At 34.2% G+C, this 72,089-nt stretch overlaps 3 protein-coding genes across 3 annotated transcripts; all 3 read left to right on the top strand.

The window, feature by feature from the left end:
- Positions 1-12,052: 12,052 nt before the first annotated feature.
- On the top strand, positions 12,053-46,220 carry LOC123661215 (interference hedgehog-like). The gene is given in 15 exon segments (XM_045596201.1): positions 12,053-12,071; positions 14,935-15,167; positions 16,212-16,406; positions 17,939-18,111; positions 18,583-18,784; positions 19,325-19,541; positions 23,035-23,165; positions 24,901-24,988; positions 25,639-25,745; positions 26,006-26,124; positions 28,965-29,121; positions 30,525-30,786; positions 35,252-35,416; positions 45,382-45,470; positions 45,951-46,220. Coding segments are annotated over 15 exon segments (2,280 nt in total). The 3' UTR covers positions 46,074-46,220.
- Positions 46,221-52,976: 6,756 nt separating this feature from the next.
- Positions 52,977-69,287, top strand: LOC123661214 (uncharacterized protein K02A2.6-like). The gene is made up of 3 exons (XM_045596200.1): positions 52,977-53,164; positions 55,731-55,931; positions 67,259-69,287. The coding sequence occupies exons 1-3, from the start codon at positions 52,977-52,979 to the stop codon at positions 69,285-69,287; spliced, it is 2,418 nt and encodes an 805-aa protein (XP_045452156.1).
- Positions 69,288-69,332: 45 nt separating this feature from the next.
- On the top strand, positions 69,333-71,147 carry LOC123661213 (uncharacterized protein K02A2.6-like). The gene has a single exon (XM_045596199.1). It carries the CDS (start codon positions 69,333-69,335, stop codon positions 71,145-71,147), a length of 1,815 nt encoding a protein of 604 aa, XP_045452155.1.
- Positions 71,148-72,089: the final 942 nt, after the last annotated feature.

Here is a 72,089-nt window from a genome sequence, read left to right as displayed (position 1 = left end):
GGGCTGATACAATTTAATTAAATAAAACATCAAAAGTAGAAGCTTTGATGTATTGTTTGATTCTTAATTGTTAATTTCATTTGTCTTTTGTTTGGTTTTCATGAATTTGATGTTTTATTGCGATGAAACATCACCATCATCATCACTTCATTACTTTGGCCTATCGCTGTCCACTGCTGGACATAGGCCTACACAAGTTCGCGTTTGTTTATAACATTAATAAATACATATTAGAGAGATATATAAACATAACGAATATTTACTTTTAATTAATATGTAATAAATATATTTTAATAAGCATTTAATATTACTAATTTATTCAATATTAAATTAATTTTATAATTTCTTCACTGTTCTCATATTGCTTATTAATTTTTACCGGTTATTAGTATAAGATGATTAAGTAACAGGTACAGGTATAAATATTATAAAAAATGTTTTATATTATATATTATACATGATTTTAATAGTAATTTGAGTTTAAAAGGAGGCTCGTATACTATTACTAACGATTACCGCATCTTTACGAGAATGAGTTAACTATAATTAATTGCAGAAATTCATCTAAGTTTGCCAGTAAATTTATGTTGCTTTGAACGGTTACGTTAATGTCTTACGTTAATAGTCTATACCTTGTAAATCTTTCCTTTATAAACCTCACTATTTTGTGTTGTAAATTTTTTTTTGTAAAATAATGGACTAAATACATTTTTGAAACCCTCCAACTGGGGAAAATAAAGGCAAAATGATTGCTGCATATCTAACAAACTCTGCTTTACTTATCACTACATAGTAATAAAAAAAAGTCGTATTCTCTGTCCCTATGTATGCTTAAATATTTAAAACTACGCAACGGATTTTAATGCGGTTTTTTTTAATAGATAGAGTGATTGAAGAGGAAGGTTTATATGTATAATACATGCATAATATAATACAGGAACACTGATAGTTTTTGCAACCGTGGGAAGCCGGGGCGGGTCGCTAGTACTTCTATATTTTATTGTCAATTATTGGGAACAGAAAAGGCAATTGAAAGGTCAGTACAAAGATCAGACTTATTTCATGAAAACTTCTCAAATGACCAATGATTGTTATTAATATACATATAATAGAGTATTGAAAATCTTACATTATATTATAAAAAAGTTTCAATTAACGTGAACAATGTTAACAGATAACCGAGTAATTTATTTGTGACAATTATATATGTAATATTCAATTAAGAGCATATGATAATGATACGATTATGATTTAGTACTAATTTAAACCTGCGGTCAAACATGCTAATGTTTATATTGTAATGGTCTTAATGAAACCTAATATTTGGGCAATAATGGATTTTAATGGAGTACAAATCATATGCTCCGCATTGAATGGTAGTAATTAGTATTAAATATTCATTTTGGAGTGTTTATTTAAGTTTGTTGAAACTTATGTTTCCCGTTTCTGTTTAAACATGCTATTGTAATAGGAATTTGGAATGAGATACCGAGTAAATACGTTTGATAATATAATATAATAATTATGCTATATTTTTCAGTTATTTAATTTATTTAATGTTAAATAATAATAAACTTAATGGCTCTAAAATTGTAGAACTAGTTTGAAATACATGACACGTTTAAAGCGTGGTGAAAATTGAATTTGTTTAAAATATACTTTCACAGCAAGCAGTATTGGAAAAATGTCAGATTTTGTACAAAGAAAACGTTCTTGTCGAGATTTAGATATGACGGAATACTGTAAAAATATATGCATTCAATATATTTAAGAATAGTTAGTATACACATTATAAAAACGTCGTTGTCGGCAATAGACTACAGGACTCCACTGCTATATAGCCTCCTGCATAGATTTTCAAAAGTCGCGATTTTGCGACACAAGCTATCTGGGACAATCTTTGACCCATTTAAATCAATATGTACATCAGATGGGATGTTTGCCAACAGTACCCTTCCCAGTACGGGGTCACCATTTCAGCATCTGGGATTTCAATAATTATTGGTTCTTGGAATCGTGAACTTCGCATTTTACATTTCACGGAACGTAGAGCTATGACAACAACGTAGATGTACATCGAGCAAAGATTCACCGTAGTTCATTTTCATCCCTTGTGTAAAGCAGTAATGTAATCAGAATTATACGAACATATTAGGATGGTGTCTGGGCTATCATTTATATAGTGTCCAGTTAGTTTGGGTCTGGTTAGTAGTCTTCGTTCGTAATTGGAAAAACGTTCTGGTGTTGTTGTGAAGGAAAATTGCATGAACACTAACATATTATATTCCTGCTCGACGCAGAAGTATATTTATGCTGATATTAGTTTTGTTATTCTTGGTAGATGCTGTGTCTCAGCGAACACGTGAAGTTTTCGGACCCCGGTATTATGAATATCTGATAAACATATCGAACTTAGGTAAATTAATAGTCTCTTGATTGGAAAATAATTCCCTGATACACGCTGGAAGTAATTTGAATCGGCAGCGGATTAATCTTTAACCTTAGTTCTATAGAGAGCAAAGGCCTTTGTCTAACGTAGCATGATTACATGTTGTTGTTTGATGTTGGATTAGTTTTGCTTCGAACGTAAAATAAATTATCCAGAACCTTTGTGTTATGATGTATATGTGTTCGCACAAATACTTGACCTGTTACATGAACTCAAACTTAAAAGAAATGAGACATGCAACATAACTGACACACTGTCTCTTAGTTGCTACTACCATTGCCGTGTATTTAAAACCTACAACAACTGTGTTTGATGGTAAAAAATACGCTCGGTATTAAGGTTAGTGATAAACTTTTTAATATTTCTACCATTTATTTTTACAGCAATTTTTATATTCACTGTTAAATAATAAAAATAGTTTCTCAAGTCAGTCATGGTTGTTTATATAAATTATACTACAAAACGGTAAAAGGCTTAAGATCCGATCAAAATAAACGTGAGACAGCGACTTTCAAGAGCTTTCTACATCTAAGATTCCAAGTTACTGTTAATAATCAATTTATTAGACACAACTAAGCACTTTACACTCGGAATCAATTACCTGATACATTAATATTTATTGGTAAGCTCTTGAGCTCTGTGACTTGGATTCTGTATTTAGAAAACGCCAATCTTTTAACTTGTCCAGATTTTGAGAGACGTTTTAACGATATGAAAACAGGATTTGTTTCAATAAATGTTACAGTTGCCGCTTTCTAAATTTAAAGTCTATCATAATAATTAATGAGTAATAAATGATGCTGAATATATGCTGAAAAATATTCATCTAATAAAAAAGTCTACTCTTTGTTTGTTTGGTTACTTTTGCCTTTGTCTACAGTTGGTTTGTTTTTTGTATCTGAATGATAATGAAATACACGTGACTTATTTATTTGTATCATTATAAAACACATATTTGGCACCAGGCAGATTTAAAGGTGACGCGTTGCCGCAACGGTCACAGCACTGGTTTGTGGTTAGTCGAGGTATGGGTGTTTGTGCAGTCCTTGTGGATCTCCCCACCGTACCGCGGAGAGCACGTTAAGCCGTCCCAGTTGTTATCATGTAGGCCTGATAGCGATCGTTACTTATAGTAGCCAACTCGCATTGGAGCAGCGGCAGCGTGGTGGATTAAGCTCCAATCCTTCGCCTACACGGGGAAAGAGGCCTATGTCCAGTAGTGGGATATTACAGGCTGAAGCGGTCTTAAATATATAGGTACAGCCTTATAAACTAGCCGACCCTAAAACGTTTAAGGAGAAACGTTAGGCACCTATTTAGAAGTAAAAATAAGAAAAAAAAAATATAAACAAATTTATAAGTCAAAATTCTATTCACTACTACAGACATTCAAACATACATAAATACCATGTATAAAATTGAATTTAATGAGCCGTTTTTAAATTTCTTTCTGGAATTACCTCTGTGTTATGTTACACCTGAAGTATTATTTTTAACCGACTTCATAACCTTTTATGAGGAGGAGGTCACTCAATTCGACCGTATATATATTTTTTTATGTAATGTATGTTCGGGGATAACTTGGTTGTTTATGAATCGATTTTAATAATTCTTTTTTTGTTGGAAGGGAGATATCCCAAGTGTGGTACCATGATAAGGAAACTAGGATCTAGTGATAGAATGCCAGAGAAATCGAGCGAAACCCTCTAAAATCGTAGAGACTAGTGCGTTTGTTATTTTTTTTTTTCGTCTATTTACGTTGTATTACTTGTCGATTGAAGTCTGTTTTTTTTCGTTTGCGAGCAAACACAATTATTATGTATGGGTACCTCAGAAATTTTGACTGGGTGGGACCAATTTAGATGATTTTTTTAAATCGAAAAGTGGCGTGGTCCCATTTTAATTTAATTGATTTGACAAGTAATTTTCAGCTTATATCAAATAACGTGTATATATGACTTATTGTTCGTCAATCTACATTGTATTTTACCGCATAACTTTTCACTGGGTGTACCGATTTTGATGATTCTTATTTTTATCGAAAGCTGATGCTTATCATATGGTTCCATTTAAATTTAATCGAGATCCGATGAAGACTTTTGAGTACTCTGTGATAACGCGTATTTACTTGACCAATTTTTTCGTCTACCTACGTTGTATTACTTGTCTATGCAGTTGAAGTCGTTTTTTTTTTCGTTTGGAGGCAAACACAATTATGTAAATGTCAATTCAATAGTGCTCAAATTAGTACACTAGAACAGAGTATATTTTGATTTTGAATTTCAATTTACATTTAAATATTTATAACACATACAAGGTCGTATCAAAATATTTGTTCGTCCGCTTCTAATAATGCCATCGAACGCGGACATGATTTGTACTGTTACTGTCTGTAAATATTAAATTAATGTTGAATTACATATTATCCTTCTCATAATATATATAAGATAAATTTTGTAATCCCGATATAGATTTTTTAAATTTGTGATAAATTTATCATAAGTTCATGTTATAAGAACTTATTACTTTAATAAGAGACTATCTGTTACGGAGTACGAAAATACTTTAACGGGGTTCGAGATAAAATAGGCCTTAGGACCTGTTTCTCTTCTGTTTATCGATATAAACTATAGCTTTTAGATTCATATTTTCGAAAAGAAATATATATATATGAGAAATATATATATATATATATATATACATAAAAAAATGAGCATGCTTTAGACCACTCCACTGAAGTAAAACTTCTTTAGTTCCATCTAATTTATATCTCCCTCTCAACTTCTCTTTCCGTACAGCTCTCGTCACGCATTCACCTGCCTACTCTCCAAGTCAAGCGTGCGTAAAGAAGTTCTACTTCAAAAATATGTGGTAGATTCTGTAATCCACAAACGGTGAAACGGCACAAGTTTTGTCCTTGCATGTTATGTATTTCGTTAGTAGTTAGTTCGTAAAAGTTCTTCGGTTCATATTTATTTCGGTAATAATTAATAAATACAAATTATTACCTGTACAATTACTACTTAAAACAGTATACTGTGTATGATTAATTTTTTTAATGATTTATATGTAAAACGTTATTTTTAGTATGTTTGTTGGTCGTTTTGAGTTCCGAGTATTTCAGCACTATTGCAATAAACAACAACAAATTTTGGTAATCATCCCATTTTACACATTAATCCTAGTGTTAAGTGACCACGACAGAATAATTGTTACTTTTTGGTTTATTAAAGTTTTTGTATATTTGTTGGAGTTCCGAATATTTCGGCACTATTGCAATAAACAACAAAAAATTTTGGTAATCATCGCATTTTACACATAAATCCTAGTGTTAGTGACCATGACAGAATAATTGTTACTTTTTGTTTTATTAAAGTTTTTTTTTCCTATATATTATACATTTTTATAATAAGACCTACTATTAATTTTATTATTTCCTTGTTTCAGAGAGTGAGAGATGGCGTTCATAATACTCATTAACGTTATTGTGGCGATCGTGGTACCTGTAATTGCTGGTAGGTCTAATAATAATCTTTCTTCCTTTTGTTTAGGTTTTTAGGAAAATAAATATTGACACCTGTAATGTTCAGTTTTAGTATAAAACCAGAAATGTCTTAATTTAAATTATATTACTAACTTATTCTAACTTGTAATATTGCAATTATCAAATTTCTTTCTAGAAAAAGGTAGTAATCACTTTACGTGTCGATATAGATGTGTATAACACCATAGACTCATATTATTACTTTTAGACTTTACATATTGTCTCTTTACTAGTTTGTTTTAATTCTCATTGAGGCCTATCAGTCCATTTTAAAATTCTAATATTTAGTTGCCTTACAATTAGAGTCCATGTTTATTCAGGAAGATAATAGACCTCTTTACAAAATACAATTTTTAACCGTTTTCTGATAACCTATTTAATTCGATTCATCAACACTAATATTTTTAAGACTAAATATTTGATTTTTGTTTGTAATGGTTAAACTTAAAAACTGTTTAAGCAATTGTAAAAATTCTTTCACCTGCTATATTTTCACTGAGTTACATAGGCTATATTTTAATTGGTGAAAATTGAACCAGCCAAATCATGTAGTAATCGCGGGTGAAGTCGTGAGCGCAAAACTATAATATCAAACAGTTTGACGGATATCCAAAATGAGGATAAGTGAAAATAACGGTGTAATTTTTATTTGAATTAATCTAGAATAATATTTATGTTAGTTATATCATTAGTGAATTTATGACACGGATGTACTATGTATTTACAAAAATGAATTTGTTTTCTGCAGTATATCGGTTTAAAGTTTTTGTAAGTATTTTTATATTCGAAACATAATTTTACATTATAGTTGAAACAAAGATAACAAGATTTTTAGAGTAATAACACAGTTTAAATAAACATGTATACATGTAGATATAATTTTATTGTATATAATATTTTTATATAATCTCTAAGTGAACTCTTTCAATTGAAATGAAATTGGCCATGTTTAACTACAAAGAAGAATAATGTGTATAATATGTTGTACAAAAAAATCTTTATTTAATTTTTTTTTGATGATAGCTCACAGGTAAAAAGGACTTGTTACAAAAAATCTGTAACAATTTGTCTGGATTATAAGCGCCTGCAGACAACCTGCAGAGACGAATGTTAAGATGACAGTTCTTTTATGACCACTCAAATAATTCCTAAGAAAGCCGCTCTATTTACGAATTTATCTCAGCAAGTTGAAGTATTTGCTGTTATTTAGAGGATTTCGATTTGTTTATTCATTAAAATTAATTGCCAACACAATTATCTACGTTGTTAATCCCAACAAATTGATGGGTCCCGTCTCTCTGAAGCGACCCGTTTCACCCGATAACTATCGTTTCAGCGTGACTATCAAATTGTTCATTGTACACTGTCGCTTAACACAGGACGTATTCCAGCTCGTTAGTAACTGAAGCGGCGTTGAATGCTACAGGAGTGGTAAATGTGTGTAGTTTTTTTATTTCGTATTTCTTTATTTTTGAATTGGTCCGTGACGCTCGCTGCCGGCGGATGCGGCAGGTAGACACGCACACATTGACAGCTCGTTTATTGTCGGTTAAATAAAAAGCACTAATCCAGTAGCGGGTTCCGTAGATAAATATGAAGAGATATACGCTATACTTGTTGGTCTTTTTAAAAACTTGTTTGAATTCGAGCGGTCGATGTATTTATAACGCACGAGTACTAAGTGTCTTGTAAATAATTTGTTTTAAAAAGTTTGTCGAAACTCCTCGTAGCTTTCGTAAGAAATACCTTGGAAAACCTTTTTTAAGTATTTATTATTTGTAATTAATACATTAGGTATTTTTATCTAGGATCGATACAAGTATTTGGGTAGGAATTTACATACATGCATTACAACAACTATATGTATATTAAAATATTGTTAAGATTCTTTAATTAAAAATATGTTAAATAGTTTCAGCTCTATCGTTAAAAACAAGTGAACAACCAAATAAACAAATAAATATTATCCATGATATATTATAGATACATGATAGATTATAAATATACTTGACAATGCTATTTTTATTTGCGGATCTCAAAACTAAAAACCGGTCAATCGAATAGGGAACTCGGCAGCCCTTAATGGATATATGTAATTGTATTTGTGTTTGTGTGTGTTGTGTACACAGCAATTTCACAGTAACTCGACATAATGTCCTTTAGTAGGGGAAGTGATTTGTTTGAGCTACCTGTCTTTTTTGGTTTAAATTCTTTGTAAGGTGTCGGATTATGTGAAATTAGAACTTTCTAATATTATGGTTTTTATTGATTAAAAATTTAAAATTTTATATATTTATAATTATGATGTAAAAATATGTAGGTACCCACTCTACCAGTCAGTACTTTAAAACCTTTAAGCGTATTATATTTTAATGGAATATATAACGAATTTTTATATTAATATTATTTATATAAGAACATATTTATCATGATGATGCGTTAACGCAATGGTTATGTGTCGGCGATTGCGGGTTCGATCCCCGTACATGGCAAACATAAGTATTGACCATACAGATGTTTGCCGTGGTCTGGCGTCTGGGCGTTTGTACTTGTGTATTGTGTATGTTTACGGGCCACCGACACAGCAGTAAATACTACTGAGAGTGTGGTCTTGAAGGACGTTAATTTGGAACTAAGCTGCGCCGATTTTGTCACCTGACCCCTGTCCATATGCTGCAGACAAATATTTAACTCATCAATAGGTAGTGAGATACTACAATTCAGATCGGACGTCATTGTCTTGTAGATGGAGGTCCGACATTATGGGCGGTAGTTGGTAGAATCAACGGTGTTGGTGGACTTAGAAACTAAGTGAGTGATCCTGGTAGTGAAAAGGTTTGGCCTCTTGGTATTGTGGAACCAAAGTCACATGGCAGAATAAGAACCCTTTCAGCCAATAGTGATGTAGACCGTCGGTCCCGGACTTGTCCAGTTCGAAGCCCGCCGGACCGTACCACTTACGTCCTTCGATGTTATGCAGCTTTGGTTATCTTAGTCGCCTTTTAAGAGACCCTTGACAGAGGAAGGGGTGACCTTATTCTAATCTGCCGGGAACTACACTGCGTTTATTATTATTATTATTATTCGACGTAGTAGTAAAAAAAAAACTTAAAAAATACAACCTAATTTTTTTGTATTTTTTAATGTTTCTGCTGTACAATCATAATAATAACAATATCAAATATCTTTTTAAACAGATCAACGTAGTCTTATGAATAATTTCTTTTCATGAGAAATTTAATGAAACAGTGTAAGTTAGTTAATTAATTTATACTTAAAAAAAATAACTTTCTTCGACTGATTCATCATCGTCGAATGTAAAGTATTTAATTTATGTAAGTATACTGTAGAGTGGGCTCAAATTTTAAAACCTAAAAACCGGCCAAGTGCGAGTCGGATTCGCGCACCGAGGGTTCCATTCAAAAATTATTAAAAATATTTTTATTATATGATGATGACCAACTAAATTCAAAAAACAGTTCACGGGAAGTAGGTTTAGGTAGGTTTTGGATCCCTTGCGAGTGTCGAAAATTTACACCTTAAATAGCAGTATCTTTTGATTGTGTTGGCTTAGAAGTTTGATTTTTTCACAGCTTCAAGGGACAGGAGACCTAAGTACTTGATATGAAATTTCAGCTTAATACTTCCACGCGCTCCTGAGATTAAGGATCTTGACATACAGACAGACAGACAACAAAGTGATCCTATAAGGGTTCCATTTTTTCCTGTTGAGGTACGGAACCCTAAACAGGTCAATTTTACAGTTTTTATTGCTAATTCAAAAAAATAATAATTAATCATTCCATATTCGTGTGGGATTACAAGAATTAATCAAGTGTTTTACCGTTTTCAAAATTCTATCTGAGCTGGGATGAAATCTTATGTGAACATGGTTATATGAACATAGTAAACAAGCTATTATAATTGTGTTACTAAGCGCAAAGCTTAAATCGGCTGGACATAATATAGCCGATTTTTTACATGAAGTTGCTGTTGAAGTAAAAAAAAAAAAACCGAAAATATAAAGGATACTTAAATTCACGAGTTTGATTGGTCGCAAGACAGGATAACTCTCTCTCTGTCGGGTCAGTTTGAACGGAAAAGTTTCTTCTGACACAATACTGCCAGCAAGAGCTTATTATTATTATAAACCATACGTATAAATGTCAAAAGTCAAAATAATCAAACGTAGAAATAGTAAAACAATGAGTCACGACAAATTTGTTTTAAAAATACCACATTTTAAAAATTCTAAAAATCGTAATATTTAAAAGTAAATTGCGCACGTTTCTAGGACTATCCTTTCAGTTCAAAATGTACCACGAAGGCAAAGTCGGAGAGCTCATTAAACATGAATATTAGATAAATTGGATTGCATTAAGTAAATTAATATTTTTCTCAGCTATTAAATGTTGTTATATAGCGTTTTCGTTATAAAGTAGTTGACTGTTACTGTTTTACAATAAACGTTTTGTCTTGATGGACTGAAGCGTTTAAGTAAAATGAAGCACTCGTAATTATGATGAGAGATGAGTATTTTTTTATCTCGATTGTAAAAGAGAGCTAAAATATTGCTTGTAAATAAAATAAGCTTTAAAGTGGACAAATTGCTGTCTGTTTTCTTTAATGTTTGTTTTTATTGCGCTTCGCTTGGCTCTTTTCAATTCCATTATTATGATATAGCGTTGCATTATGTCCAAATCGAGAAAAAATATATTACTATAATAAAATAAATATATTTTATATGTATTTTTATTTTTTATAAAGTGAGTAGCTAACATAAATTACTTTTTATTTTTAAGCGACTTCCAAAACGGAGGAGGTTCTTAATTCGATTGTATTTTTTTAAATGTATGATACCTACATCAGAACTTTTGACTGAGCCGACTGATTCCGATTTTTTTTTATCGAACTGTAGTGCGTGTCATGTGGTCGTCCATTTGACTTTAATTGAGATGTGAGAAGTAATTTTCTACTTATATCTAATAATTCGTATTTATTTGACTATTTTTTCGTCGACCTACATTGTATTATACCGCATAACTTTTCACTGAACGTAAAACGTTCGTTGTAAGTAATCAATAAAATAATATATATCCAACATAAGCCTTTCATTTTGTAACTGTAACTTATCTTTTAGACAACTATGCTGTTTGCACCCTTTATTAATCATCAAATTATCATCGAAATATAAATTAACATGAGACAATGCAGTACCTATATACTGTGAGATGCGAACAACGGAATTATCTTTCCATCCCGCGGAGCGATTTTCACGTCGATGTGAAATAAGGTAGCGTGTGCAATCATAAAGTAATCAAAACTTCGTCTGTTGAAGGGCTTCTTGTAGACCCGTATTCGTCTAATTCATAACCTCACCGCTTATTCTTATATTTTAAAATGACGACGATATTATAAATGCGAATGAGACATGTGTTATCTCTCTGTAACATGAAAAATTCTAATCTCAAAGTTAGATTGACTCGGTTTAATGGATTTGGTTGAGGCGTTTATTATAAGTTTGTAAACTTTCACGGTCCCTATGGAAACTTTTGACTCTACGGTGTTTAATCTTTATATTATATATAATTGTTATTTTGAATCTTCCGATATTTCGGCGTCATTGAAGGCGACAAAGTCGCGATTCGCGACCATGACGCCTGCATCGTCCCGTAGAATCGTAAATTTAAGTATCTCATAAAAATAAAGATTATCAAAACATTATTTTGTATTTAATCATTCGACTTCTAAGAAACTATTTTGCTTACGTATTATTTAAATTTTCTGTTTTGAAATTACTCTCTGTCAGTGATTCAACGAGAAGATATTAATAAAAATTTCAAATTATTTAAACGCATTGCTACACTCACAAGAAGTATTCGATAAAATCATAAAATAAATTCGAAATGTCACATTTAAAAAATCAAATGTAATTAGAACTAAGCTCACGGTCTTTAGATTTAAGATCTACTTTACCTACGGTTTAAATAAAATACAACATTAATCAAGGCAGATAGGATGCGTCATTCACATTTCAAGATCAAAATGTGTGGATAATAATGTTTCAAGGACGTCAAGGTACGTTTCATTTGTTAGCTGCTTATGATCGGTGGAATGCTGATAAAAAATATCAGATTGTCTTTATTTCGTCCATTTAATTTGCTACACTGTTTGATTTAGTTTTGTATTACGTAATAGCACTCGGTAAAAACCTCGTCAATATGCATTTCGGTGTATCAGTGCTTGAATATTAAAAAGAGCTTTTAATTCCGGTTTTTGGGTTGAGCGTGTTGCAGCTAAATGTGTTACTCTTAACGTATGCCGATTAATTGTAGTCCATTGGGACTTATGACTTTTGTCTCACAATGTATCTGCTTTGATGTTAGGGAAATAGCAACCTTTATTTTGTTATCAATTGTTATTTTTATCCTAAATAAATTGGACGTAAAATAACACTAACTTATAATTAAAATACTTAATGATTAATTTAGCTACCCATAATTTATATCGATTCAGGCTGTAACATCACACTGCTGGATTGGAGCTTAATCCATCACGCTGCTCCATTGCGGGTTGGCGGATATGTTCCCTACTATGAGTAATGATCGCTATCAGGTGCTCTCCGAGGCACGGTGGAGAGACTCACAAGGATAGGCATCCGAACCGGAAAGAAATATTTGTTCAAAAAAAAAATACAGTCGAATTGGAACCTCCTCCTTTTTTGGAAGTCGGTTAAAAAAATCCAATCTAAGCGGCAATCAAACCAGCAAACTGTTGGTGTTTTAAGCGACTACTCTACACCAGAGCGATTACTGTTAATTTATTTAGGTAACTGTGATTAAAATTTTCAGTTTTTATATCATCAATTATTATATTTAATAAAGTTTTTGATATAATTTCTTTACTAAAACAAAATTTTAATCATGTAATCTTAATAAAGAATAAATCGATAATACGTCATTAAGATACTTCGTAATTATTTATTCAATAATAGTTGTTCCTATTAAAATTACGTCGCTAACGCTTAGAATGCTTTTTCATCGTTATGACAACAGTATTTCATTTCGTACCTGATTTATGAGAGCGAAACCAATAGCTTTTCCATTTAACGACACGTCACTGACTCCAGGGGCGACAGAATACAACTTGTCAATTCATTACTTGTAACTGTCATACGCCAAATGAGAATTGTGTCGTCATACGAAAAAGTTTAATGTAGTATTTATGTAACTTCAGTGAAGCAAAAGACGCTGTAATATAGAATATACTATACATCAAAGTAAATAATAATGTTTATAAAGAGGGGCTAAAATAGTGTTTAATCAATAAAGTACTATTTACGACCTTTCTGATGTAAACGACATTTATGGTTCACCCTTTTTGTGCTAGAACTACCAGAATGCTCGAGAATTCCTTCTTGATCACACTCATAGAAGAAGCGTGCGAAAAAATAGTCTTCCGTAATACTTTTAGTAATATGTACTAATCTCTTATTTTACCATACAGAATAATACTTATTATGTTATAATTATGCAATCAAAATCCTTAACATAAAATTTAATGCTTCTAAAATTTATTACACATTATAAAATTTATTTACGTCCAACATGACAGGAAAATATTTAAGGTAGCGGAAAAATTATATTAAGACTGAAGTAATAACTATTCATGTATTAATTTTTAACCAATATCTAATCTTAGAACAAAGGTTAAAATATTGTTTATAATTTCAAAAACAATTCAGAAATAACGGTTTATGCAAACATAAGATGGATTGAATTTCAAAAATGCTGAAATATATATTTATATATATAAAATTCTCGTGTCACAGTTTTCGTTGCCACACTTCTCCGAAACGGCTTGACCGATTTTGATGAAATTTTGTGTGCTTATCCGGTATCTATGAGAATCGGCCAACATCTATTTTTCATCCCCCTAAATGTTAGGGGTAGTCCACCCCTAAATTTATTTTTTATTTTTTAGACAAAATTTTTAATTTCTATTTTTTTATGATACAACATTAAAAAATACATACCACCCTAAATTTTCAACCCTCAAAACCCTCTCAACCCCTATTTTTAATAGCGTTTAGCGGCAAGACAACGATTGCCGGGTCAGCTAGTATTTATGTATATTTGTGATCAAAATCCTAAGAATTTTTTTTTAGACTTCTAATTCCAGAAATGATGGGCTTCCATACAAATTTCATCCCCTATTTCACCTATTTAATGTTAAATTTTCCACAAAAGTTGAAACACGTGTTTACTCATTTTTAATCAGTAGTCGAGAATTAAAATTTCATGTTTCCAGCTTCAAAAACGATGAATTTTCAATTAAAACTTTTGCACTCTATTTCACTCCTTTAAGGATAAATTGTCCACTAATGGTGAAAGATACATATTTATTCCCTTTTAATCAAGAGTACAAAAATTAAATCTCAGAAAAATTAAAAAAAAAAACGACGGACTTGTCATACAAACTTTAAACCCATAATTAGCGATTAGAGATACAATTTTCAACATTTACCATTAGTACGTCTGTTAACTATAACCGTATAGTGTTTGCGCACAAAAAGTGAAGGAATTTTATACAAACTTGGGAGAGCGCTTCTTCGCATCGCATTCAGCCTTTAACTGCTGGGCAAAGGCCTCTTTCTGTAAATTTCTCGTAAATTTCTATCAAGGAGTATTTACGTTAAATAAATAAATATGTTTAACATACACACACGGTTATCTGTTACAAAGGTACTACAACTTAATATCTGTATTTTAAGTAATAGTGCTGGTATGTATATACACTATGATTTTGTTTATAAATGTTGATATGAATAATACATATGATAATGAAAATACTCACAACTTCCGTAGCAGAAAGCGGTTTCACTGTAAACTGTGCCAACAGACTAGTTAATGATAATAACAATTAAAACTTTAACTTACAGAAATAGAAATGGAGTTCACCAAGTACCCCGAGTCGGTGACAGCGCCTGTGGGGGATGAAGTGAAGTTCGAATGTGCTGTCAGGGTACCTGGGGAGCGTCTGACGTGGAGGTGGCGACCTGACAACGACCAGTGGACTGATTGGAGAACTGTTGATGGAAGCAATGACAAAGATACCGTGTCCACACGTTTGGTAGTCCAGATTAAAGAAAGTACTTCTAGCGCTTTGTATCAGGTGAGGAACACAAATAGTGAGCCCATTTTATATTAAAGAACGTATTCAATTTTTTTTAGCAACTTTATTTAAGGAAAATGATTTTCTTTTAGAGGATTCTGCAAGTTATATTATGTTATGTTAGTGCATTTTTTCGTAGTATGTTTATTATAGCTCCAAATGTCTTTTTATAGCTCTGTTAGGTATTTGTTATATATTGTATAAATGTTTTTGAATGATTACTAAAGGATCTGATTATTGTTAACATTAAAGACACAGGCATTTAAATTTAATTTAGAATGTTTTTTTTTTTCATTTTGTATCATCAATCAATAGCACATTATTTATTTTCGACTGTAACCAGAAGCCAATCAAACCGACCACAATTCGGGTACAATGAATTCGTCGAAGTATTCCAGGAATGCGATTCAATAGCATTGAGTCAACGCAAGACAAAAAGAATGCTGGAATCGATTCCTGGACGTAATTATCGTAACGATTTGATACAGAAAACATTTGCAATTAAATATTTAAATCGATGAAACAAGAAATACAGAAATCAACGAGTCACTAATCATCGATATATCTGATTGAAAATTATAATAAATCATTGGTATACTTGATGCCTACTTGATAATTGACTGATGCCACCAAAGAGCTTTAAATGAACATATTTTTAACGAATGGATGAATCGGCCAGTAAATGTCGCACTATTGAGCAAGGTCCTCTTTACCAGATAGGAGTAAGGTTGAACTTTATCATGCTATGGTGTTGGTGATTATTTTCCCTCCCAAGATTAACAATCGCTATCAGTTTCCTATGATAGCAACCGCGATTGACAACCCCACGTACTCTACGGGGCATGTAAAAAGACTCTCAAGGATATACACTGAGATCAGAAACAATTTGTGCAAATATAAATATCAGTACCGAGCGGGAATCGAACCCACGATTGCCGGAGTTTCGGTCAATACTGGTACCACTTGACCGGAATTTTTGTCGAAACTACGTCGAGTGTCGAGTGAGGTAGTCGTAAATTATTCTAATATAATGTTTATTTTCAGTGCGTTGTGTGGTACGGCGCGATCAGTTTAGTTTCCATCCCTGCGCGACTTTCAATTGCAAAAGTTGATCTCAGCAAGAATACTCAAGAAAAACGGGTCATTACTGCTCCTCTTTACAATACAGTCGTATTGCATTGTAAGGAGCCACTCTCAGAACCTCCAGCCAGATTAAGTTGGTGGAAAGCAACGACAAAGGTACTTTACTGATATATTATTCATCGTTTCAGCTTTCAGCCTATCACAGTCCACTGCTGAACATAGACCTCCACAAGTTCGCGTCAAAAATGACGTGAACTCACGTATGTTGCCCATAGTCACCACGCTGGGCAGGCGGGGTGGTGACCGCAGGGTTGGCTTTGTCACACCGATGACGCTGCTGCCCGTCTTCGACATGTGTATTTCAAAGCCAGCAGTTGGATAGTTATCCCGCCATCGGTCGGCTTTTTAAGTTCCAAGGTGATAGTGAAACTGTGTTATCCCTTAGTCGCCTCTTAGAACACCCACGGGAAGAGAGGGGGTGGCTATATTCTTTACTACCGTAGCCAAACAGCGATATATTATTCAATATATCTTATTGTCTATATAAACAAAAATGAATCGCTAAGCGCAAAACTCGAAGTCAACAAACAGCTGAAGCATTTACGTATCGTTTTTACAAGTTTTCTAGTAAATTGCTTTAAATTCTTACAGACTGTAAAATTAAGAAAATTGCGCAGAAATATGGAAAGTTTGAGAAAACGTAATCGTCAAACTTATGTATTTAAGAATTCTCAAGACAGGGCAATATCAGTAGGGTCTGCTTGCTTATAACAAAATAAATTTAAGTTAATATGTCGGTGCGACTAAAACAATGATTACTTTTATAGTGCAAAGCCAATATATTTCTTGAATGAAACTAGAATATAAAACATAATATTTAATCATAACAAAATAATACAAAGATATTACATATTCAAACACATTAGCAGTTTGTATTTTTATTTATTTATGTAACATTAATATTTAAGTGAGTTTTCGTATTATAATTTCGTCAATCGCTCCGCTATGATAAATGGTAAGTTGATTTAACTTGAGAAAAGTTTATGTTTAAGTTCAGGTTGTGGACTGAGAGTTTATTAAAGAAGCCTTAATTATATCACGTTTTTGTTGTTATGTACTTTTATTATTTACTAGCGTCCCGCCCCGGCTTCGCACGGGTGCAATGCTGATACTAAATATACTACAGAATGTCTTTATTTATAGTATGAAGCTAGCTTATAGCATGGTTAATAACATAATAACAACAATATTCAAATATGCGTCGTCAGATTACACGTTGTTACAGAATGCGTTGAAGAAATAAAGGTTCACTGCTCGTTCCCCGTAGGTGATAGCGTGATATTATGTAGCCTATATGTTGACCCGACTTCTTAATAATATTCGTGCCAAATTTGAAGTAAATACATACAGTACTTTTTGAGTTTATCCCGGACATACATACAGACAAACAGACAAAAATTCTAAAAACTATATTTTTGGCTTCGGTATCGATTGTAGATCACACCCAAGTATTCTTTTAAAAAAAATTCAATGTACAGTTTTTACTTTCCTGCCATTTTATTATATATATATATATATATAGATTATATGTATAGATTAAGTGACAAGTTATTTTGTATCTAGCTGAATAGATAGGACTCGGAAAGGAAAAATAATAATTTTAACACTAATATTTTTATTTATTTTAGGGTTCCAGAAAATCAATAGACTCTCCATACGGCGTTCTCGTTATAAATAACGCTACAGCAGAAGATAGTGGTACTTATGGCTGCACGGCTACCAACGATATAAGTGAACAAACTGTTGACTTACCTGAGAGAACATACCTTAAGGTGCAGCATGAAGGACATGGCGGATATAGGTAAGATCTTAATTTTCAAATGCTAACGGATTAAGTGACAACTATTTTAAATCATATAAGAAAAGTTTTCAGTTTCGTTTTTAAACAGTAACCGCTGAGTTTCTTGTCGATTATTCTCTGCACAATCTACATTCCGAATCGGTGGTTGTTTACTTTTGACTACAATAAATCAATTATTACAAATGTAATTTTAATTTGTAAAATGATGATTTAAAACTGACGATTCAGTTTTAATAAAGTAAGTTTTGATTTGATTTTTTAATGAGCAGTTGGACTTTTATATGCTTCTAAAGTGTAAGGTTACATATATGATTTTAAGTTCTAAGGTCTCTCCTAAATCTTTTTAATCACGTTTTCATTGCGAACGTAAATGAAAATTTTTGATTCAAGACGTAATACCAACTTGTGATTCAAATATTTATTTTTTATTATTTTTTTGTATTAATTCGAAATAATCTTATCTTTACCTAGGTTTTTGGAAACAAAAGAATACGTCGGTGTTGTTGATGAGGAAGATGTGTTAACTGTACCAGTTGCTCCTAACGATGCTTTGCGATTATGGTGTGGCCTTGTGGGAACACCATCACCGCGGATAGAATGGAGCAAGGACAATGATATTATATCTGGAAACTCCCAGAGTCTTGTGGTGGAACCGTTTACTGCTGAACATGAGGTATATATTTTACTCAAATTTTAATAATATTATTATGATCAATTGGGTCGTGAGAGAAATTCAGACGGCAAGGATTAGGAATATTAGGTATTCTCAATGAGAAAATAAGAAACTGATGACTAGACTCGTTAGTATTTTTATTTGACTTTTATCATCTTTTATTTGACTTATGTCATCCGTACAGACTTCATTTTCTACAACAGGTTATATAGAAATACCACTCTGTTTCATCTATTTTCAGTTTTCCTCTAATATCAAAATCTATTAATCAATCCATAAACCAATTGGAGTATGTAATTATGAATGTAAATATACAACATCTTTTGTTTTAAAGGCTTAAAGTTTATTAAAAATAAATTTCTTCCTAGAACTTTAACTAAGGGGTTTTAAGGAGTACAGTTTTATTTTTTACAAATTACAATCACAATAGAATTTTTTGGAGTAGGTTTTACTGCTCGAGAATTTTACTACATATATATATTTTTGTTTTGAACAAATACAATTAAATATTCTTAATATACAATAAAACATTCCTTACAGGGAATATATTCGTGTTCAGCGAACGGCATCCGTCGGTCCTGGAAAGTGGTAGCCCTACAGCCGCCACATTGGGAAGGCTCGGCCGGCAGTACTAACGCAAGTGAGGGCTCACCAGCGAAAATCAACTGCGGGATTCCACACGGGCAACCCACTCCCTCCGTCCACTGGGTGTTGAACGCCGAGATGATTACTAGCGGGAAAGGGGTTAAAGCTACAGGTAATTATTTTATATTATTTTTATATGAATGAATAAAAATTAATATGGCACACAAACGAACAGTTCTCTTGATGGTGAGTGGCTACCGTAGCCTATTGGCTACTGCAACTATATGCATCACAAGCACACGACCCTACCGTCGACCATTCACAGAATCCATTAGTTTGAGCCATAGCGGTCGTGGAGTGTGAGAAGTATATTTATTTATTAGTAAGGAACGCTAATAAGAAATTATTTCGAATATAGAGAAATATGAATTAAAGATATTGATTCACTGGAGCAGTTACTTCGTTTTATACTTTTTTTTAAACATAAAAGGTTGTTTTGAAATTGTATTGTTGGAGAAACCACTACAGAAGTACTTATTCCCTTTTCCTCAGAAGGCCAAATTCAGGATTTTTCATGTATTTCTTTTAGGGTAACACAAATTTCGTACTACATTATGCAATGATAAATATATTACCTCGTTTTGAAAATTTGCAAATTCTAGACTCGCATCGGTATTTTCTGGTAGTCTAAAATGCAGTTAGTAGAATTAGTGTCTACCATTCATAACATACTAAACGCCGAGCTGATTAAAGTTAGAGAAGGGATTAGAGCATGGTTAATTTATTCGGTTTTAACACAAAAATACTTTGCATAATTATTCTTTAAACATTAAAGTTATATTACGTTTTAAGGTTCGTATAAGTACAAAGTTTTTATGTTGTGAAGAAACGTATGATAATCAGGTAAGATTTGAAATTAAATAATTAATCGCACTTTGCATCAAGTTATTTTTAAGTTTTTTGCTTTTAAGCAGAATGTAGATAGGTATAAAATGAAATTCCACATACTAGGTGTATTCCATTTACAAAATAAATATAAAGAAACATTTTTGGTTAGGTTTTCGATGTCATGTAAACTAAAACCTTTTTTGTTCCTACATTACTTCTTTTATTTGGCTGAATTTTTGTATATAACTTAAAAATTGTGGGTAGTATATTTGATTAAATTTAATGCCTCTCGCTTTCATCCATCCTACGTATCCGTTATACAATTATAACAGATAGTCGTCTAAACTTCACTCAATACGGCAAATTCACAAAAACTTTCGACATATAAATTTTGTTGCTAGAGCCAGCCTTCGAAAATAAACTTCATAGGAATTGTATTTCTAGTAACAATTATCATAGAAAGTTTATGAAAATAGATAGTTCAACAATTAGGTTAAACTTTTCAATTCGAAAACAAAATGTATCACTTTTTAGTCGAATTCAAAAAAGGAGCAGGTTCTCAATTCGATTGTATTTTTTTATGTACACCTCAGAATGATTTACTGGATAGAAAAGTAAAGCTTTTGTGTTATGAACATGTTTTTCGCTAGAAATTTTGACAATTGTTCTGATAGTATGTCCTTGATATGTTTTATTCGTAATGATAAAAACAGCGTTATTGAACGGATTTAATACGAGGTAAAAGGTTTTAAGAATAATACGAGACACAAAACATAACAATAAAACTCTTTATACAATTAGTTTTATTTTTCTTTACTAGCAATCTTTAAATATCCCACTGTAGAGTTAACGCGTTTTTTTTCAGAGCTTAATCCGTCGCAGTGCTACTCTGCGTTCCAATGTTATTTTTTAAGTTTTTGATACTTTGTAGAAGGTTCTTATGGAATGAAAAATTAAGAAAATTGTGGGTATTTTGGAAAAAAAATTATAAAAATTCAGACGACTATGATTATTTAAATATTGCACGTGTATCAGTTCGCAAGATTCCTATCTTCTATCTAGCTAGCTACTTCGAAATAAAAAGTGTTTTAAATAAACGTTTGGGTGTTGATTTACATATTATGTCTACTCTACTGGTGGAATTAAAAAGCAATGTTTTGGGTTTTATACTACGATTTTTTGAATAAGTTAAATTTTGGACAAATATTTTGCCATAATATAAAACACGTGAGTTTAAATAGATTAGAATAATCCGAATATTATATAGAGCTACTAAAACTGCAAAGAACATCTGGTTTATTAATTGTATTAAATTTTTTGAAGTCGTTAATAAAACAAAACGCACGGTAATAAAATTTTATTATAATTTATTAACTCTTCGTATTGTTTACGACACCGAACGTAATTCAAAAGTGCTAGCACAAGTAACTTTAAAGAAGTCATTTAAACCAAAGTCGGACACCGAGCTCGCTTCCTTTCCCGCTCCATAATTAGAGAGGTTTTTCTTTGACCTCAATTTAAACTAAATTTAAACGAAGTATATAATCTTAAACGTAAATTCTTATTTATTTTGAACAAAACGTTTTCTAATTAAATTTTGAATTAGACAACATCGATTTAGAATCGAATTACCAAATTGTTAATTTTACTTAATTTTACTTAATACTTTTATTTTGTAAGTCATAAAAATTGTAATGTTAAAAAATACAAAATAATATAATAATGTCGACACATTATATTAATTTAGTAATAGTTAATTTAATTTATGGATCGACTTAGTTACGTAATTTGTAACACAACGTTATCGTATCACTCTGAAGACAATATTATTAGGTTATTTTATTACATCACAAAGGGTAGGAAGATTTAATATTAAAAAAGGGTAGCTTCGTTTAGGATTACGTTGTGGCTCAGTGTGAAAATATAATTATGAATGTACGAGTTTATGTACGGAAAACAAAAACATTTGTCACCAGAAATGCAATCTCTTCTTTATGAAAGTAGCTATTATTTTGGCGGTATAGTGAAATTATTTTAAGAAACTAGTATGAAAAAAGCTAATATATAAAATGCTTGACAAAAGAAAAAAAAACCAATTCTCTTTTTATATCATTAATAAATAGAGTTATATTATGAAATGTATGCACGATGAGATGTATAACTCAACTAATAATTGTGAACCCAATATTTTTTATTGAATTCAGCCATCGAGTGAGACCTATAAGTAGTAAATAGGTAGAATGAACACAACATGACAGAACTTTAAAATTGCTAGCCTGCGCAAAATTTGCGACTGATTTATTGGCGTTGAAAAATTTGCCTTAATATTGAGTCTATTGGTGTAAATTAAAAATCGAATAGTTTTTTTTGCACAAAGTCGTCCTAACAAAGTCGAACTGGATTAGTAGATAGAAGATTAATAATATAATTAATTGCTGCTTGCTTGAATTCTGGTTATTTAATATTTAATTATTTTTCTGAATGTTTTTTTTGGACTTTATCGTACTTTTTAATTGAGAGTGTCATACTTTATCAACGTCAGTTTCATTATTCTATGTTTACAAAGTCATTAAAACAAGGTCCTAGATATTTTAGAATAGGCTCGTATTATTGTTATTTATTAAAATCGCAATAATACAAGTTTTGATATTTGATAAATTTATAATTTATTAAATGTTAAAAGGTACAAGGGACAAGTAACTACTATTTAGTGAACACCAGGAAATTCGCAAACAGTTTTATTTTTTCAATTTTCTTTTGTTTTTCTCAATTTTAAGAATCTGAACTAGTGATAGAGCGCGCGGAGAAGCGCCACGCAGGCATCGTGCAATGCTTCGCTTGCAACGCGCTCGGTTGTACGTACGACGCCGCGATGCTCACCGTCGTGCCCGTGCAAATATCTGACCAGGTTAGTATTGTTGTTATATTCATTTTCTACATTCAGCCTATCGCAGTTCACTTTAGTAAAGGCCTCACTAAGACTCTACTAAAGGACTCAAGTTTGCACCAAACGTCTCGGTTCTCCGCAATGTTTATATAGCCTCCACCGGCGATCTTACGTTGATCATCGGTCCAACGGGAGGACGTCCCACACTGCATTTGCTAACACGCGGTCTCCACTCCGAGACAGGCTTGCCAGAAAGTTTTGATTCAAGTCGCCCCATCTATGATCGAAAGTCGCAAAATATTTTTAGAAGTCGCCCAATGAAAGTTTGAATATACACTAGGATCTGTCTGTCAGTTTTTTATGACAATCTATCATAACAGACTCGAAATTAAAAATTATTTATTTAAAATATTATTAACTTACACGATGTCCCAAGATACAAAAGATAAAATAAAAGATACAGATAAAATATATTGACTCAATTTCAAAATTAAAGGAAGCTTATTGGGACATTAAAAAAAAACAATATTTTTTGTAACGGTTTTTGTACTTTTAACTTGTTGCCAACGCTGAGGATTAAAAAGAGCCTAATTTGCGACTTGTCGCCCAAACTTAAAAAAAGGAGCGTATCCATGAAAAAAAATCGCCCAATTCGCGACAAATCGCCCCATCTGGCAACACTGCTCCGAGACACGTCTGCTTCAGTGGCTATCGGTCCTGCGACATAGGTGACTAGCCCGCTGCCACTTGAATTAGCTAATGCTACGAGCTATGTCGGTTACTTTCATTCTGTCGCGGATAATCATCATTAATAGTATTCTACTTAATGTCTATATTTGATTAATTATTTAAGCTACTTCGATGTATGTATTTGTAAGAAAAGGGTGGATGTCAGACTGACTAATTACAATGTGGGGCAACACAAGATAGTTATTAGTTAACGGGGAAGAGGGGATACTAACTTTTAGCATTCGATGGATTCACCGTGTGGGTGCCACTTCCATCGTGTGGCAGAGGGACAAACTCAGAGCAGTTCCTAGGACTTGCGACCTAGATGTAGGTTTAAGTGTAACAATTAATTCGTTTGCACAAATTATTATTGAAAGAGTCCAGGTTTAAGCTACTAGCAGGATACAACAAGTACACCGTGCCAAGACTGCCTTAGCCGCGGTTGCACCGATCGCTTTATACACGTTAGAATGACTTGAGTAATAGAATGAGTGAGGGTAGGTGACAACGAACGATGTGCTAGGTTATCGGTTAGGTCTAGGCTATAGGCGTGATCGGTGCATCTGTTGTTTAAAATCTCTTACTAATTACCTACGACAGCACAGGTGCCGACATATTTATATTCGTTAGATATACATTATGTGATGAATGTTTGTATAGTTTGTACAGAACATGTGTATATTTTTTTGTAAAAAAACCGGCCAAGTGCGAGTCGGACTCGCACACGAAGAGTTCCGTACCATTGATTAGGTAACATATTTAGACAAATTTTTCGTCTAAATATTCATTTTATTTTGTTTTTAGAATTTGTAGTTATAGCGGCAACAAAAATATATAATTAGTGAAAATTTCAACTGTCTAGCTGTCGCGATTCTTGAGATACAGCTTGGTAACAGACAGACAAGTCTTAGTAATAGGGTCCCGTTTTTACCCTTTGGGTACGGAACCCTAAAAAATGGGGAACAGTTTCACGGAGCGGACATCGGTAGATCGCTGTTACTTGTTTTAACACAATAATAATTTTCAGGAATACTCGATGGAGACTCCAAAAACAATGCGCGTCCCTTCTCAACCGCCGAAAAGACACAACAGGAAAAACCCAAGAAAACACAAAGGTATTGTTACATCTTATTTTTATCTTAGAAGTAACGATTTCTTGAATAACGCAAAAAACTAATTTAACTTACCCCGACGTAACACCGTGTTGCTAGAACAAGCCGTGCTTTGGTATGCTTTTAAAATAATTCGTATCCCGTATTTTAGCTAAGGTTTGAAACTTCTTATTTAAAGAACTGAACTTGGTTATAACACTGTTAATTTAAAGATATTATTTGTTTCAAAGTACTTTCAGTAACTTATCATATAATATTTATGTAGTGGTCTATACTAACGTAATTAATTATATTATCTTATACTATATTTTTTTCAGTTTTTGTGCTATTTGTAAACTTGGGGTTACAGATACATTATACATTTTATAGAGATATAGATAAAGGCTAAACAAACCCCGCGTACCATTATATAATTATTATTTATATTTATATTAATATTTTTAAGTTCGAGTCAATTTGCTTTCTACTGTAAAAAATTGTGTTTGTAAAAGGTTTTTATTCAGGTTTTTTGTAAAAAAAAACCAGTACTTCACAGTTTTTAAATAACAATAAATGGGTAACAAAATTTGACGATACAAATGTGTTTAGCAGTCTACTTAAATAATCTGTATTATGATTTTAAGGAATAGTTGCCTAAAATTATGTTATTGCAGCGGTTTTGATTCCCCCCTCAAGACCCAACGTGACACGCCTGTCTGACGAAAGTGTCATGGTGTCTTGGTCGCATGACAACCATGGCCTGCCTATACAGTTCTTCAAGGTTAGTAATTATTTTAAGGATGAAAGTGGCTCTGTTATATTGTATGCATAATATTATCTTGCAAAGTTAATTGATTTTTAAAATAATAATATTAATTTATTTGACGAAATAATATGATTATAAAAAATATTTTTAGACTTTACAAATCTATAATCTCGCAACAAAATAATCAAAGTTTGTCAGTTTTCTAAGTGATGTGACAGGTTATAAAAAAGTTTGATATTTTTTCGTTAGTACCTGACACAATTTATTATTTTCAGGTCCAATACAGAGAAGTTACGAATTCATCGAACTTCCAATGGCACACCGAAAACTATGACATTCCAGCTCACATACACTCCTTTGAGATTGACGGACTTACTCCTGATAAATATTATAAGTAAGTTTAAAAAAAGTTTGACATACATACACTGTGCCCAGTGCCTGTGTTTTAGGTAACAGCTAAGTGATAAGAAAATAAATATACATAATCTTATATACAAAATTCTCGTGTCACAATGTTAGTTACACTCCTCCGAAACGACTGGATTGATTTTTATGAAATATTGTGTGCATATCGGGTAGCTCTGAGAATCGGCCAACATCTATTTTTCATACCCATAAGCTATAAGGGGGAGGGGGGATGAATGAGGTTAATGACATATATGCCAAAACAACGTTTGCGGGGTCAGCTAGACTTATATATAAAATTCTCGTGTCACAATGCTAGTTAACATACTAACTACTCCGTAACGATTGGACAGGTTTTTGTGAAATTTTGTGTAGATATCAGGTAGGTCTGAGAATCGGCCAACATCTATTTTTCATACCCGTAAGTTATAAGGGAGGAAGGGATTAAGGGTAAATATGGCAAAACAACGTTTGCGGGGTCAGCTAGTAAATATATAAATATTAGACCCAGACTCAACTCATTCGGTGCGACAAAGCCAGCCCTGCGGTCACCAACCCGCCTGTCCAGCGTGGTGACTATGGGCAACACAGATGGGTGGGTTCACGTTATTTTTGGCGTCAACTTGTGGAGGCCTATGTCCAGCAGTGGACTGTATAGGCTGTAATGATGAGACCCAGACTCGACATGGGATACAAATTCGTAATAGCGGCACGCCAACCGTGCCAACGAGCAAGTCAAGTTCATCACTATTTTCTTTTTGTATGAAGACAAGTATTACAGTTTAATCCATGACGTTGCTTCATAGCAGCCCTCTGAAATATACATGTCTCAAAAATGCTTAATCAGCGAGAACAGAATTTTTAAACTACTTAAAAAATAAGCATTCTTATTTCACATTCGAATTTAAGTTGCGTGTTCATGTGGTATCCCAGGAACTCGTAAAGCGTACGTGCTCTAATTAATTTATTATTTTGTTTCGACTACATTGGTGCAAAAATTTAAAATTTCGATACATTTCGCTTTCGCTAATTAATAGCGAATTAGGTATTTTTTCTTACGAGAGCAATGAGTACAATACAAAAAGCCATTCTTAAATCTATAAAAATGATAACCTGTATTTAAGCATACCGTGTAAGTGGGTTGGAAACAAACATAACACAGTTAGCACACAGTTACAACAATCACAACGCACTAACAATGATAAACATATATATGTGGCCTATATAGAAAATCAGTTACATTAGAAGAGTCAATTAAAAAATGAGAATGATATGATTGTTATAACCATGAACAACCCGATAAGGAGTTTATTGGAGTTTACTCCTTAAGAATCGATATTCATATAAAGCCCCCGGAATGAGAAAAATATGAGGAGTTCATCAATAGGGTTCCGATAGACGACGACGTTTATCGGGACCCTGATAGACGACGCCATCTATCAAAACTCTAATGGGTTCCGATAGATGGTTCCGAAAGGTGGTTCCGATAGATGGTTCCGATAGACGACCACGTTTATTGGAACCCTGATAGACGACGCCATCTATCGAAACTCTAATGGGTTCCAATAGATGGCGTTATTTGATTCGTTTATTTATCATTTGATATGGTATATTAATCTTTTTCTTAGACTAGTAAGCCTTTTTTGTGTCTGTTTGAACTACTTGTTATAATTTTAGAGCTATATAATCTCGAATAAAATCGAATGAATTAGCGTGTTTGAAAAGAATTTTCTATTTTATTTAATAGTATTGCGATTTTAATTACAATTCAATAATTGCTAAACCACAATGCTGTAGTAAATAGATTTGTTACGCATAGTGACAGTAAACCTATTTGTTGCCGGTAATCAAATTTCAGCTGGTTTCTATTAGCGGAAAATAACTATTAGCGACTAAAATAGAAAATAATTTCCTTTTCCTTTTTACATATTTTCTAAAACGTTTCTTTTGTGTAGCAAAAAAGGTTTTATAATTTTAGTTTTAATGGAATAAACAGTTGTTTATTTTCTAATATTTATGAAAAAAAAACAGCATTTTATAATCTGTTTCACTACTTAGAGAGTATAATTTAAAATAAAAGGCCTTAGTTATCTTTCTATCTGGGTTCCTCATTATTGACTATATAAAAGATAGAAACTGAATCTCTTAATGACGCATTATTCTCGATTGTGTCAGCGTTCGGATGAGGGTACACTTCAGATCCTATCAACTGTAGAGTCTGCCCGATAGTACAAGTTTATCACTTGATTATCGTGTTAAGTTAATTAATCAGTTCGTTTTAGTGATATACTGACTGTTATGGTCGATTTGAATAAAATATTAGTAATTTATTATTTCAATTTTAGTCCAAACTTAAAAGTTTGAAATGAAATGAGGTGAAAATATTTATTTGCCATAACATGCAACGTTGTGGATGACGTTATTTGACGGATGACTGTACACATACATTTTGCAGCGGGAGGTAGTTATGTCAGTAGGACCAGTTTGTCATAAATTAATTAATTGCAACTTTAATTTTAATACAGAATAATGAACAGAAATATATAATATAGAATAGTTGAATTCCATGGTAAAAAAGAATAATGAATCAAAAGCTTTTAACTTTTGCATACTGTCATCCGTCAAATAGCGTTATCTACTATTGGTGCAACAGGACCTTAATATAGTTGTTCTTAACAACCTACAATGTAAATTCTCGTTTTTAAATCACGATATAGCTTTTGTAAGTACTGTAATGATTTACGGGATCTTAATTAAATTTCTTAGTTACATAACTTACTTGACTAATGGAATAATCCTGGTAAAGATGGAGGAAAATCTTGATCCTAGGTTCCGTATAGCAGCGGTGTATTCAAACCAAGACAACAAACTGGGCAGGAGCAGCGCTAAGTTCTACTTGCAGCGGGGAGGTTTCCAGAGCCCGAGGGCTCCCGTTCTAGAAAAGGCCGTTGCTCTATCACCGCATAGTATACAAATTAATTGGACGGTATGTCATTTTTGTTTTACGATATAAATGTTATAACTGTAGTCCTTTTTTAAAAGTTATGTGTATTCTAAATCTAAAATTATTGTAATACTAATTTAGTAATTAAAGAAAAGTACTAATGGCGTACTATGGCCATTTAGTTCAATATTTTTCGCTATTGTCTAGACAATTTTTGCATTTAACTAATAATTATTGCGTTTAATTGTTTATTTTATGTGCGCTTACAGTTATGCTAGTAAATTCTTTTCCACCACTTTCACACATGATAGAGAAGATACGAAAGAGAACGTTCCTAATACAACACGTTTACTAGGCAGTCACAGGACTGTTGATCTGTAGTATAATAAGTAGAAAAATCGCCTGTGGTATTATAATGCATGCATGATAAACAAAGGCACGGGCATTTTGAGCCCGTGGATCAAAAATTTATAAAAAAAAAAAAATACAACACGTTTTATGTGCGTTTGTTGGAAGTGAAAGTTACAATTCATGATTACTCCGTTAGGTTTATATTAATATACCTCATATAAAACTGTTGTACATTTTTCAAACTAACGAGAAAAAGAAATACCAAAGATAATAATAATAATTAAATTTGTATATAAAAATAATTCTTCTAATGGTACATCTTTAACGAGGGTAGAGGTAAATTAGATAAAGCTGGGACGTGCTACGGTCCACGAATTCACTTACGGCTTATGTAGTGTCCGTGGGAAACTTACGGTCTGAAGTTACATTGCACACGCACCACGAAATATGTATTTATCTCATTTAAACATGGCCATTCTTATGTGCGAGAAAGAGATCGATAATGTTTTGTTTTGACTAATTTTACGTGATGTTTTTTATTTATCATTTCACGGCTCATTTTGCTTTTTATGTGTTCTTCGCCTAATATAAAGCGTTGTTTTTTTAAATGGGGAGTATAATAACACATCATACATCATCATTACATCAATGTGATAACAGAACGTGCCAGATTTAGATAAATAAACGTGTTACACTCAACGGCTGCCATTACGATTTTACTCATGTGTTAGGCGTCTGGAAACATACACAAATGTTTACTATAAGCGGAATCGAACCCTCGACCATCAGCGCAACAGCCAGTGACCGCTTGCCGAAAGCGTCGTCACTGAATGGTAACAAGGTAGCTGTCCTGTATAGTAATAATCTATACTGAGGTAGAATACAGCAGGACAAATCCTGCTCAAAATCTGGAACAGTCCTAGTGGGAAAGTTTCTCAAATTTACAGAAGATCATAGCTAAATAACACTGCTTTTAGGTAGGATTGAGTTGCAGGCGTCTATAGGTTACGGTAATTGCTTACCATTAGGTGGGCCGTACGCTTGTTTGCCGACCTACTCGTACAAAAAAATATAAGTGACGTCATCGTCCACAGTGGTCGGCACAAGGGCAAGGCGTCCAGGCGGAGGGTTTCTACGTGTACTACCGCGCGGTATCGTCGGCGGGAGCCTATGAGAAGGTCTCAGTACGGGGTATAGCAAGAAGCCTCACGTTGCAACACCTAGCTCCTGATACCGCCTATGAGCTCAAAGTTCAAGCGTACTCAGCACAGGCGGCTTCCGACTTCAGCGCTATACTGGTCAGTATTTTATACCTTATTGTTCCACTGTTAAGCTGTTTTACTTAGGAAAAAGGCAGTCAACTTCAGTTAATGCTTTACATATTTTCGATATATTCTCAGTAGCTTATTAATCTCTTTTGGGGTCATGATTCTAAACACGTATATAATTATACTTACACTTATTTTTACTAAAGCTTCGAAACTGGTGAATGGTTCTGGACTTTGTTTAATATGGTTGGTTGAGGATTCCTAAACCCCAGCCAAACTTTTATCGCTCTGCATTCTTATTAGTGTTGTCAAAACTAACTACATACCTGTAACTACATCCGTGTCTACATAGATCGGATTTGTTAGATCGCAATGGACTATGAAAAACTTTGATAGCTTGCACGCTTCAGCCTGTAATATCCCACTACTGGACATAGGCCTCTTTCCCCATGTAGGAGAAAGATCAGACCTTAATCCACCACGCTGCTCCAATGCGGGTTGGCGGATATATTCCCTACTATAAGTAACGATCACTATCAGGTGTACTAGGTCGTTCAATAAGTCCCGACACTAACCTGGAAATGGCGCATATATTAAAAACTCTTTTGATTTTTAAAAAGGACTGGCTATCAATACAAGAATATGTGTCAAATTTTTAAAAATGGAACAATAAAATTATTGTTTTTGAAACATTTAAGTGACGCTACGGTTGTAATTTCGATACAATGGAAAAAAACGAGTTTCGCGTGTTGATAAAACATTGTTTTTTAATGGGAAAAAATACCGTTGAAGCACAGCAATGGCTTATAAAATGTTATGCAGGATCAGCTCCCTCTAAAGCAACCATTTGTCGGTGGTATGCTGACTTCAAACGGGGTCGCATGGACACCAATGATGGGGAACGCTCAGGTCGTCCAAATGAAGCAGTGACTCAACAAAGTATTAACCAAGTCCTCAAAATCGTATTGGAAGATCGGAAGGTAAAAGTGTGAGAGATAGCCGAGATAGTGAAGATTTCAGCTGGTAGTGTTTTCACTATTTTACATAAAAATTTGGCCATGAAAAAGCTTTTTTCTAAGTGGGTACCGCGTTTGCTTACAACTAATCAAAAGGAACAACGTATCAATGATTCAGAGCGATGTTTGGCGCTGATGAATCATAATAAAAAGGATTTTTTACGTCGGTATGTAACAATGGATGAAACCTGGATATACCATTTCACTCCGGAATCCAATCGGCAGGCAGCGAAGTGGAGAGCGGCTGGTGAAAGCCGCCCGAAGCGTCCAAAGACTCAGAAATCGGCCGGTAAGGTTATGGCGTCTATATTTTGGGATGCGCATGGAATACTTTTCATCGATTACCTTGAAAAGGGGCAAAATATAAATAGTGACTATTACATGTGCTTATTGGAGCGATTGAAGTACGAAATTGCGAATAAACGGCCTCACATGAACAAAAAGAAAGTGGTGTTTCACCAGGACAACGCGCCTTGTCACAAGTCCGTGAGAACGATGGCCAAAATTAACGAATTGGGCTTCGAATTGCTTCCTCATCCCCCTTATTCGCCAGACTTGGCCCCCAGCGATTACTGACTGTTTGCAGACCTCAAAAAAATGCTTCAGGGTAAGAAATTTGACTCAAATAGTGAAGTTATCGCAGCAACGGAGGCTTATTTTGAAGCCAAAGACAAATCGTTCTACACACATGGGATAGAAAAGTTAGAAAAGCGTTGGAGGGACTGTATCGCTCTTGGAGGAGACTATGTTGATGAATAAAAATTAATTTTATAAAAAAGACCTTTTTTAGTACTTTGTCTCGGGACTTATTGAACCACGTGTTACATGATAACAATTGGGACCGACGGCTTAACGTGCTCTCTGAGGCACGGTGGGGAGACCCACAAGGACTGCACATAAATTGATAGCTTATTTGTCAATTATTTTGGTAGCATAGATTTTTTTTTACTTTGAAAGTTAAGTGACTTCATAATAAAATAAGTTCTAAAGATTTCTAACAGAATTTTAATTACTTTTCTAATAAGCAGTCTATTGTAACTTTCAAAGATTTGTTCTTTTCATCTTTTCTAATAAACTCTTAGTCTTTTATTTTTAAAATGATATAGTTAATATTGATATAATTAAATTGAATTGACTGCTTTATTACAAGGCAGCGAAAATTGGGTTATATTTTTCGCATTAATGTGCACATTGTATGTATCACATTTTATTTAATTACTAGCTGTGCCCGCGACTTTGTCCTCGTAGAATTTAACAAAAAAGTTACTATTCAGTTCGCAGAGTTATAAAATAAGTAACTAAGTTAGTTCTTACTAAATCAGCGGCCAGTGAAAGTCCCGTGAAAACCGGTTCAGCTGTTTCAGAGATTAGCCGGAACAAACAAACAGACAGACAGACAAAAACTGTAAAAAAAAATGTTATTTTGGTATATGTACAGACACTCAAATTTTATTTATTTGTATACATTTTATTTAATGCCTATAGTCTATTTCGCGTTAAGAAAATAGACAGCTGAAGCAAATGAAAATGCCTTATTCATCAATTGAAGTAGGTCCCTAAGACTGGCGTTCTCATTTACTAATATTTAATTTGTCAAGAGGCCTGGTTAAGCTGACTGACAGTACCGGATGTGTCTATATTTTTTAAAAGTGAGTTGACTATAACTATAAAATCTTCAAATCAAATAATGATATGCATCACACGTTCCAAATGAAATAATTTCAAATTATCTGTAGATAATTAATAGAACTCACAAAAAAAAAAAATATATATATATATATATATATTATAAAGTAGACACATGTAAGCGAAACAATATATCTCTGTTTATTGGTCGATTGAAATTGAAATGTCTGCTTAAGCTCGTGGTCTCGTCACCACAACGAGGGTCACAATTCCGATGTTCTCTTATAGGAAATAGATTTAGATGTTTAAAGGAAAATATAGCTTTATTTATTTTCATAACTAGCTGACCCCGCAAACGTTGTTTTGCCATATATGTTAATAACACCCTATTCCCCCCCCCCCTTATAACTTAGGGGTATGAAAAATAGATGTTGGCCGATTCTCAGACCTACCCGATATGCCCACAGAATTTTATTAAAATCGGTCGAGCCGTTTCGGAGGAGTTCAATGTTTAATGCATGACACGAGAATTTTATATATTAGATAAATATACGATTTGTATAAAAAGTCTTAAATTTTTTTCACCACTATTAAAGTATTCTAGTCTAATTTTTTATTAGGTAAAATAGCTTCCTGCTGGATAAATTGTCAAACAAACTCAACAGTCTTATCGTTTGTACCTTAGTCTAATACGCTGTGTGTTTGCTTTTCATATGATAGGCGAAATATCTGAGATACTCTTTAACTAAAACTATGTGTCATTTGAGTGACTACATGCTGTATAAATAAATGATTCATTATTGGAATTTATCGGAGTTTACTAGTTCACTAATTAAGAAACGATATAAGGCTGGTGGTATGAAAAAATATAGAAAGTGAAATCGTGTGAAATAATTGACGCTCAGTGACATTTTATAGTGCATTTAGTTGTCATGTATACGTAGTACATAATATGAATAGCAAGTGTCACTTGTACACACAGTCTTACACAGTGTTCTGTAATTTCAACCTGCCTCCATACCGTCTTATTTTTAGCCATGTTCTTTTTATTTTTGAGGTTATCTGGAAGGGATCGCTCTTTTAGCGATTAGACTGCCTTTTGTACATGTTTGAGCTTTTCCTTCATATGTACATTTTTTCTTTCGATGTAATAATGTCCGCTTTTAGTGTACAATAAAGTATACTTGTATTATATTCTAAAAATATAAAATTTGAGAAACAGCATTTCTTCTGAAATAAAATTGTCTATTTATCTGTACTAATACTGTAGCTGAAAGGTTTGTTTCATTGTTTCATCAGGTCAATCTCAGGAATTACTGTATCGAATTGAAAAATTCCTTTTTATTGGATAGCCTATTTATCGAGGAAGGATATAGGCTATTTTTCTTCAAATTAATGCGTGCAAAGCTGCGGGTCTTAAGTAGTATTGTTATATTTATCGAACTCCTTATTTACATATATAGATATCAAGTCTTTTAGTCGTCTAGAGACTTCAAAAAAAGGAAAATTTTAAAGATTTTGATAATTCTTGTTTCGTTAGAAAGGAGATATCCCTAGTTTGGTACCATGATAAGGAAACCAGGGCCCGATGATGGGAAATCGAGGGAAACTCTCGAAAAGCCGCATAACTTTTTACGAGGTGTACCGATTTTGATGATTTTTAATTTAATCGAAAGCCGATGTTTATCATGTGGTCACATTTAAATTTCATCGAGATCTGATTAAAACTTTTGGATTAATCTTTGATAATGCGTATTTACTCGAAAAAATTTTTTGTCTACCTACGTTGTATTGTATACGTTGTATATTACTACTTGTCGATATAATTGAAGGCGGTTTTTCTTCGTTTGCCTGCAAACACAATTATTAAAAAGTCTTCTTATGAGCAGATGGCGAAGACGCAACGGGTAGCGGGCGCGGCGGGCGGCGCGAGTGCGAGCAGCACGGAGGCGCCGGCGGAGACGCGCGGCCCGCCCGCGCTCGTGACGGCGGGCGGCGCGGCGGGCGCGGCCGCGCTCTTGCTGCTGCTCGCTGCCACGCTGCTGCTGTGCCGGCGCGCCAGGCGACCCGCTCCTAGTACGTACCGACCTTTACTACTTTAGGCGCGGCGGGCGCGGCCGCGCTGTTGCTGCTGCTCGCCGCCACGCTGCTGCTGTGCCGGCGCGCCAGGCGACCCGCTCCTAGTACGTACCGACCTTTACTACTTTAGGCGCGGCGGGCGCGGCCGCGCTGTTGCTGCTGCTCGCCGCCACGCTGCTGCTGTGCCGGCGCGCCAGGCGACCCGCTCCTAGTACGTACCGACCTTTACTACTTTAGGCGCGGCGGGCGCGGCCGCGCTGTTGCTGCTGCTCGGCGCCACGCTGCTGCTGTGCCGGCGCGCCAGGCGACCCGCTCCTAGTACGTACCGACCTTTACTACTTTAGGCGCGGCGGGCGCGGCCGCGCTGTTGCTGCTGCTCGCCGCCACGCTGCTGCTGCGCCGGCGCGCCAGGCGACCCGCTCCTAGTACGTACCGACCTTTACTACTTTAGGCGCGGCGGGCGCGGCCGCGCTGTTGCTGCTGCTCGGCGCCACGCTGCTGCTGTGCCGGCGCGCCAGGCGACCCGCTCCTAGTACGTACCGACCTTTACTACTTTAGGCGCGGCGGGCGCGGCCGCGCTGTTGCTGCTGCTCGCCGCCACGCTGCTGCTGTGCCGGCGCGCCAGGCGACCCGCTCCTAGTACGTACCGACCTTTACTACTTTAGGCGCGGCGGGCGCGGCCGCGCTGTTGCTGCTGCTCGCCGCCACGCTGCTGCTGTGCCGGCGCGCCAGGCGACCCGCTCCTAGTACGTACCGACCTTTACTACTTTAGGCGCGGCGGGCGCGGCCGCGCTGTTGCTGCTGCTCGCCGCCACGCTGCTGCTGTGCCGGCGCGCCAGGCGACCCGCTCCTAGTACGTACCGACCTTTACTACTTTAGGCGCGGCGGGCGCGGTCGCGCTGTTGCTGCTGCTCGCCGCCACGCTGCTGCTGTGCCGGCGCGCCAGGGGACCCGCTCCTAGTACGTACCGACCTTTACTACTTTAGGCGCGGCGGGCGCGGCCGCGCTGTTGCTGCTGCTCGCCGCCACGCTGCTGCTGTGCCGGCGCGCCAGGGGACCCGCTCCTAGTACGTACCGACCTTTACTACTTTAGGCGCGGCGGGCGCGGCCGCGCTGTTGCTGCTGCTCGCCGCCACGCTGCTGCTGTGCCGGCGCGCCAGGGGACCCGCTCCTAGTACGTACCCACCTTTACTTCCTTACGCTTGACTTGGGCAGTGGGCTAGTGAATGCGTGACGAGAGCCTTACGAAAGGTGTGATCGGGCGACGCGAATGGAAGTTGACAGGAGGATATAAGTTAGTGAAGATAGTTTTACTTAAGTCGTGTGGTCTAAAGCACACTCATTTTTTTTGTCACTGATTCACTCTTTTAGTACATATATTTATGCACTGTACATATATTCGAAAAATTGACTAAATTAAACAAATTTCAGCCTGTAATATAGCACTGCTTCGAAACTGGTGAATGGTTCTGAACTTTGTTTAATATGGTTGGTTTAGGATTCCTAAACCCCAGCTAAACTTTTAACGCTCTGCATTCTTATTAGTGCTGTCACAACTAACTACATACCTGTAACTACATCCGTGTCGACATAGATCGGATTCGTTAGATCGCAATGGACTATGAAAAAACTTTGATAGCTTGCACGCTTCAGCCTGTAATATCCCACTACTGGACATTGGCCTCTTTCTCTATGTAGGAGAAGGATCAGAGCTTAATCCACCACGCTGCTCCAATGCGCGTTGGCGGATATATCCCTACTATGAGTAACGATCGCTATCAGGTTTACATGATAACAACCTGAACCCACGACGTAGCATATGCTATTTATGTGTAATTATTGTCATTTTTTGTTAACATAGGTATATACTGGTACTATTTGAATGGAAGTTTTGTTATAAACTAAGAAGACACATGACTAATTGTCACCTTTTAAATATCAGTCGTAGTAACTTTTCGTTCATGAATTCAATGCTACTGTAAGAAACATTAGCCGTTCATTACATTGCTAATGTGCTGCCGACTATAGAATCTAAATTGTTGTCCCTTGTTCCTGTAATTACACTAGTTCACCAGCACTTAATGGCGGCACGTAGTAATACGAATTATTGTAAATTGGTGAAACAGTAGTAGGTGGTACGCTTGCAAGTAACATACTGTGGGAACACGATTTGGTGTTATTAGAGGCATGAATAATATAATATAAGAAGAAGAAAGATAAGAATATAAATAAGAAGTTCGATGCTATGTAAGAGTATAAAACTTTCGCGTATCATATAGAAGCAGCGTGCAATGTTATTATTCTTGTTCTGAAAAGTGCAATAATAGTTTTACTTTTGCATTGTATTCATGAACATGACGCAAAGTGAGAACGAAAAGATTTTTCGCCCATGACTATTAAAAACGTCGGATGTGAAAAACAGCAACTTTACAGAAGAGCGATTCAAAGTGTAAATTGCGTGTATCTTTTTACTTATTTTAAGCAGGATCATGAAATTTTAAAGTAATGGTGTGTCAGGCTATTTATGTTTCATATTATTACTAGCCGGTATTTAATGTGTAAATATGAGAAAAGTCACTTGTTACATTTTTAACGGGTTAAGACTAATAGGTACTGATTTGTCAGAAGTACCACAACTAAATAATATATACATAAAATAAAAAAATTCTCTTCAGCTGATGATAGACTTGGTTATTTGGGAACGTTTTATGAAATAAACAAAAAAATGCGATTTTGCAGTTCCGACGATGTTAATAGTCACTAGCGTCTTAACCAATTTGAAAGACTTGTTTTATTACTAGTTGTCACTAGTTATAAAAGGAAACATTACGCTGACATGAGCAGTTACGCTGTTGTACCTAAACATATCAATCGATTAAAAAAAATATTGAATTTAGAAAATTACGTAAAAGTTAAAATGCGGATTGCAAAATTATTTGTTATAGGCCAATATCAATTGTTTACTAGAAGTCTTTGCCCTGCAGTGGCACGTTTACAGATAGATTTAGTTCTTTTCATCATTACAGCCTATACAGTCCACTGCTGGACATAGGCCTCCACAAGTTTACGCCAAAAATAACGTGAACTCATGTGTTTTGCCCATAGTCACCACGCTGGGAAAGCGGGTTGGTGACCGCAGTACTGGCTTTGTCGCACCGAAGACGCTGCTGCCCGTCTTCGGCCTGTTTATTTAAAAGCCAGCAGTTGGATGGTTATCCCGCCACCAGTCGGCTTAGTTAGTTCTTTTAAGAAATGTAAATTTTTTATTAAAATATACAAATTAGATATAATACGACATATTATTCCACACTAAATCATGTTATTTAAATAAAGTTGCGAGTCGTGCCAAAGGCTACACGTATTTTACTGACAAGTATATACTAACGAGGTACATGTAAACGATTATATTCACTCTTTACATTGTCCTGGCCAGACACAAAATTACGTTAAATATTTGAAATTAAACATATTGTTATCGCGTCGCGACAAACGCCAGTCTAATTGGGTACTTCGCAGGAACACTTCTGGCACAGTCGTCCGCCACAACTACACTTGGGAGCTCAGTTTCCACGTGTGCGGCTAAAAATAAACATTCCGCTGCCGTCATGTCGCGTCGAGTTTAACACAAAACTTTTACGTATTCGGGTTGCCTATTTGCACAAAAACATTTTCAGTACCAGATTGTAAATGCTAATAAAAATATAAGTTCCTAGGGACTCTTGTTTACTAAAGCAACGGGTTTGATTGTTTGTTTAGGATAAGAACTGTGATTATAGAGCGAAGTGCCTTCCAGAGCCGTTCGTTCGTTGTTTCAGGGGAAATTAGAGCGGTAGAGTGCAGTTCGCTAATGTTCGCCTCTGTCCTCGGTTTCGAGAAACTTGTTTGTTGTGTACGAGTGAATATTACTTTAATTTAGGTAGCTATAAAATTTGAAAATTAAGCTTAACAGAGATGTTAAATCTAAAATGACTAATGACTCTGATTGACTAGCCCGTTGGCGCAGTTTGTAGTGACCCTGCTTTCTGCTCCGAGGGTTGTGGGTTCGATTCCCACCCCGAGTCTGGGTGTAATATAAATATTTATATATATATATATATATATATATATACATCCAGATACATTTTTGGCGTCAAGCACAAACTGCGTTATTACGACGTCCCTCAGTTATGCTTACATTTTATATGTTTTTTCTGCGAATGTTGCTTATTTTTTTCATTTTAAATTCCGTGGGTTATATCAATTTCTTTAAATTTCTTTTTTGAAAATATTCTGCTTACAGTTGTGCCCAACCATTTATGAACCCCTTTCATGATACTTATGTTATTGCTTCCTCCATATATCCATATAGCCTCACTTAATGCACCGATTATTTAGCGTCCTATATAAGTAATGATGAAATGAGTGAGAAGTAAGCTGAAATGCGACGTTGCCAGTTTTCTAGTAGGTGTGATCATCTATCGTTAACTTAAGAAATAATTCTATTACGCTCGTTGAAATTTTAACATGTAACGGTCATAGGAACACCTCCAATTTTTCATCTTATAATAGCTCTCTGAGTTGCAACATATATTTTATTTAGGCTTTTAACATTTTAATTATTGACGACGTAGCACATCATCAGAATAATAATATAATAAATAATTATTTATCGTTATGTCCATTTGTTATAAGTATTCTTTGACAGTTCGCAGGTTATGTCCACTTTCCTGCGAACCGTCAAAGAATAATAATAAATAATGTTCCCTTATCCTGCCATGGATTCTTTCTGTACATTGAAGATATTTAAAAAAAGTGATACGGTCTATGAATACAGGTTACTGAATCGAACATTTTTTTTATATGTTTGTATGTGTCGTTGTGTCTTCATCACGCCAAAACAGCTAAACGGATTTCAAGTAATTTTAGAACATGGGTAACTGGGCATCCAAGAATACGAGGATATTATTTTTTCTTCTTCGCTGACGAATCTTATAGGTTAATTAAGTTTTATAGCCACAAATAGTTGTGCTGCCTGCTTTTACAAACAACATATTATTATCATTTTCAATATAAAAATGTCTCACGGCTAAAATATTTTTATACAGACTAAATAGTCTAACTACTTAACTCTATTTCACTAGAATGATTTACCTAAGTCGTCGTCTGGCAAATTTAAATGTCGTCAAACAATATTTACTTATAAAATATAAAGTATATCTTTTAAGTAGGTTTCTAATTTTTTTTAAGTGGATAACAATAGTTTATTAAACATTATACATATTTACAATTCACAACTTAAGAACTAAATATTTACAGATAGTTTTGGTATAAATCATGTCCGCGTGGAATCGTGTCAAGAATGCTGACAGCATTTTCTCGTTGAATCGCTATGCCGATTCTCTGGGCAAAAAAAATGCACCAGCCCTCTTGTCACCAGTGGAGGCAATAAGGCGAAGAGTTATCTCATTTAAAAAAAATTTAGCACTGCTACTCCAAGGTCCAAGTGTTTCGACTGCAAATGGCACAAAGATGTAATTTGAAATTAATGACGAATACTTGTGCCGTTTAGTCGTTTCAGCTTTTTCCGCTGTGGCTCCCGCTTTTAAGGCTGTTTCCCTGACATGAGAAGGAGCAAGTGTGTCAACGCAGGTTGCGTCCCACAAAAGCGCCCGTCCCCTTTCCCAGGGAACCAACGTCAATCCATCAGGTCTCTTGCCATCATTGCGACTAATTCCAGTAGGCTCGATAAGAGCAGGAACGTCGATGGTGGCAAGAGCTTTTTTATGGTATCGTTTAGGGAACCGTGGCGGGAAAACCTACCTGAACTCTTGTTACAGGAAAGGCCGTGTAGTCCGAAAGAATCGACCTCTTTTCCGCACGGAGATCTGTGTTCAAAGCACAGTGGAGCTCCCAACCGGAGACCGAGAGCAATTCTAAAACTTTCATTAATTTTTTTAAACTAAAAGTGTCCCAAAGTTTTTTGACGGCATTGCGTGTAGCCTGGATTGGGTCAAAAGCCAGAACAGCTGCAAAAAAACTTCGTATCCTTAATAACAGTATGCGTCAAACTAACGTCCGTATATGTGTTACGTATTGCGTAGCCCTTACCTTATATACGGACGTCGTAAATCTGTATACCTACTATTCGAACCACTACATATTCGACGTCCATGACCAAACCGTCACTAAACAAAAAACACAAATTTTCAGTAGGGGCGCTCAGTAACCAAATAAAAAATCATTGCAAAAATGTATTAAATGTAACAGAACCTTTGTTTTTTCAGATTCAAAGACTGCTACCCAGCCTGGCTTTCATATTCATGCAAAAAAGTATAGATAATGTATATCTAATATATAAAATTCTCGTGTCGCGGTGTTTGTAGTTAAACTCCTCCGAAACGGCTTGACCGATTCTCATGAAATTTTTTGTGCATATTGGGTAGGTATGAGAATCGAACAACATCTATTTTTCATCCCCCTAAATGTTAAGGGTAGTCCACCCCTAAATTTAATTTTTAATTTTTAGATAAATTATTTTATTTATTATTTTATTATGATTTGGCGTTGAAAAATACATACAATCCTATGTTTTCACCCTTCTACCACCAACCCCTATTTTAAAATAGCGTTTAGCGGCAAGGCAACGTTTGCCGGGTCAGCTAGTTAACTTATAGAAATATTTTTATTTTTATGACAAAATAGTGTCACTTTTCCGTTTAATATGTAAATTCAATTCGTAAATTCGTTAAAGCCTCACTTTTTCCTTTTAAGTGTACTTTTATTTTATTTTACTACTTAAGCAGTATTTTGCAACCGAGCGTCAAATAAGCAGCGACACGTGCGTAGCAACTGTTTTTAAATGATTTGTTTTGACTTAATTGAATATTTCAAAACCTTCAAATACAGTCAGTTTGGCAACGTCGCAATAGGACGTCAAATAATCGGTTGTATCGGAAGAGTTTTAGCAGAGTATACGCTCTGTCGATATACGCGCTAGACTAGCGCTGCACCGTTGGTGCGGAATTTCGCGGAAGTTTTAGTTATACAAATGCAAATGTCTCAACGATTTTTTGGCTTCCGGCGATTTTTGTTGTACAGGTAGCTAGAGCCAAGAGGACTAATGGGACATCGATTAAAAAAGTGGCGTCCGATATGCGGACGTCTAAAGGAGGTGGACGCCAGTTTAGATGCATTTCGGCCCATGTGGGACGCCTAATTATTAGCAGGATGTATATATATATATATATATATATATATATATATATATATATATGTATTATTTATAAGTATGTTTATCGAAAAAAAAAATATGTCGCCATATACCAGTCGGCTGTTACCTATAACACAAGGATTAAGTTGCTTACTTTAGGAACAGACGACCGTGTGTGTATTGTGTAGATATTTATTTATTATTAAAAAAAAAAAAATATTCAAGTAGGCTACGAACGCATTTTTGAATCGTAATTTAATAAGGTATACAATATTTTGTAACTAATTAATTATAGTTCGGAATATAGATTCTGCTGAGAAGAATCGGAAAGAAACAAAAAAATACTATTATAAAATAATTGCGTTTGCTGGCAAACGAAAAACCGACTTCAATTACATCGACAAGTAATACAACGTAGGTAGACGAAAAAATAGTCAAGTAAATACGTATTATCAAAAATTAGTCCAAAAGTTGTAATTAGATCTCGATGGAATTGAAATGTGACCACATGATAAACATCGACTTTCGATTAAATTGAAAATCATCAGAATCGGTACATCCAGTAAAAAGTTATGCGGATTTTCGAGGGCTTCCCTCGATTTCTCTGGGATCCCATCATCAGACCATGGTTTCCTTATCATGATTACACTGGGAATATCTCCTTTCCAACAAAAAAAGAATGATCTAAATCGGTTTATAAACGACGAAGTTATCCCCTAACATATATATATACTAGCTGACCTGGCGAACTTCGTATCATCTTATTTTTTTCTGAAATATAATAATAACATAATATATCAAAATAAAATATAGCCTATCTTTTAAGTTGGATCAAACTGCACACGGTGTGCAAATTTGACTAAAAGCGGTTAAGTAGTTTAGGAGTCCATTGAGGACAAACATTGTGACACGAGATTTATATATATTAAGATATACGGTCGAATTGAGTAACCTCCTTCTTTCTTTTCTTTCTCTTCTTTTTTAATTGAATAAATTTTATCTATGTTGACCCATGTAGGTGTAGGTGTACAATTCGCCGGAAATGTGCAAATGTTTTTGTATCGAATTTGCAAAAGGGAAAGCCAGATAAATGCCACGCATCCATTCATCGTAACTTTATTAGCGTTTGAATTGGATTTCGTGTGTATCTGCTTTATCCCATCCATAACTCTGCCGTTTAAATCCTGTATATCACTTTAGTACGCCTATACCTTTTGCGTCAATTATTAATCTTCGCCCATATTGGAATTTCATAACCGGTAAAGCGAGGAATGAATGAATAAATGAACGACCGATACAGGGAGTAATAAACGTCCGGAAGAACGAATGTGTATCGATAAACGTACGATTGGAGGCGTAACGGACGTGTTTTGTGCACGTTTAAGTGTTACGAGCATGTTTTCATTTTGCACTACGAAAAAATTGCCTCGCTCACATACTGCTAGACATTTTATTCGAATTATTATTTCGGCGTTGTATTACTGTGTTCGTTTCGTAACTCTGTGTTCTGAAATTGTACCTACTGTATTAATAACTTTACTATCTTATGCATTACTTACTGTTTTTATTTTTTCTTTTTTATTTATTATTTTTGGAAAATAGTATTACGTGCTTGACATATTTAATTAAATATACAGATACTTAAAAATATATAAAAAAATTTTTTATCATATTATATCATCGCGCTTAGTGATGTTTTAAAACTGGTTTATGTAAAAAATATATAATATTTCCCAAAATTTAACAAGTTCAATTTCACTTTTTATTGTATTTAGCAGAATAAAGCCCAATTATATTCTAAAAAGAAAACAATAGACGCTAAATCTCGTAGTCATTTTTGTCGTGAAGTTAACGAAAATAGATGACATAAAGTGTCAAGTTGCGGGTAATGAGGTCGACAGTTTATAGGCGAAAGTATCGCTCTTATAGCTTTTGACCTCTCTGTCTTAACTTCTTTTGTTTAGTAGTCGCTACAGCATTCAATGCTTCGAGCTATTTGAAACTAGAAGAGACTTTTCCGTCCCATTTTATAATAAAAATGAAATGCGGAATTTCATTAATAAGTTAGTTATGATTCTATTATGAAACACTAGCGTAATGTATTTTTTAAATTAACATACACTTTTATTCCCAGTATTATTTAAGTAAATAGCTACAAAATTTATTAAAATAGGTGAAACAGTTATCTGATTAATCACCTGTCAGAAGAAGTCAGGTGTTTCTCTCAAAATAGGAAAGATAACCAGTACGGTCTGTACTCGTCGATATGACTTACGTTCATTACCAGTCGGAACCTAAGTTGATAAATCTCTTGTGTAATCATTCTGTGATTACAGTGGGAAACTCTCTCTTTACTGAAACGTTTTGTACTTCAGTACATCCGTAGGGCAGCGTACTGATTAGATTTCAAAAGGCCTAGATTCATTTATCATCGAACTTCATACAAAATATACAAAAAACGTTTAGAAATCGAAAACTTTTAAATTATTATCTAGCCTTTTTAAATATTACTTTTATTTATTTATTTATTTATTACTATAAAATGTACTTATTTTTTTAATTTCTACATTTCATAGTTATGGTCATGTCATCATAATTTGTAATGCCTTAAATTTTCTGTAATTTTACACAATTTTTCGATAGCTTTTTTACATTTATAAATAATATTCTTCATGAAGTATTCTTCGTGGCTTAAAATATAATAATTACTTTGTTTTAATATATTCTATTGATATTTCTTTGACTTGGACTAAAAGAAACACTTTATTTCCAGAGGAGAAGGCCTCGCCGGAGGGCGGCGCGAACGGCTACCTGCCGGCCAAAGTGCCCATCACCATTACAGCTAACCCTATGCACGGAGAGGTATCTTACTTGATAGTACACTTAGAAATATTTTAGAAAGTAATTTTTATTACCCAGATTTTATCGATATGGCTGGGCATACAGTATTTTTATATATCTTTATATGCTACATTTGTTTAAGAACTATAATTGTTTTTTGGCACCACATACACGGTCATTTGTTCCTTAGGTAGGAATGCTCTTGTTTTTTTGTGACAGTCTAAATATTTAAGTTTTATTAACGTTATAAATTTTTACGTTTTCACACGCTTTGTGTTTTTATATATTTTAGTTTGTTGTGTCGATTGTGTTCCAGCGTATTTTTTTATAAATCGAAAACCATCTTTGTCACTAAATGAGGTATTAAAAAGCAATTAGTTTTATAACTCATGATTAGCGAATATAAACGAAAATTTAAATATAAAAAGAAAAATGTTACGGTCATTATAATCTTTAGAATTACGAGTTTAGGATTTATGGATTATAATTTTTTTTTCTAAGGGTGGTGATGGCGGTGTAGAAATGTCGTTTCTCCACAACAACAACTGTGGCAACACTACCAGTAGTGACGATACATTGCCGCATCCGAGGAAAAATGGCCCCGCTGCGAGGCAGTATGTGTGATACAAGCTCAATTAAAACTGGACTGCATATTTTACTGTAGGTCACAAGGCTTAAAATAGCAACATTATGTAGTTGCCGTTCCATGAAAATTCTACCATTTTGGTGTAGTACGATTAGAAAAATAATACAGTAATACTGGGATTTAAATTAAATTTGTTTTTTTTTTTTAAATTTATAATAATCGTGCTGGATTTACCAATATGGCAATTTTATGGAATTTTCGAAATTCAATTGTGATATCTACCGCGTGAAGTGCGTGAACTCTCGAGAGTACAAAAAAATATATTTATTGCTTCTTTAGTGTATGTTTGATGTGAGATGTGTGGATTCGGTGGTTTGGCATTTATTTGATTTTACTAGTTTTTAAAGACTATTTAATGTAAGGTTATGTAAGTTGTCTTCGATTTGAGTTTCGATTTAGGAACTGAACTGTATGAATCTTATTATAAAGTTCAAAAGTGGCTTGAATTTTAGCTTTACTAATGTTTTTTAAAAATCATCAAAACTATTTTAGCATGTATCTATAATATAATAAACTAGCTCTGCTTTTTTACGAGTAAAATATTTGACGCGTAATAACTATTGTAAAAGGCTGCGTTCATTTATGTGTAAATAACGGATCGGTTTTGAAATTTGAAACTATTAAAATTAATTTTGATTCTTTCAAATAAAATGTCATAAGCCATTTTTGAACATAGTTTTATTATGTATAAACGCTTATTTAATGTAAAGATCTGATTACACTCATAAGCTGCATTCCCATTAAAGTAATGATTAATTTTTAGATTTACATAAAAATAGAACTTTGGGAATTCTCGACGCATTAGCTTAACATTACTTAAGTTATACATAATTGTTTATTTTTTAAAATAACAGGTACCTTCTCATCATAAATTTGTCATATTAAAATGAATATTTTTATTCGTTCAAATGTTAAATATTTTTTTTGTATTAAAATATATATTTATTGAGAGAGAAATCAATCCAAAAAAATAATATGATACATTTTTGTACACATTTATTATATATATATATATTTTAATATATATATATATTTTATGAAGTTATATATATATATATAACTTCATAAAACGTTTATAATAGATATGTATATAACAACATTTTTCTTTGCCACGAAGAAGTTAATAGTAGAAATAAACCTTAAAAAATTGTTCATCAGTTCATCATTCAGTCATCATCATCATGTTGTAAATATTGTGCAATTTTCTAAAATTGCCAAAACGTGATACTTTCTATTAAAATCACGCAAAATATTAAAAAATAAAGATAAAAGTGTGGATTGATTAAAGAGTGATATACGTTTAATATTTGACTTTTGGCGTCGTACTTAAATTATACTTTGTAATAACATAAACAGAATTGAGATTTAAATAATTCGTTTTTTTTTTCTATTTATTTTGGTTTAGTAAATTTACTATTATTACGTTTAATTAGGACCTGTTTCACCGGTTGATTGACAAAATTATCTGAAGTATAACTCTATGTAAAGGATAGAATTTTATGATAATTATGTTTTTCTTTTTTACCGTCAAAGACCGCTTGTAAGATATTTCTATTTATGCTTCAGCCTGTAAAATCCCACAGCTGGGCATAGGCCTCTTTCCCCATGTAGGAGAAGAATCAGATGTTAATCTACCACGCTGCTCCAATGCGGGTTGGCGGATATATTCCCTACTATGAGTAACGATCGCTATCAGGTGTACATGATAACAACCGGGACCGACGGCTTAACGTGCTCTCCGAGGCACGGTGGGGAGACCCACAAGGACTGCACAAACACCCAGACCACGGCAAACACCTGTATGGCCAATAAAAATGTTTTTCATGTGCGGGGATCGAACCCGCAACCGCCAGCGCAACTGATACAATCCATGGCTGTAACCGTTGCGCCAACGCGGCGTATCAGTTCCGTATGTGTCAAACCTTATCAACGAACGGTAAAACAAGCCTTCAAACAAATCAAATAATCTCTCTACGGTTGTGTGATTGGATTTATTTACAGTGACCGACTCGTATTTTCGTTTCGTCATTGCGGTTTAAAAACGTGCGATGCAATGTTTGCAGTTACATTTTGTATAAATACAATTTGCTTCATCCGCGTCATTTTATTGAAGTACCACTTCCATTTTAAATTTTTATTAATATTACACCGAGCAGTTGATAGAGTATGTGGAACTTAAAAATTCACAATACATACGCAATGCATTGCACAGGTTGTCGACGTGAAACAGGTTCTGAGTGCCTGTTTTACTTTCGGCTGATTGAGATTGTGATAGCCTATCAGTAAGTCATTTGCGAGAGTAAATTTTAAGCAATCTGTAGAACAAGATACCCTTATTAGGACTCTTGTGAAATCCTAACTTGCGAAATTATATATGAAAATGTGTGTGACAATCTTTTAATAACATAACGTAATGATTCTTTTATTAGAACTAGTTAGTTCATTATGGTAATAGTTTTTTTCCTGTTATGATAATTATTAGGTAATGATGCTCATTTTTCTTATTTATTGAATTACAAACAAAAAGTGAAAAAATGGAATTTTATAAGTAATAGAGTTACTATTATTTGTGAACAAAACTTTGTAACAAATTTAATATAATCGCCAAATGCATTTGTTATTTTTCATATATGGTATTTTTTGTTTGAAGAATTTTGTAAAAGTTTTTTTTCCGCCATCTAAAAATTGTTTGATATGTTTGTACTATGCAATATTTAAATATCAGCGTGTTTTATGACATTCATGGACTGTTCGTTAAATGTATTTTACTTAATTTCTGTGTAAGAATATCTTGAATGACAACAGACTGAATATTATTTGTAAAGAAAGTAAACGTAAAATTTTAAGCTTATTATGTTTTTTTTATTTATACTTTCCCGATAAAACTCATATATGTCGGAATGAAGGGTTGTTATGAACCAAATGTAGCAACACTAAACTATTATATTATCTATGACAGTTAGTATAGTTTACGAAATGGTTTTTATCTATGAGCTGTCATTCGTCACCTTTGAATTTAAATTTTTGCATCGTTTTTCCGGTCTCCGTATAAAAGTTACGCTTTTGTTTGTACTTGTTCGTTCTCGCGAAAAATTATCGCCTTTTGTTGATCGAACCATCCTTTGTTGTTTGAAGTAATTTAATTGTTAATAGCAAATTGTATTCCTTGTATTCCTTGTTGAATTATTGTGAAAAACGTGAGGGAACTACGCCGAACAACGGCCATTTTGATTGCTGGTTCCTGCTTCAGCCCGCCACTTCAGTTAAGTATAATTGATTGGCATTAGACGTAATGATTGGCCAATTATAGTTTGATGTTAATTAAGTTATACCTGGCGAGGCTTCACCGAACAGTATTCAGTGAAACTAAGGTAGGATTTTTATTTAAGACATTGAGTGTTAGCTCTGCGTACTGCAGACAATTGTTCGTCCCGTTCGTACCTGAGATCACGCTTCCACTCGTTTTCAATATACTCCAGGTCGGACGTAACAAGGGTAGACTTGTCTTACTCATCGTCTCTGAGTATTCGGTCTACTCCTACTGTGGGCTTCAGTGGTCAATGTTGGCGTTACACGGAACGCGGCATAGTTATTAGTTAACGGGGAGGGGGACGAACAACTTAGTATTCGATGGATTCACCGTGCGGGTGCCGGGTCCATCGTGTGGCAGAGGGAGTAACTCAGAGCAGCGCCTAGGACTTGCGACCTAGGTGTAGGTTTAAGGAGGCCCCCTTTGGGATACGTATCAACGCTCACCTTCACTGCTCGAGTTATACGCCACGCTTAATCGTAATAGGTAACAATTAATTCGTTTGCACAAATTAATTATTGAGTGACTTTATTTTAAGCTACTAGCAGGATAAAGTGTATCGTGCCAAGCCAGAGCCAAGACTGACTTAGCAGCGGTTGCACCATTCGTTTTAAACACGTCAGAATAACTCGAGTAATATAATGAGTGAGGTTAGTTGACTATCGAACGATGTGCATCTGTTGTTTATAAATTCCTTGCTAATTGCGTACGATAGTGCTAGCGCCGACATAGCATTAGCTAGTATTAAAAAGAAGTCCACACTACAAGCTACTACGAATACGTACTACAAGCAAAATAATCAATTCCTTGTACAAACATATAACTGTTTATTATTGGCAAACGCACTAGACGAATTTCACGGACATTAATAACCACTACTCCTCTAATATGAGCCGAACTTAAGGTTGTATGGGTATATGGGTTAACAGATAATGTTGTTTCGTAAGAGACAGAATTTCATGATTAAAGATTTGGAGGATGTTTGGAGGTAAATACCTCATTAAGTCAAGCTTTTATTTAGAATTTTATACCAAAAACATTAACAAAAAAAAAATCAGTACGCTAGTTTTAAATGAAATAACGAACCTTAACCTTAATTAATTAACCTTAATAACAAGAACACAGTTATAAAATCCAAAACGTAAATAAAAAGTAAATTCTTACATTGGCAATTACTAACGGCCTGTTCCCTGAAATTCTTCTTTAGGGATTAAAGAGCGGACGGGCGTCCAGCCAAATCGGCTTTTGTCCAGGTGTCGATGGTCGACAAAGATTGAAGAGACACTGCTTTAAATTAGTCCGTAGCCTCCAGTGCGCAGCTCCTGAAGTTAATTGGAACGTATATACGGTTTATTGAACAATTTACTGCATGCGGCAGATGCATATAATTGATTGGGTAATAGTCGATGCGTATTGGATTTATACATATGAATATTAATGGTTATAGTTGACTTATATTAAGTTTCTTGTGATCTTATGAAGGCTTAATTATCAAATTACCTTCGATTCTTGGCCATTAAGGTTGATCTCATGTTGAGATACATGAATAACAAATTTGGCTAAAAAAAGCAAATGCACTAAAAGGTAGGTTCTACTTTGAAAGTAATGTCTAGGTTGTTTCTGAGGCTATCTACGTTTAAATTTTGAAATGTTATTGAACTATCATATTTAATTAAATGTGCTTTAGTTGATTGATATTCTAAATAAGGGTGTAAACTAAATCGTTAATTGTTTAAAGGTACTACTGGTGTAACTATTGTTAAGTCAGTGGGCACTATTTGTATAGTCGAAGTGTTTTACATATTGCGACAAAATTGAAGTACCTGTAGGTACGACATTTTGTTGAAGACATTTTTTTTAAAATATTGATTCTTTATAACATAGCTACTGTGATAAAAAAGAGTTTAGGTAGGCTTTACCGCCACGGATGTCTCAAGGATAAAATGAAAGGGCTTATGCCATGTACAAGGTAGTATTTAGAGACCGTTTTTAACAATACGTTTTACAAGTACATTTAGGAAAAATGTATTTACGTTAAGGACAGTAAAATTTACGTTTATTTTTTATTGTATAAATACCTTTTTTGAATTTAATCTTGTGACTATAAACTCTTTGTGTGAAGAATTGCGAGATGAGTTTTACTTTTTTTAGAAAAAAACACGAGGATTGCTTTAAATGGCACAGTAACAATAACGTTGAAATGAATTGGTTACTTGGTGGTTGGCATTTGAGGGCTGGTTGGTTAAGGACAAATATGTACCTATGAATTATAAAAAGCTATGTCGTATCGTCGTCGTATGACGTAAAATGTGTCTATTTGATCTAATAGATATTGGAAATCGACATCACATTGCATTAATAGACGTCAATTACAAACCCCTCATGCCATCTAATTGACGTAACTGCGAATGCCTGATCATATTAAGTGATTAATTATGAACAGATTATATAAAACAATGACATATTTGAAATACACGACGGTTATTGATCTAAAGTTTTAAACGTTTAAAACCCTTTCTTTTTCTTTTAAGAAATAAACTTTTTCTTGTATCAAGCCTTCGTGGTATTTCACATTGTGTTAAAAATGTTTTTATAAAATAAGTTTATGAATTATAATACTTGTTAATAGGTACATTACTTGCGTGTTAAGTTAGCTTATAATTGAGAGAAACTTTAAACTGCACTTTGTGTACAAACTTAACTACTTATTTTCTTGAAATTCAACAATGATCAAGTAATTTATAAGTATATAAGTATTTATATGTATGTATGAGTGTATGTATCATTTCCTTTGCCTGGAAGAGATCGCTCTTTAGCGATAAGGCCGCCCTTTGTACCTAATAATATTAGGTTTATGAAATTGCCGTTTCGTCGTACTGTACCTTGTAAAATTAAAAAAAAAAAAAAATTGCTAAAAACTCGAATTTCAAAGTGTTTTTATTTTAAATATATAGACGTTCTGTTTGCATCGCGTTTGTACGTTTTTGATTATGGAGTATGAGTTCCGTCGTGGTAGCAAAGCGGCAGAAGCGGCGAGCAACATCAACGACGTTTACGGTGCAAACACTACTAACGATCGTACCACCCGTTATTGGTTTGCTAGCTTTCGTTCCGGAAATTTTGACAAGAAATGAACCACGTGGTTGGCCGAAAATATTGGTCGACAATGAAGAATTAAAGGCGATCGTGGAGGCTCATGATTCTCAAACTACAGCTAAATTAGCAGCAGCTTTTGAAGTTAGCACTAAAACAATATTGGTCCATTTGCGTCAAATTGGCAAGGTAAAGATGCTCGACAAATGGGTGCCTCACGGATTAAATCACGCCAGCGCGAAATACGCGTCGAGACGTGCCTTGCACTGCTCAACAGACACGCAAATGAAGGCATATTGAATCGCATTGTTACTTGTGACGAAAAATGGATTCTATTCAACACTTACACGCGCTCAGCTAGTAGGTTAGATCCTGGTTTAGTACCTAAACAATGCCCTAAACATAAAATTACCCCTAAGAAAGTGATGGTAACTGTTTGGTCGTCGATGTAATTCATCACAGCTTCTTACCAAACGGCATGAGCATTACTGCAGATGTTTACTATGAAGAACTAAACACAATAATAGGGAAGCTCGCATGTCTCCAACCAGCTTTGGTCAATCGCTCGGCTCCGCTGCTCCTGCACGACAACGCGCGACCTCATACTGCACAGCAGACGGTCTCCAAGTTACAAGAGCTGGGGCTGGAAGTTCTCCGTCATCCACAGTACTAACCAGATCTTGTCCCTACAGATTTCCACTTTTTCCGAATTTGAATAAATTTTTTGCGGGAAAAAATTCAATACCCGAGAGGCAGTACAAAATGCCTTTGAAGAGTTGGTTGCCTTCCGTCCAGCAGAGTTTTTCAAGAAAGGCAAAATCAATAAGCTACCACAAAGATGGCAAAATGTATTGATTCCATGGCTAATGACTTTGAATAATAAAAATAAAAAATATTAGAAAAAATAGTGCGTTAACTTATTTCATCAAAAACGGCAATTTCATAGGTAAAGACCTATTTTATATTGTTAAAATCTTTCTTTCTTTGTATGTATTATTTCTGTTTTTGGCGTACAATAAAGTGTATTATTATTATTACATTAAATTAAGAATTGTTTCTTCGTGTATATCGTAGGATTCTTAAAAAATAAAAATACTGTTTACACCACCACTTTTCATATGTAACTAGTAATAAATCATAGTGTCTAGTATGAACCAAGTTTATTACGTTATTTTATAATGTGTGTTAAAACTTTTCTGACCTCGATTTATTAAAAAAAGTTGTTGAGAAAGATGTTGCAACAGGCTTTAAAAAAAGTAAAAAAAAAAAAAATATTTCCAACGAGAAAGGAAGAGCTAATTTCCTGTGTTGATGTTGCACATTTGTTCGCCCTATATTGAATATATTTCCGTTAAAAAATGTAAATACGCGAGCGTCATCGTATTTAGTAGCAGTAATGGGATTCAGAACTGGATAAAGTAAGCAGCTATAGTAAATCACGAATTTATTCGCAAATTAGCCTTTACGAGCGACGTTTATGTTTGTGTACTTGTTGTTTCGTTTTTATTTCGATTTTCTTCTTTATATTAACATTTTTTTTTTATCTTATTAAACTTCTGAACTATATTGCAATGATACAATCTTTTAAACGCATAAGCGGATGTCGAAATTACATTGAAGAATCATATGTGAGAATACAAAAATATTGATGTTTCTGATTAATTATGAGACGAGGTCATGAAAAAACCTTTAACCGACTTCCAAAAAGGAGGAGGTTCTCCAGTTTCAATCGTAATTTTTTATGTATGCTATCTCAGAACTTTTGACTGGGTAGATCGATTTTGATTATTTCTTAACCGACTTCAAAAAAGGAGGAGGTTATTCAATTCGACCGTATATATATATATATTTAAATGTATGTTCGGGGATAACTTCGTCGTTTGTGAATCGATTTTGATAATTCTTTTTTTGTTGGAAAGGAGATATCTCTGGTGTGGTACAATGATAAGGAAACTAGGATCTGATGATGAGATCCCAGAGAAATCGAGGGAAGCTCGAAAATCCGCAGAACTTTGTACTGGGTGTACCAATTTTGATGACCTTTTATTTAATCGAAAGCCGATGTTTATCATGTGGTCACATTTAAATTTCATCGAGATCTGATTACAAGTTTTGGAGCAATCTTTGATAATGTGTATTAACTTGACATTTTTTTGTCTACCTACGTTGTATTACTTGTCGATATAATTGAAGTCGGTTTTTTTCGTTTGCCTGCAAACACAATTATTTATTATTTTAGAAATTTATATATTTTATAACTGCGAACTGAACAATAACTTTTTTGTTAAATTCCACGCGGATGAAGTCGCGGTTACAGCTAGTAATTAAATAAAATGTGATGCATCCCATTTCCAAAAGAAAAACAATAGATATGAGAATGTGCACATTAATGCGAAAAATATAATCCAATTTTCGCTGCCTTGTAATAAAGCAGCCAATTCAATTCAATTATATCAATATTAACTATGTCATTTTAAAAATAAAAGACTTTAAGAGTTTATTAGAAAAGATGAAAAGAACAAATCTTTAAAAGTTACAATAGAGTGCTTATTAGAAAAGTAATTAAAATTCTGTTAGAAAAAATAAATTTACTTTTTATTTTTATTGATTTTATTATATACTAAATAATATCATCAAGTATAATTATTACACTTCAATTTTAAATTTTAAGCAAAAAGCTCTCACCAAGCGCTCATACATAGTAAAAATTCAATTGCATAAATTGTTTTTAGTTCACAATTTTTAAAATTGAAACTCATTTAAAATTCGACTTACTCGTCACTTGTTTATTTTATTTTGTAACTTTTATTATGTCGTAATTTTAAGCCCAATAGAAATGAGAAGTATACGAGTAATATATTTTGCAAGTAGATTTGTATCAATAATAATTTTGATATATTTAATTTTGTAGATACAAATGATACGTCTACGATACGTGATGGATTGGCGGTATTCAATAATTAAATTAAATTTTTGTATAATAATTTATTACCATGGAAATATAATCTGATTAAAATTTGTTGAAAATCGTTCATCATAATTAACATAATATTATCAATGATCATAAATAACTGGCACATGCTGAAAACATTAATAGAAACAAAAACATTAATTCTTTGTTATATACCATAAATTAAACTGATGATGATAAAATAATGACACGTTTAATAGGCTGAATTCCTTACTACTAGCGATCTGGGACTAACTAGCCGGTTGTTGTTGCTTTCCTAAGGTACCCCAGTGGTACAAAGGGCCCTCGTGAGACGTCTCCATCCACTCCTGTCCTGTGCCTCTCGCTCCACGTCCCTCCAACTAAGCCCGGCCGCTCGCAGCTCGGCGTCGATAGTCCGCTGCCACGTGTGCGCCGGCCGGCCCCGTCTCCTACTCCCGCGCGGCCTCCACGTGAACGCGACCCTGGCGGCGCTATCCTCTGGTAACTAGCCGGTAAACCATCAAAATATTTTAATTTATTTCAGTATTGAATGCTAGAGAAAATTCTATAGATTCGTGTATTTACTTATTATGAAGATAAGATTTAAAAACGCAATAAATAGGTTAAAAATAATAGCAATAAAGGCAATACTAATAGTAATAAAGAAATACTTAAGATTCACAATATTCAACGACAATGAAAAGCTTTTTCAGACAGTGTTTTCGATTTTGAATTTGTTACATGTATTACAAAAGTGGAAAGTCAATATTTACTCCATCACGAATTCAACGAACTCCACAATCCAGCGAAATAGCAAAACAATGTTTCATTCGAAAAAAAACTAGTATCAAAGGTATATAACCAAAGTGTGACGATGGCAAAACAAATAGTATCGAATTTTCGACAGGTCACTCTTTTTAGGGATTTTTTCGTTTTTATTTAGTTGATTCGGATTTTTTCCCCTATTTCGTCTACACAGTTTTCACGATTCAGCTGTTTGGAAATTGCGCGCGAAAAAATGTTATTTTTCTATAGAAGTAATGATACAACTCGTCTACAAAATAAAAACCGTTGGGTAGTTAACAGGTCTTAAAGACATTATTGTACACATTTATTAACATTGGTGTTTAGTATTATTTGCGACAGTAAATACAATTTAAATTCTTTTTCGCTGTTATTTAAGTCTTTAAAAGAGTTTGAAAAAAATATATATGAATTTAGACAACAAAAATAAAAAGCTGTTCCTTTTTGCGTCCTTATTGGAGTTAGGTAGAGAAATTGTTATAAATCTAACTAATTTAATAATTTTGTTTTATTATGTAATATAGCTACTTAATTTATGTGTCTATCCATTTTTATATAATTTGAATGAATATATAATATACTAAAACGTTGGAATTGCTGAAATGCTGGTAAACATACTATTTATCTCTTTAATTTTGCATCATTTGATGTAATAATTTTGACGACGCGTTAGCGCAGCTGTCACATCACTGCCTGTTGCGCTGGAGGTCGTGGGTTTGATCCCTATTCACGACAGACATTTGTATTGGCCATATAGATGTTTGTCGTAGTATGGGCGTTTGTGCTTGTATATAGTGTGAGTTTCCGGACCTTCGACACAGGAGGAAATCCTACTAGGGTCGTTGCGTGTGAAACGTTTTTATATAAAAAATGTATATATATATATATATGATGTTAAGTCTTTAGATAAAGTCAAACTTCTAATTTTATGTCCAAAGTTTTCGACTAACGAAACGATAAGAAATACATACGAGTACGTTTTCGTTCACAGTAGGACTCAAGCCAATCAAGTAGCAGCCTTTGAGGCCGTCTCCCCGATATTACGACGACGTGCTGAAACAGATTACATCGCACAAAAGCGTCGGTCCTCGTTGATCAGGGAATCAGCGTTAAGTCATCAAGCCCATTGCAATCATTACTGATTTTCGCTAACTAAACAAGTCGATAGTGGCAAAAGTCCAATTAATGGGTTTTATTTAGACAAAAGAAAAACAAAAATTCCGTTTTAAATTTATAATTAAACACTTATTTAGAACATTATATTTCATTATATTTCAATTTATTTTTATTATTAATTGCTACTGTTAGTTCACACTCTCCTTAAAAATCTTACTTAAAATATTTTATGCACTTATGTTTTCAAACACTTACGTTACACGTTTTTTTACTAGTGGCTTATGACACTTGATGTTGATATAGTTTTTTCAAATACTACTTTATTAATTAAATTCAGTAAATAATTTTTTCTTAAAAAGTTTTTCTATTAACACACTTATAGATTTTTTTGACCGTAAAATTACCAACCCTACCTAGACTTTCGTCTTAAATCACAAGAACAGTTTCCAAGATCTCTGTTGCTTATTTATATAATTGTGTTATTATAACTTAGACGACAAAATTATTCATATACTTAGTAGATTAAAATGAAACTAAAGATCTTTAGTGTTTTAACAAAATTGGGAAAATAATAATCCATCTGTTTTTATCACATTGTTCTTTATCACCTTTGTTTAGGATAACACAGTTCCACTACTACCTTGGAACTTAAAAAGCCGACCGATGGCGGGATAACCATCCAACTGCTGGCTTTGAAATACACAGGTCGAAGACAGGCAGTAACGTCTTCGGTGCAACAAAGCCAGCCCTGCGGTCACCAACCCGCCTGCCCAGCGTGGTGTCTATGGGCAAAACACATGGGCTTCATGTCATTTTCGGCACGAACTTGTGGAGGCCTATGTCCAGCAGTGGATTACGATAAGCTGAAACGATGATGATAATAATGACGTTTGTTTAAAATGTTTTGCTTATGTTAATGAAATTTCTTTTAAAGAAATAATTTGTAACTTGCAATATTTAATTTTTTTTCGTATAATTACGGAGTGACATTGTTTAGTTGATAAAGTTTAAAAATTGAAAATGAAGATGATTTTTTTGCGTATAGTACATACATATGTACGTAAATAAAAACCAATTTGTTACATATTTGCAAATATTTTACGTAGGGATGGATGGATTCATTAATTTTTTAGTATATTTACACATTTACTATGAAGCACCGATACGGAGCTTGGATCTGGTTTTGTACTTAAATTTAGAGTTATTTTAATTTGTATATATTTCAACGTTATTATTATTAACCACTTTAACGCTTTATTATATGTAAACTGCCTTCTATTGTAAGGGCCTGTTTCACCAGTTGTTGATAACGCTATTTGACGGGTGACGGTATCCGATAGTTAAAAGTTTTTGATTCATTATTCTTTTTGACTATTGAATTCTACTCTCTCTCTCTCTCTACTATATTTATGAGATATTTCTATTTGCATATATTAATCTTAAGGTTGTAGTTTATTAATAGAGCAGAAACAGGTTCCAATGGCCTATTCTATTTCCTGCAGTCAAAGTCTATTTCCATCGTCATCCATCAAATAGCGTTATTCATGAATGGTGAAACAGGCCCTTAGACTCTAACATTGAGTACTCGTAAGTAACGCCAATGTGACATCCTCTAAACGTAATCACGACCTATTTACATATAGACATGCGTTGCGTCATTTGCATCTGAATTGGAAATTTGTCGTGTTAAGAAAATTGATACACAAGCGGAAAATAATGTGTCGAAAACGAAAATTCTTATCAATTTAAAGAAATACCTGCATTTAATATGACTTTTGAATTTAGTCCTCCAAGACTGTAGTTTTGTTTATTCTTTAATTATTTTAGAAATATAATTTACACGTGGTCCTAAATTGATCTTCTTGAGTTTGGATTCACGCAATAACGGTATATTCACAAAATATTTCATTTGTAGAAGTCATCAGAAATATAGCAATATGTAAAAAAATCACAATAATTAATAAAACAGAAAATATAGAAACTAAAAATATAAAAATAATTTGACCTGACCGTTGGCGCATTTGTAGTGGTCCTACTTTCAGTTACACAAGTTGCGGTTTTGATTCCCGCCTGAGTCTGGGTGTAATATTTATATTTATATATGTATTATTTCTATGTATATTTATCAAAAACAAAATTACCCATAGCAGTCGGCTGTTACCTTATAGCACAAGCATTAAGTCGCTTACCTTTGGAACAGACGACCGTGTGTGTATTTTATAAGATATTTATTATTATTATAAGATATTAATTATTAATAGGTTAGGTAATAAATAGTTAGGTAGAGTACAACAGGTAATATCCTGCACTAAATCTGCAGCATTCCGATTGGGGTAGTACCTCGACCTTACAGAGGATCACAGCAAAATAATCTTGCTTTCAAGCAGTGTTGTATTCCTGTGGTGAGTATAAGCACAAACGTCCAGACACGACAAGCATCTGTGTGGTCTATATAAATATTTGTCGCGAGTGGGAACCGAAACCGCAACCGCTAGCTCATCAGGCAGTTGTCAATATTGCGCCAAGCATTGTCAAAGTACAAAACGTACCCACTTATAAAATTAGATTGAAAAAATAATTCAGACATTTTAACAAATGTGGTAAGGATAACAATTGCTTTTACAAAGAATTGAACTTCTATAATGTTCAATACAAAAAAAAAAAAAAAAACTATAGCGTTACATTTAAGTAACATTACGTTTTATATCCCATAAGTTTCCTGATTAAATTTCTAACGAAAAAAGTACGAAAGTAGAACGGGCCGACGGAAAAACTTGTTCGACCAAACTCTTTAGCTTTATTATATTAGAACAGATAAGCACAATGAGCTGATTTGGTCCATTGTACAGAAAACGAAAACTTTTATCCAAGGCTATACCACAAAAAATTTAAAATGTTATATTATTCGTGTTTAGTAGTTAAGGAAAACATTGCGAGGAATAACTTGAATTGCTTACGTATCGGATAAAATTCTAGGATTGACTAGTCCGTTGGCGCAGTTTGTAGTGGCCCTGCCTTTTTTCTGCGGGTTGCAGGTTCAATTCCCGCCTGAGTCTGGGTGTAATATAATATTTGTATTTATATATTTATATATGTATAATTTCTATGTATGTTTATCAAAAAAATATAGTTATAACAGTCGGCTGTAACACAAGCATTAAGTTGCTTACCACAGGAACAGACGACCGTGTGCGTATGTTTTATGATATTTATTTATCACTAGCGACCCGCCCCGGCTTCGCACGGGTACAATGCTGATACTAAATATACTACAGATTGTCTTTATTTATAGTGCGAAGTTATTTTATAGCATGGTTATTAACATAATAACAACAACATTCAAATATGCGTCGTTAGATTACGTGTTGTTACAGAATGCGTTGAAGAAATAAAGGTTCACTGCTCGTTCCCCGTAGGTGATAGCGTGATAATATGTAGCCTATATGTTGACCCGACTTCTTAATAATATTCGTGCCAAATTTAAAGTAAATCCATGCAGTACTTTTTGAGTTTATCCCGGACATACATACCGACAAACAGACAAATAGATAAAAATTCTAAAAACTATATTTTTGGCTTCAGTATCGATTGTAGATCACACCCCAAGTATTCTTTTAAAAAAATATTCAATGTAGAGTTTTGACTCTACTACCATTTTATTATATGTATAGATTTATTTATAAAATTCTCGGACGGTATCTAAGCAAAAGTTTTTAGAGGAAAAGTGTAGTGTAGTGTCGTATTCGCAATATTCTAAATAGGAGTAAATGTCTAACTACCATTAAGACAGTTGGAGACTAATACAGTAACATAGTTATTAATATTACTATTAGAAAGCAGCTACTGAATCAATAATCTATTCTAAATTTATCATAAGGAAATCTATTATTTAAGCTTACGTCAGACAATGGCAAGCTAGGCCTCCGTCCGCAGGCAACGAAACGGGGTGCGTAGGAGGCGCTACTTAATGCGCCTCTAGTAATGCCTCTGTGCTTGTGTCGGACCGGGATGGGAACCCGGTCCTGCTAGACACGGCGTCGTCGGGATTGTTCAGAGGTGAGCTGGACAGTCCCCATGAAGGAGAAGTCTGGCCTTTTTGCTGAGGCCAGCCTGTCGCTGGAGGGATCCTGTTGCCTGTAAATCCGGGACCTTTTAATTAAAGCGGCTGAAGGCTCCCGCAGCGGTTTGGTCAGTATTGCACCCCCAAGTGCTGAAGCCGACATACGGTCTAGGACTGCCTAACTGGGCATCCTGGATATCACCCGTAAATGGGTTCTCTTGCGATACCATAAAAAAAAGACAATGGCAAGCTGGTTAGCATAGCATTTTTATAAATATGTATGCGCGTCTCAGCCTGTACCATCTCACTGCTTGTCATAGGTTCCTTTCTCCATGTAGGAGAAGGATTGGAGCTTAATCCATCATACTGCTCTACTGCGGGTTGGCAGGTATATACCCTACTATGAATAAGAATTGTTATTAGGTATTTATGATAAAAACAACTATCCTCGATTCCCCTTGGAGCTCTTCACATTACTCACCAACAGGAATACAACACTGCGTCAAAGCAGTATTATTTAGCTGTGATCTTCTGTAAGGTCGAGTACCCCAGTCGTGCTGCTCCATATTTTGAGCAGGAAATTCTCTCTGCTAAAATACAATACTTATAAATACATCCATCTAACAAGTCGATATACAACGAAAAGCGTGTTGAATAGCCCAAATATAATTAAGTCAGTCCTTCTTGTCCATTGTTCATTAGTATCGACTTCCGTTAACTTGCGTTGACTAATTTCCCGCCTGGCGCCTTCTCTACCTGATTAAGCTGTACATATAACGCGGATTAGCATGTAATGCAGTTGCTAGTATTGTCATTTATTATTATATTAATTTGATGAAGCTAAGCCTATTATGAACATCTATTAATATCATCCACTAGACACGCGCTAATTGCTATAATCTGTACAAGCCATGTTATTTATTCGTAATATATTTATCATGCTCGTGAGTTTATAAAATTTAGCAGGAACTGAATATGGACAACTACAAACGTAGTAAATATCAATAATAATATCAATAATAATAATAATATTCTTTATTGTACACCAAAACAATTTTTATTAACGAAAGTAACCGACATAGCCCACAGATTAGCAAGTTGAAGTGGCAGTGGGCTGGCCATCTGTGCCGCAGGACCGATGGTCGTTGGAGCAGACGGGTTCTGGAGTAAAGAGCGCGTTTTGGCAAACGCAGTGTGGGACGCCCTCCAGCCCGTTGGACTTGGTTTATATTAATACAAACTTACCGATAACTTTTACTGAGAAATTTACGACAACGAAAGTAACCGACATAGTCCACAAAATAAGTAAGTTGAAGTGGCGGTGGACTGGTCATCAGTGTCGCAGGACCGATGGCCGTTGGAGTAGACGGGTGTGCTCTACATTGGTTTACCATGGTCGCTCGTTCCGCATCACTTATCTTCTCTATACCAGTTGCCACATTACACAATATGTACAAACAATACATGATATGAAGATGACAATGAAACTTGCTTTAATGGGTAATGTGTTGCTTTTAATTCAGTGAACCATTCTTGAATATCTATAATTTATACAAAAGGATATAATACTTAAGTAAATAAAACTCTTCGCTTCAGCCTGTAATATCCCACTGCTTTTTTTTTTTAATTCTAAACCTGCGATATGTATGGTCGGAGCCTGTATTTACGTTGTACTCTTTCATTCCAGTTCTATCATTTATGCCTCTCGTACTTCAATATCCCACTGCTGGGCATAGGCCTCTTTCCGCATGTTGGAGAAGGAGTAAAACTCCTACAGTGGTTAAATTTAGTGTTAGGTACAAGGTGGGAAAAATCTTGCTTAAATCTGGGTCAGCCCGACTAAGAAAGTATCTCAGTCTTGTAGAAGATTTACTACCAAATTATACTGCTCTCAATTTCTGTGGTTAGTAAGGTAGTCAGTGCACCTGAGAAGGAGCTGTTAAAGCGGTAACGTAAGTACAAAGCTCTTGGTGTGACCGTCAGTTGGACTGTAAGCTCGTTTGTCACCCTAAAGGTATAAAAAAAATTAAATAGCCGCCCCACTCGAGTAAGTGTTTTGAATAAGAACCCTTATATGTTTAACATGTAAGTAAATCATATTTGGGCAAAAAAACGTAATTAATGACGCCTACAAATCGGTACAGAGTCTTGAAAAGACTTTCTATTTTCTCCAGTATACGTGAACGGCAAATTATTCTTTTCTATAATATTTTAAATATAAAATATTAAAATTCAAATATACGATATTTTTATATATTATATTATTATATAATACGAAATTGTTTTATAGGGCTATCATGATCCGAAAAATATGTACGCACACCAACGACGTTAGAATAATAAAGTTAAATTATTTTACTACGAATGTTTATTATTTTATCATTTATCATTATATAATGCATCAAAGAATTAATGGAATTCATTATCATAAACACCACTCATAATACAATTGAAAAAAGGATAATAACTTTTGTGAAATGTTTTGAGATGCAATATCCGAAAAGTATCAAGTATCCGAAACGTCGGGAAATCAGTCAGAAAAACTTAATAAATGGCGATAAAATCCGAAAAAGTTGTTTGATTATAATGCAAACGAAATTATATTAAGTATTTAGTAAGAAAGTTTTTAAGCATATTTGTGTTTCTGTTTGCGCTCAAATTTGAAAACCTAATTTTACGCAACTACAGTACGATCTTTATTTAAAATAAGGAAGCAGAAAGTATGTAAAGTATGAATTACATTAATTCAAATTTTAAATCCAGGTCGAGTAAAATGATATTCAAATTCATTACTTCTCGTATAATTTAAGCGTTCATTGACGCTTTGGCCGAATGTTTCGTGTTTCACACTTCTCGTGAATCATGTTTTTTTTAAAACACCCGTGATTTATGTTAATCTTATTCATGGCAATTAGCTAGGGTAGCTAATTTCCATTAGGAGCTGTTGTTATTTCAAATAATGGAATTCTTCTCGCGGTCTGGTCAATTAGCTGAGCGTACAGAGCAGTTAACCTAACATTTACGTTTATGTGTAACTAATTAAACGTTGTGAAGCTACGAAGTTTGTTTCTTTGTTTGAGAGTTATTGGTTTTTGGATTTAAATGTTCTCTTTATAAAAAAAAACATATTTAAACAACGTCAAATTGTAACAAATAAGAGTCGTCTAGTAAAAGAAACTGTAAATTGTTTAATTAGAGTGACTTTAAAAGGAGTAAGTAATATAAATTCCAATGAATTAAATTATCTATAATAGTATTTTCCGGTCGAAGACTTTTTATAAATATTAGAAAGGGTAACATAGTCCGTTTTTATACTATATTTCTCTACTGTGGTATGGTGTATAACATTATTATAATTTTTAAAACATATAAATAACATTTTGAATTAAAACTCAATAAACCACTCAAATTTAATCGTATTAATATTTCGATTGAATACCGAAAATCATTAAAATTTTGATATCATTATCATCAATCATTACAGCCTATACAGTCCACTGCTGGACATAGGCCTCCACAATTTGACGCCAAAAATAACGTGAAATCATGTGTTTTGCCCATAGTCACCACGCTGGGCAGGCGGGTTGGTGACCGCAGTACTGGCTTTGTCGCACCGAAGACGCTGCTGCCCGTCTTCGGCCTGTGTATTTCAAAGCCAGCAGTTGGATGGTTATCCCGCCATCGGTCGGCTTCTTAAGTTCCAAGGTGGTTGTGGAACCTTGTTCTCCCTTAGTCGCCTCTTACGACACCCACGGGAAGAGAGGGGGTGGCTAAATTCTTTAGTGCCGTAGCCACACAGCACAAAAATTTTGATAGTTGCTGGAGAATATAAATATTGTGGTTATAACGATCATTATTACATTCATTAAAATAATATCCAGGTAGTTAAATATCTCCATATACAGCATATAAATAAAAAAAAACAGTATAAAAGTTTAATTAACTCTGTTTCGTACCTCAGTACAGAATATATAATTATTTGTTTTATAAAAAACGCATTCTCTACGTCTTTTCGTTTACTTAGTCTATGATAGTAGCACTCAGAGCACGTAGCCATTACTACAGTAATTAAAACGAAAATACAAAACACCAATACGAAAAGTACTTTTTTTAACAATCCTTTGTTTACTTTTTCAGAATGAACATGTGTTTTATTTATTTTAATCTTCTGAAAGCACCGCGAATGAGTAAATAAGATGATTAAGTAAGCATTTTATTGTAATTTCAGCACTTATTAGTTTTATTAGTAAGCAATCGAATAAATGACACTGGTCTTGAACGCCAATGTAAAAAAGTTAAGTTCGAACAGTCAAATTAAAAAAAAAAACACTATTCTTTTGTCTGTGATGTACATTTGACTTAAAAAAAAGGTAAATTTTGCATTAACACTGTAGTGTTTGCATATTGCTACATATATAGTGATAGCTATATACACTGTCTCGGGCTCACGGTGTGGGGGCGCGCGCGGTGTCAATACCGTACAAGCTACGGGCGAGAACGGACGCGGCGTCTGCGCACATCGTAAGTTGACGAGCCAGTGCATTAGAGAGCACACAACAAGTGGTGACGAGGACAAAGGTCAGTTACTTTTATTTTTTTTTTCTTCTCAAAAATAAATGAATAATAATAATTGAAGAATAGAATACCGGTTTTTTGAAAAAATTATAGCAAATTTGTTCTGTTATTTACGCTTTAACCTTTAATGTAACACAATTACTTAAATTAATTATCTATACATACCAAAGTAAAGATAATCATTATTTCTAATATTTTAATAAACATTGATAAACAAGTAGGTAATTATTAGGAATATTTATGTCGGTAGATTATATTTAAATCATAGTAAAAATGAACATATGTAATAGAACAGAGGGCTCTTTGTATAGTATTCAATCACTATAATAGTAACGATTATCAATGTATAACATGCTATTTACGTTTCGGAACGTGATTAGAAAAAAAAAAAAAACAAAGATCGATGGCGTATTCTTTGCTCAAATGATATATGTAATTATGGCGCCATATTTCAGTAAAAGATGTCTAATTGGTTCATGACAGGAACATAGATGGCACCTTTCACAAAATAGAACAAACAAAACGGAATAATTAATGCTTAATATTTTATAGATAAATTCAACTAGAAAAAACTAAGAAAGATATAATTATTATTACTTTATATTTCATTGTAATATATATATTTTAATGACCATATAATAATAATTATAAAAAAAAAAATATAGTTGTGTAATGTAAAATACTATAAATACTTATAGGATGTTAATTGATGTGATTGTTAATTGTAACTAGTATCGTATAAACATTATTCAAAATAAGTGCGATTAGCGTACATTTTTATGAAGGTGGTATGATGGTAGATAGATCCTTGTTTATAGTCGTATGTGTATAAGGTATAGAAGTTATTTAATTGATCATTTGATGAAGTTATTGTAATTATTTGGTACAAATGTACCCCCATTAAATTGGAAATGTTTGGTACAAATGTACCCCCATTAAATTGGAAATATTTGGTACAAATGTGCCCCCATTAAATTGGAAATATTTGGTACAAATGTACCCCCATTAAATTGGAAATATTTAGTTCAAATGTACCTTCATTGAATTGAAATATTTGGTACAAATGTACCCTCATTACATTGAAAATGTTTGGTACAAATGTACCCCCATTAAATTGGAAATATTTGGTACCAATGTACCCCCATTAAATTGGAAATATTTGGTACCAATGTACCCCGATTAAATTAGAAATATTTGGTTCACATGTACGGTCATTGGATTGAAATATTTGGTACAAAGGTACCTCTATCCAATCATGTACTTTCATTTTCAGGTGGCCCCACACACTCATCACGATGTTTAACAACTTACCATCATTAGAAAAACTTGATGTAGAAGGCGATAATGCATCATTAGGACAGCGATGGGAAAAGTGGAAACGATCTTTAAACATATACTTAGAGGCAACGGAGATTACGACACCAGTAAAGAAAAGGGCGACATTACTATTGCTTGGTGGATCAAACCTACAAGAAATATTCTATAACTTACCAGGGGCTAATGCGGAACCAAGTAACAACAACAATGTTTTTGATATAGCAATACAAAAGCTGGATGACTATTTTACTCCTAAACAGAGTAAAGTGTATGAAAGGCATATCTTTCGCCTTCTTAGACAAGAAGAGGGGGAGAAGTTTGAAAAATTTATTGTTAGGTTAAGGAATCAAGCGGAAAAATGTCAATTTGATAAGCCGGAAGAGCATTTAATAGACCAAGTTGCAGAGAAATGTCTATCGACAGATTTGAGGAAGAAAATATTGACAATAGGAGACAGTATAACATTAGAAAAGATAATAACGGAAGCTAATACGCTAGAAGTTGTCAGTAGACAGTTGGAGGAATATGGACAGAAAAACAAGAACCATGACGTTAACGCTATTGTTCCTACTAAAGGAAATAAAAACAATTCGAGATTCGACACTAAAAAAATCAAGATTATTCCAGACAAAGCATGTGGCAGGTGTGGTAACTCTAAGCACACTGCGGATGGAAAAAGTTGCCCAGCAATAGGAAAAACTTGTCATTTCTGCGGCAAGTTAGGTCATTTTCGACAATATTGCAAGTCACAACTACAAAGGAAGAGGAAAATAGAAGAAGATGATACACAAAAAGAAGGAAGACTATCGAAACAATGGAAGAAACGGAAAGAAATTAATAATGTCACAGAAGAAGAAGTTGACTACGTTTTTAATATTAACAACGATGCAGATATAGAGTGTGATGTTGGAGGCATAAAAACAAAGATGTTAATCGATTCTGGGTCAAAGTACAATTTAATTACAGATCGGACATGGACAATGTTAAAAGAGAAAGGAGTCACATGCTTAAGCCAAAATAAAAATTCTGAAAAAACTCTTTTAGCGTACGGCAGTAAAACTCCGTTAGACATTTTAGGATCATTTGAGACCACGATTAAGGTAAATAATCGCGAAGTTACCGCTCATCTATATGTAATCGCAAATGGATCCAGAAACTTGCTAGGTAAAGATAGTGCCATAAATCTCGGGGTTTTGAAACTAGGTGTTGACGTCAATCAAGTTAAAAATGAGCCGTTTCCAAAATTCAAAGATGTTTTGGTCCAAATACCAATAGATGATTCCCAAAAACCAGTTTCTCAGCCGTATCGGCGAATACCTATACCAATAGAAGAAAAAATTGAAATGAAAATCAAGGAGTTATTAGAATGTGACATAATAGAAGAAGTTCATGAACCATCGAAATGGATATCTCCTATAGTACCGATACTAAAAGATAATGGAGAATTACGTCTATGTGTAGACATGAGACGTGCCAATACGGCCATTATGCGTGAGAACCATCCATTACCTTCGATGGAGCACCTTTTGCCAAAAATTAGGAAAGCCAAGTACTTTACTAAACTAGATATTAAGAACGCGTTCCACCAAGTGGAACTTCACCCGGACTCAAGGTACATCACGACTTTTATTAGTTCCAAAGGTCTTTATCGATATAAGCGCCTTATGTTCGGTATCACTTGTGCACCAGAATTATTTCAAAAGATACTGGAAAAAATGCTTCTGAAATGTGATGGTGCTATAAATTTCATCGACGATATCCTGATCTATGGTCGGACAGAGCAAGAACATGATTTGCGTCTTCAAAATGTATCGCAAGTGCTAAAGGAAAATAATGTTCTCCTTAACAACGACAAATGCTTATACAAAGTCAAACAGGTTAGTTTTCTGGGACATGAACTGTCCTCGGAGGGTGTCAGGCCATTAAACAAATATATGGAGAGTGTAGCCCATTTTAGGGTTCCGAAAACCGTAGAGGAGCTATAAAGTTTTTTAGGCCTTGTTAATTACATTAACAAATGGATCCCTAACATGGCTACGATGACAGAACCACTGAAGCAGCTATTGAGACAGAAATTTGGGAAAAATGCAAACATAGAAGAATTTTGGACAACTGAACAAAACCATGCTTTCACCTCGTTAAAAGACACGTTAACAAAAATTCAGACACTTGGTTATTACGACGTTAATGATAAAACTCAAGTTATAGCCGATGCTAGTCCGGTAGGATTAGGTGCAGTCTTAGTACAAATTGATGCTAATGGTCCTAGGATTATCGCGTACGGAAACCGTACGTTGACGGACTGTGAACGAAGATATAGTCAAACTGAGAAAGAAGCTCTTGCCTTGGTTTGGGCTATTGAACACTTTAATGTGTTTTTGTTTGGTAAAGAGTTTGATCTTATCACAGATCATAAGCCGTTAGAGATTTTGTTTGGAACAAAATCAAAACCGTGCGCTAGAATAGAGCGATGGGTGTTAAGACTTCAGGCTTACCGATATAACATTAAGTATAAGCCTGGCAAGTCAAATATAGCAGACCCGTTGTCGCGTTTGTGCGAATATGCAAATTACCCAAAGGCCAAAAGTGACGAACATGTTCATCAAATCGTGGAGAATGCAAGACCTCGTGCAGTTTCTATGGCTGATATTAAGAGATACTCAGAAGAGGACGTAGAAATACTCAAGGTAAAAAAAGGCATTTACAGTAATGAATGGGACGATAGTATAAAAGGGTATAAAATATTTGAAAACGAATTGTGTTTCTTTGATAACGTACTCTTAAGAGGTAATAGGCTGGTTATACCGTCTAAGCTTCGAAGGAATGTTTTAGACGCAGCTCATGAAGGGCACCCAGGGATCGTGGCAATGAAGGGTCGACTGAGATGCAAAGTATGGTGGCCAAGGATAGATAAGGATGCAGAGACCTTAGTAAAAAGTTGTAGGGGTTGTACATTGGTTGGTTTGCCAAATCCACCTGTACCTATGAAGCGTCGCGAACTGCCGGAAGCACCTTGGGTAGATATTGCCATGGATTTACTCGGTCCTTTACCAAGTGGTGACTATCTTTTTGTGGTAGTGGATTATTATAGCCGTTATAAAGAGGTGAAAATCACTAAAATTATTACCAGTGCTGTTATAATTAAACTGTTAAAAGAAATATTTAGCCGATTAGGCTATCCTTCATCAATCACAGCTGACAACGGACGACAGTTTGTTAGTGACGAGTTAAAAACATTCTGCAAAGATTGTAACATACTGTTATTTAATACCATTCCCTACTGGCCTCAGCAAAATGGTGAGGTAGAAAGGCAAAATCGGGATATACTAAAGCGCTTAAAGATTGGCAAACTCGAAAAAAAAGACTTGCAAGAATGTCTAAATGAATACCTTATAATGTATAATTCGACACCACATTCTGTGACTGGAAAAACACCGACAGAACTATTCTTCAAAAGACTAAACAGAGATAAAATTCCAACAATTCAAGACATAAGTAATAAAATTGATGACACAGAGATAAGAGACAAGGACAGAGAACAGAAGGAAAAAGGAAAAAATTATGGTGATAGGATGAGGAATGCTCGGGACACAGATTTAAATGAAGGAGACAAGGTGTATGTTAAAGAAATCAACAAAACAAATAAGCTTACTTTAAATTATAAACCAACACCACACGTTGTGGAAAATACAAAGAAGGGAGACATAACAATCAGGAATGAAGAAACTGGACAAACCTTAAGAAGGAACATAGTACATTTAAAAAGAGTAGAAGGGCAATGGAAAGCTGTAGAGGAAGATAAAGAAAGTGAAGTTGTTGAACCTGGAGTAAGTGGAAGTCAATAGATGACTGGAGTTGTAAGCGATTTAATTGTGATTAATGAAATTATGATATGATTAAGATATGTATAATTGCTATGTTTATATTAAAGTTTTGATAAGGAAGGGATGTAGTGTTTGCATATTGCTACATATATAGTGATAGCTATATACACTGTCTCGGGCTCACGGTGTGGGGGCGCGCGCGGTGTCAATACCGTACAAGCTACGGGCGAGAACGGACGCGGCGTCTGCGCACATCGTAAGTTGACGAGCCAGTGCATTAGAGAGCACACAACAAACACGAAATAGTATGCTTGCACATTTTTTAACTAAAGGCTACTAAGAAATACACCAGTAATTGCGCTAAAAATAACATCGCGAAGTCTGTGCTACATTACTGTTAATAGAACGATTTATCAACAGACTACAGCATGAATAATGGATCATGTACATACACATATGAAGCTTCGTGACGTCATATTTAATGGGATTACTGTCGTTCTATTACAGAGATCGAGAAATAAATAGCTATTGAAAGCCATTAACCCCAAAGAAGCAGAAGAATAAATAGCACTTTGAAAACATGTTGATTTACACTACACTCAATTAACAATAAAATTAAATAAGTTCTATTCTAAAGTCAGTTTTTATAGATAATTGTTTTTATTACGATGTCATAAAAGTAATTTAATGGATTTGATAGGGAGTGTATGTTACTAGTAGTGATGTATGGATAAATTAAACACAATGTAGATATATTGTAATACATATATATTACAGGCATGTTAGTTTATTATTCGTCTTTCGATCGTTACTCATAGTAGGGAATATATCTGCCAACCCGCATTGGAGCAGCGTGGTGGATTAAGCTCTGATCCTTCTCCTACATAGGGAAAGAGGCCTATGCCCAGTAGTGGGATATTACAGGCTGAAGCGTAATTATTCGTATTTAAAAAAATACTCATA

The sequence above is a fragment of the Melitaea cinxia genome, chromosome 16 (assembly GCF_905220565.1).
Source record: "Melitaea cinxia chromosome 16, ilMelCinx1.1, whole genome shotgun sequence".
In the NCBI taxonomy this organism is placed as follows: domain Eukaryota; kingdom Metazoa; phylum Arthropoda; class Insecta; order Lepidoptera; family Nymphalidae; genus Melitaea; species Melitaea cinxia.
Note: the sequence above shows the minus strand (reverse complement) of the source record. Positions and strands in the feature narration are given on the sequence as shown.

Coding starts and splice junctions, on each gene's coding strand:
- LOC123661214 (XM_045596200.1), top strand. CDS start 52,977: ATGAGCATTACTGCAGATGTTTACTATGAAGAACTAAACACAATAATA. Junction 53,165..55,730: donor GAAGTTCTCCGTCATCCACA/GTACTAACCAGA, acceptor TGCTTTCCTAAG/GTACCCCAGTGGTACAAAGG. Junction 55,932..67,258: donor CCTGGCGGCGCTATCCTCTG/GTAACTAGCCGG, acceptor TTTCATTTTCAG/GTGGCCCCACACACTCATCA.
- LOC123661213 (XM_045596199.1), top strand. CDS start 69,333: ATGGCTACGATGACAGAACCACTGAAGCAGCTATTGAGACAGAAATTT.